This window comes from Festucalex cinctus, chromosome 17 (assembly GCF_051991245.1).
Source record: "Festucalex cinctus isolate MCC-2025b chromosome 17, RoL_Fcin_1.0, whole genome shotgun sequence".
Taxonomy (NCBI): Eukaryota; Metazoa; Chordata; class Actinopteri; order Syngnathiformes; family Syngnathidae; genus Festucalex; species Festucalex cinctus.
In genome coordinates this window covers 23,273,978-23,346,066 of record NC_135427.1, presented here as the reverse complement: position 1 = coordinate 23,346,066, position 72,089 = coordinate 23,273,978, and the positions used below count along the sequence as shown (strand labels likewise).

General features: G+C 41.8%; 2 protein-coding genes and 4 long non-coding RNA genes across 6 annotated transcripts in view; 4 read left to right on the top strand and 2 right to left on the bottom strand.

Annotated features, from left to right (window-relative positions):
• The window catches only part of LOC144005528 (uncharacterized), a 7,191-nt gene extending 1,104 nt beyond the window's left edge, over positions 1 to 6,087 (top strand). Inside the window, exons 2-5 of the mRNA XM_077503772.1 lie at positions 1 to 32; positions 101 to 151; positions 225 to 479; positions 700 to 6,087. The exon at positions 1 to 32 is cut by the window's left edge and continues 4 nt beyond it. Coding sequence (XP_077359898.1) covers positions 1 to 32; positions 101 to 151; positions 225 to 479; positions 700 to 980 — 619 coding nt within the window. The 3' untranslated portion in view covers positions 981 to 6,087. The remainder of the gene's footprint in view (positions 33 to 100; positions 152 to 224; positions 480 to 699) is intronic.
• Positions 6,088 to 20,216: 14,129 nt separating this feature from the next.
• Positions 20,217 to 26,437, top strand: LOC144005384 (uncharacterized). Its single transcript, XM_077503511.1, has 6 exons — positions 20,217 to 20,313; positions 21,171 to 21,258; positions 22,474 to 23,570; positions 23,739 to 23,790; positions 24,758 to 24,847; positions 26,323 to 26,437. Exons 1-6 carry the CDS (start codon positions 20,217 to 20,219, stop codon positions 26,435 to 26,437), a joined length of 1,539 nt encoding a protein of 512 aa, XP_077359637.1.
• Positions 26,438 to 31,122: 4,685 nt separating this feature from the next.
• On the top strand, positions 31,123 to 33,508 carry LOC144004480 (uncharacterized). The gene is made up of 3 exons (XR_013279389.1): positions 31,123 to 31,528; positions 31,875 to 32,026; positions 33,078 to 33,508. It is a non-coding gene; the product is annotated as an uncharacterized LOC144004480 (long non-coding RNA).
• Positions 33,509 to 36,795: 3,287 nt separating this feature from the next.
• On the bottom strand, positions 36,796 to 39,088 carry LOC144004479 (uncharacterized). The gene is made up of 3 exons (XR_013279388.1): positions 38,776 to 39,088; positions 38,278 to 38,429; positions 36,796 to 37,226 (listed from the first exon to the last, which is right to left on the bottom strand). It is a non-coding gene; the product is annotated as an uncharacterized LOC144004479 (long non-coding RNA).
• Positions 39,089 to 42,873: 3,785 nt separating this feature from the next.
• On the top strand, positions 42,874 to 44,572 carry LOC144005161 (uncharacterized). Its single transcript, XR_013279515.1, has 3 exons — positions 42,874 to 43,156; positions 43,526 to 43,612; positions 43,694 to 44,572. It is a non-coding gene; the product is annotated as an uncharacterized LOC144005161 (long non-coding RNA).
• Positions 44,399 to 45,539, bottom strand: LOC144005162 (uncharacterized). Its single transcript, XR_013279516.1, has 3 exons — positions 45,449 to 45,539; positions 44,807 to 45,037; positions 44,399 to 44,523 (listed from the first exon to the last, which is right to left on the bottom strand). It is a non-coding gene; the product is annotated as an uncharacterized LOC144005162 (long non-coding RNA).
• Positions 45,540 to 72,089: the final 26,550 nt, after the last annotated feature.

The following is a 72,089-nucleotide window of genomic DNA, read 5'->3' as shown; positions in this document are numbered from 1 at the left end:
TGTTACAACGACCACGGAAGTTTATGATGCTCGTGAGTTTACTAAATTTTAATTATCCGTAATATTCTTCTTAATTTAATATAGGAAATTGTTTTAAAAGGTCCTCAGCAGTTCCACTTTAGCGATGAGGATTTTACAAAGGAGGATTACGGTAAGAATCTACGTTTAGTCTAAAATAGTAGTAGTATATTTAATTTTAACGTATATTTTGTTTTTATTTCTAGATTCTATAAGAGCTACGGAAATATCGGCTCTCCCCGAACAGTTACAATCGTTTCCTTTACTCTGGAGAAATCCAACGGGAGAGGTCGCTGTTTTGGCTGATGAGGACTCACGGGCGGTCGTGAACGGAAGAGGCGAAGAAGAACCGGGAGCTGTATCCGGAGGCGAGGGGAACTCTAACGTATTGGAAGCCGCCCCTATTTCCCTCGTTTCAGGCCGAGCCAGGATAAATATTAGCAGATACGTGACAACGAGCGGTAAGCGGTTGATATTTATTATTAAAGAGAATTATATAATAAGATAAAGCGCCTTCGTTTATTGTTACCGTAGAAATATGGTACGGCGCGATGGGTGATGTTTTGAAATACTACAATACCCATAATGCTTAGCGACCAGATTGTTTTGTTTTACTTTTTTAAAGTTTTTAAGATAAAAGTAATCTATTTATATCGATAAAATGAATATACGATTATACAGATAGTGAAGGGGTCTCCGCCGAGGACGCTGGACAAGCCGTTGACTCGACGGTGGAAGCCTCGCGCTACATCCAGAGCGTGGCCGGTGAATCCGACGAGCGAGCATCGTCGGCGGGAGGAAGAAGGAGAAGGCGCCGGACGAATCCATCCGGACGGAGCTACCGATCAGGATGCAGGTTTCATGAGGAAGATTGTGTTCGCGAGCGCATAGAAGCGGTTAAGTGGATTACGCGTTTAGAAACGACTATGCGTATTGTACAATCTATTATTAATAATTTGTAGTTTTTTATTTAAAACCTTACAATGGAACGCTATGATGTGCCTGAGACGTGTAATATACCGACTGAATTGGAGGAAATTGTAAATCAGATAAATGACCCCTTTGAGTCTATAAGACAAATTGATGATTTCGAAGACTTCTTTAGCCCTGTCGATGCGGCGCTAGCAAGACTTAACCGAGCAAATTTAAACGGAGGTGAAAATCAAGAAGTACAGGCGCATGTTATTTCAGATAACGATGTAGCTAGTATATCTAATGAAATATCGCTCCCATCCACTTTGGCATTTGGTGATGGATTGGGATTAGACGATTCAAATGAAATACAGCTTGCCGTGCATTACATAAACGAACCGGCTCAATCCAACCAGCAGGTGGCACACATAGATGAAACACAACAACAACAACACATAGGCGTTTTTCTACAACCACCAAATGAAACACAACAGCATATACATAATTTGGTGCATTCAAATGAAATACAGCCTGCCGTGCATTACATAAACGAACCGGCTCAATCCAACCAGCAGGTGGCACACATAGATGAAACACAACAACAACAACAACACATAGACGTTTTTCTACAACCAAATGTGCCACATTCAAATGAAACACAACAGCATATACATAATTTGGCGCATTCAAATGAAATACAGCCTGCTGTGCATTACATAAACGAACCGCCTCAATCCAACCAGCAGGTGGCACACATAGATGAAGCACAACAACAACAACAACAACAACAACACATAGACGTTTTTCTACAACCATCAAATGAAACACAGCAACAGCAACCACCTACGCTGTGTATAGGTGAAAATCAGGCAATAGATGCAGATGTACAGGAGGGTGCGGGAGGTATTATTAGAACGAGGAGACCCGTTTTTAATAATACCGAATTCCGTAAACGTATTTATACACGTGAGTCCGGCGAGCCCCTCGATTTTGCGACTTTTTATACAAATATAGGAGATAATGTAAACGAGCTAATTGACGAGGTAACTAGATCAACACGTCCTGGTGATATCGTACAAGTAGAATTAATTAGCGGTGATAGGAGTGCTAACTGTTATCTACGTCTTACCGACGATCCAAATATTCTAACCGAAGAGGTTAATAATTTATTGGAACATATAGCTCAATCTAACACAGAGATTTTAGCTAGCGATGAGATTCAAATGGTAGTACAAATTGTCCCGGATATGCGTGGAGGAGGGGGTGTCAGGCGCAAGCTACAGTTAACTACAAACGAAGAAATTTTGAGAAAGAAACGAAATTGTTTGTATATGACCCACAATGAAAATAACAAACTATGTTTTGCACTAGCATTAGCCTTCTTGCTAGACGGGTCGTTAACGACGGCTCAGGCAATGCAGAGAGCAGAGCATCTACAAAAATGCGTAGGGCTAAGCTGTCAAACATCCGTCAGTCTGAGAGATGTGCATAGATTCGAGACCTACATCAAACGAAAAATCGTAATTCTATACAGAAACGATGATTGTAGGCCCATATCTTTTTTTTGAAACGCATTATCCAAAATCAGAGGATACTCTGTTTTTGTTATTGCTGAATGAACATTATTATGGCATAAAAAGGATCAACGTTTTGTCGGACAGAGTTACTTCTGCCGACACTGCTACAAGGGGCATTCAAACTGGCGACTTCATAATTGTGAGGGACGATGCGCGATCTGTCTTAACCCCTTATGTACACAACAGCAGCGAAAAATCGTTATTTGTCATGATTGTAACAGATCGTGTCTAAACGATGAATGTTATGCTAAACATAAAGAAAGCGATCGGGGGAACGAGAGTAATTGCGACCTCTGGAAAAAATGTCACAAATGCGGTCTATTGTACTACAAATCAAAACATGCGCGCATACAGCCCCGATGTGTTATGTGTAAACAGGTGCTCCCGCAAGGGGGTGACACGATGTTTAATCCTCATCGTTGTTACATGCAACCCCTCAAAAATGAACAGCTATGTAAACAAATAATCTACTATGATTTTGAAACTTGCGTGGGGGCGGACGGTAACCATAAAGCATTTCTGGTACGCGCAAAATTAAACGACCTTGAAAAAGAATGGTTAGGGCATGATTGTGTGCGACATTTCATCGAATACTTCAGAAATCCACGCTTTAAAGGTGCAACCTTCATAGCCCATAATGCACGAGCCTTTGATTCATACATCTTAATTAACAAGATGATCTGCATGGGGGTTAAAACCGAAATTATTATGCAGGGCAGCAAAATCATCTGTTTCACAGATACCGACTATAATATGAGATATATCAATTCGATATCTTTTCTTACAATGGCTCTGAGTAAATTCCCGAAATCGTTAGGTTTCGAAGATCAGGTAAAGGGTTATTTTCCACACGCATTTAGCTCTTTTAAAAATCTGGACTATATAGGTCCATACCCCGAATCAAAATTTTATGGTGTGGAACGCATGACGTCCTCGCAGCGCACTGAATTTTTTAATTGGTATGAAAAAGCGCGGGGCGGGACCTTTAATTTTACAGAGCAGGCGCTTCTGTATTGTAAAAACGACGTCAACATTTTAGCGACAGTTTGCGAGAAATTCAGGGAGGAATTTTTAAATAGCACAGGATTAGACCCGTTTAAAGCCGTGACGATCGCATCAGCGTGCATGAAAGTTTTTCGCAGTAAATTCTTAATTCCTAACACGCTAGCAATTACCCCGACCGATAATTATAGACGACAGTTCAAAGCATTCTCTCACGACTCTATTCAATACTTGATGTGGATAATGCACAGCCAAAATATTGATATCACGCACGCGCTCAATAGAGGTGAGATGAAGATCGGTCGATATTTTGTAGATGGGTATGCGAATGTAAACGGCGAACAATGGGTATTCGAATATCTGGGGTGTTTTTATCACGGATGTATCGAATGTTTCGACCCAAACCAAATTTGTCCTATGACTAAAAGACCTTTCCAAGAAAAATTTGACGCTACTGAAAAGAGATTGCGTGAGCTAACTCATAATCATGGCGTTAAACTTTCTGTCATGAGAGAACATGTCTGGCAACGAATGAAACAGACTGATCCGAGAGTGAGAGAGTTTCTGCGCGAATCAAAATTCCCTGAACCTCTCAATCCTCGTAACGCTCTTTTCGGAGGTAGAACAAATGCTTTTGTTTTATGATACACAGCCGCACGTGATGAACGTGTATTGTACGTTGATGTCACATCTCTGTATCCTTTTGTCAACAGCACCTGTCAGTACCCTCTCGGGCATCCCATTATCATTCACAGAGACTTTGGTGACCTCAGAAAGTATTTTGGTTTCATCAAAGCCGTTGTTCTACCCCCGAGAAGGTTGTATTTTCCTCTTCTTCCTCATAAAACAGCTAGAGGTAAACTTGTGTTTACGCTTTGCAAAACATGCGCAGAACTTAACAACCAAGATAGCACGTGTGCTCATGATGACAAAGAAAGAGAGTTGGCGGGTGTATGGACGACCCCCGAGTTCATCAAAGCTCTAGATCTAGGCTACACCGTCTCACAAGTTGATGAAGTGTGGCATTTTAATGACTCGAGTAATGATGTTTTCAAACAATACATGAACACCTTTCTCAAAGGAAAGCAGGAATCTTCGGGCTACCCCTCACACGTCGTAGATGACGCCGGGAGAGAGAAATACATCTCCGACTACTTGAAGCACCAGGGTATTCAACTCGATGCTAGTAAGATAGCGCCAAACCCGGCTAAAAGACAGGTTTCAAAGCTATGCATGAATTCGACATGGGGCAAACTCGGACAGCGTGAAAATTTAAATCAAACAGAAATTGTAAAAAATCCGGATCGTTTTTTCAACCTGCTGTTCTCAGGGATGTACGAGGTGAAATTTTTTCACTTCCTTAACGATGATGTTTCTCTGGTACAGTAGAAATACAGCGAACGCGCTCAAACACCCTCCTCACTGACGTCCAACATCTTCATCGCTTGCCTGACGACCGCCTATGCTCGTTTAATAATGTATGGGTATTTGGAACAACTGCAGACTAGAGTTCTTTATACAGATACAGACAGTTTGATCTATACTGTAAAACAGGGGGAAAGCACTCTCCCATTAGGCGATCTATTAGGTGATCTCACAGATGAACTAGATAATGACACCATCCAAGAATTTGTCTCCGCAGGTCCGAAAAGCTACGCTTATCAGACCAGAAGCAAGGGGAAATTGGTGATGAAGGTGAAAGGCATCACCCAGACGCATGATACCTGTCAAATCATCAATTTTGACAGCGTCAAGGAGCTGGTTGAAGGATACGTCGACAGCATGGGGGCGCGGCCAGGGATGATTCAAACCCCTCAATTCAACATTGTCCGAAATAAGAAGGGGTTTCATTTGAAAAACACTTCATTTATGAAAAAGTTTAAGGTGGTTTACGACAAGCGTCGGTTGCTTCCAGGCGGTCGTAGCGTTCCATTTGGTTTTTGACGAGCTTGTGTTTTTGTTTGTGATTGTGACTGTGGTTGGGTCGTAGCATTCCATTTGGTTTTTGACGAGCTTGTTTTTTTGTTTGTGACTGTGTTTGTGGTTGGAGGGGAAAAAATATATATATATATATATATATATATATATATATATATATATATATATATATATATGAATCCGAACCACATTGATTTTGATACTAGATTAGAAATCCCATTTTCATGTTTGATTGCAGGTCCTAGCGGGTGCGGGAAAACTTTTTTTGTGAAAAGTGTTTTGGAAAATTGTGAGCATGTCATGAAATCATCTCCTGAGAATATCGTTTGGATTTATAATTCTTACCAGGAAATGTATGATGAACTTGAAAAAAAACTGAATAAAAAGATAAAGTTTGTAAAAGGTCTCCCGGAATGCTTTGAGGACGAATCTCTCTTTCCAGCCCATCTTTCGCACCTGATCATCTTGGATGACGTCATCTTCGAGGCGAGTGATCACCCGGAAGTGGTAAACATCTTTACCCAATACAGACATCATCGGAAAATGAGCGTCATGTTACTCACTCAAAACATTTTCCATCAGGGGAAGTATAGCAGAACAATCAGTTTAAACAGTAATTACATTATACTGTTTAAAAACCCTCGCGATAAATTACAGGCGAGTGTTTTGGCTAATCAAATCTACCCCACACGCAAAAAGTACTTTTTGGAATGTTATGAGGACGCCACGAAAAACGCTCATGGGTATTTATTGGTAGATCTTACATCTCCAGATCAATTTAGATTGAGAACCGGTGTGTTACACGGGGAGTGGCCTGCATTATATTTACCCAAAAGCTCGTAAGATGTCAAAACTTTAAAAAAAAAAAAACGCCCCGCTTCTTAAATTGTTGTTTCGTGCCCTCCCTCGCAAACGTAAACAAATTCTCAAACAAGCCCCCAATGACCTGGTGAAAGCGCTCTGTGAGATTGCTTTAAATCTCTTAAAAGGGCATATACCTCTAAACCCGTCTCAATATAAGAAGCTGAAGAGGAGAAAGAAGTTTATTCGGATATTAGCCGATAAAAAAAAACAGTCTTAAAAAGAAGCGTGTGACTTTAGTTCAAAAAGGAGGCTTCATACTCCCTCTACTGGCCGCTTTTGCACCTGTCCTAGGCAGCATCGTCACCGGTCTAGTAAACAAATAAAACATGAGTCTGAAAACAGCTCAGAAAATGTTTTTAGTTTCCCCGCACCAACTGGAACGTTTAAGCAAACCCACCCCCAATATCCGTGAAACACCTGAGAATGGTTTTGACGTCAGGATGAGGGAGTTATTAGATGATCGTTCTATAAATCAATATGAAAAACTAAGGAGATATCAAACTCTGGTGCAACGGTATTTAGGACTGCTTAAACAAAGAGATCGTGAGTTGGTTCCGGTCGCTTTGACACTTCCTAATCCACGGGAAGTTTTTGAACGGGGAGGAGGGACGCAAAAGAAGGACGAGGAGGAGGTGGATGGGAGGGGGGTGTCAAGATGGATGTGGGTGTATGGGGTGAGATATTACAAACTATTCCGCTACGTCATCGTAAAAACGCCGAATATCTTTTAAGAAAAATATCGTCTCGTGAAGAAAAGGTATGGAACCAACGGGGAGAGTTTATCTTTAACGGTAGACCCGTTAGATGCTCCCATATGACCGATTTACTCAAACATCTCACTGTAAACGGAAAGAAGATCAACGAGCGAGAGCTGCTAGGCTGGACGGAATTCTTACGGCTATTATCGGAGCTTAATATACCTGAGACTGTAGTTTCTAATCCCTACGCTAGAGAGCGGTTAAGACTATTAAAAAAACGAATCTGTTTCTAAGCAAAGTGACGATGACGTAATATCCGGCGGTAAAAGGAAGCGAAAGAGGAAGCAGAAAATCATTAAATGGGAGGATTATTAATTTTTACCCCTATCGTCAAGAGAAGAAGAATAAACACACCCACTCACGTCTCTGTATCTTTTGCATGTGAATTTTATTGAATAAAATATTTGAAAAAGACATCATGAGCATTGGCATTTTTTTTTAAATATATCCAAACAACATGAAATTTGTCCTCCACACATCGTCCTGGGGTACATCCTTCGTCTTTCCACGAACGTTGCTACCATAACATCATTCATAACTACATCGTCATAATAACGGGTTAAAACCTTGCGGTAAGATTCACCACATCCTCGGGCTGATAAATAATAAACACAATGCTGACCGCATACTGTCGAGAGTTCGTGTTGTAATTGGCGGTCGTGGTGGAATATCCGGTCGGAATGTTTTTTTAAGAAGCAGTTTATGCTCTTAGGGTAATAATAAAAATCAGGTGGGAATCCAAAAGAATCGAAAAACGTAGCCGTCCCGTCGTCCTCTAACGTCAGCGCCAACCAATGCTCGCCAGGGAGGTTTCGAGAGTGTGTATTAACAATATAGTAGGAGGGAGTAGGGGGCGCTAATATGTCAGTCAACTCATCTTCAGCGAAGACGCCTTGGAATCTTTCCCCCTGAATTTGCCTCATCAGACGCTCCAAATCACGGCCGTTCATCTTTTAATAATAATCGATCAAAACTTCTCTTTTTGAATTAATCTCTATAATGCTGTCATAAGCGGCGTAAACGATAAGGGTTGCTGTATGGGGGAGAGGATTTCTAAATCTCATATCTAGTCTTACGACCCCGTTGGAAACAGGTGACAATGCCTCGGTATCGGAGGTGGGGCTTAGGTTAAATGCAAAAAGCGCGTAGCCATTTTGGAAGTCCTGCAAGTCTAAAAACAGGGGCAAATCTTTGAGATACCTTCCTGTTGCTTCATATAAATTATGAAATTCGCGCACAGAGTTCCCCTCAGTAAAAAGCGGTTGAAAAGGCTTATTTGGGATCTGAGTGCCATCTCTCGATAGTGCTAAATATTCAATATCGTGATGGGCGAAATTAAAGGGGTTTAAATCTCTTCTCCCCACAAAAGCGTTATGATTAACGAGAGCCAGGACTACGCTTTTTGGCATAGTTCCTAGAAAGAGGTTATCTTTTTATTTTATTTTATTTATTATTATTTTTTTTTCTAAGAGCTCAGAATTGTTCATTCGGTAGTCTTACCGATTCAACGTCTTGTCATCATTGCTCTTTTTTTTTAATTATTTTTATTTTTTTATTTATTTTTTATTTTTTTGTGTGTGTATGTGTGCGTGCGTTTGCGTGCGTGCGTTTGCGTGCGTGCGTGCGTTTGCGTGTGTGCGTTTGCGTGCGTTTGCGTGCGTGCGCGTGCGTGCGTGTGCGTGCGTGCAAATACGTATAAATTTATACTCATTCATTCACCTAAAACCTTATAAATATCCCATTACCCTTCGCCTTAACCAGGTACTTCAGAATCTTGCCAGAGTCGTGAGGTTTAAATGGTCAGGAGACCAGAGAAAAGGTCAGAAAAAAAAAGAAATAAAGAGAAAAGAAAGGTAAATCAAAGTGAAATCCAGCACCGACCAAACACTTCCTGCCTTCCCCATGATTACAAAATCAAAGTCTTACGCCAACCCCGGAAGCCTCTAAATTCCAGCAAATTTAGCGAGATCTCAAGAGCCCAGAGGAAAAACTAAAGAGAGGAAGGAGGGAAGGATCGATAAGGCAGAGTGAGATCCATAGAAGCCAGTACATCCAATCCATCAAAGTGAAGTCCAGCACCAACAAGACCCCTCCTGCGTGGTTACAAAACCAGAGTCTTATGCCAACCCCAGAAACCTCATACTTCTAATAAATTAAGATCTCAAGTGACCAGAGGAAAAACTAAAGAGAGGAAGGAGGGAAGGATAGATAAAGCAAAGTGAGAACCACAGACACCAGCACCAACTGATTCAAGGGGCTGTGGGAGGGAGAGGGTACTTCTGTTGAGTTTCAGTAGATGCTGGTGCGACGGATCTGGCATGCATAAGGACCACCACCAAAGAAAGAAGCCGTCAACCGCGGTCCAGCAAAGCGAGCACTCCCCCCCCCCCCCCCCCCCCCCCCGGAATCCCCAGGCCGCGGCAGCACCAAGGCCACCCCCAAGCCACCCGAGCGGACACCGGTCGGCGAGCCGACCCAGACACCCGGAACACCCCCGCCCCAGCCCCGGCCCACACCCCCGAGCCCAAGGCCGCAGAACGAGGCCCAGCGGGCCCCCACAGCGCCCCACCGGTCCCCAGCCCCCATCCCCCCACGACCCCCCCCGCACCCCACCCAAACCCGCCATCCACCACGACCCAGGCCCCACCACCCCCGACCCCCAAACCCCCGAACACACCCCGACCCCCAGCACCCAACCCCCCACCCACCCATACCTCCACCCCCCCCCAAACAAGCCCCCCCCCCCCCCCCCCAACGGCCGCCACCCCCCACGAGAACCCCCCACCCCCCCCCCCCGGAAACCGGCACCGGGCAGCAGCGCAGAGAGGGAAGATGTGCCCACCCCACCTCCAGCCGCGCGAGATTTGCACAGCGGCGGGAGGGGGGAAGCAGAGGAGGAAGCACCAGGGGAGAAGGCGGAACACCAGAACACCGAGCCCGGTGGGGAGAGGCCCCGGTCGTCACGCCAGAATACTAGTGACACCTAACCCTGTTACTGAGTCCGCCAGCTCGCCGACTGGCGAGCTCTACCCTTACACCGTGAATGTGGCCCCACCCAGTGTATATACAAGTGTGTGCGTGTGGTGCATTAAAATTGGGAGCAGGTGAGTCGGAGCAGAGGGAAAAAATTTCCCCTACTCCGACACACCCGTATCCCCCCCAAAAAAATGAATATGTATATGTGTGGTGCATTAAAAAAGGGAATGGAGGGACAAAGTGGTGGGGCAGGGACACAAATGGGGGGGACCACAGCGCTGCCAGGCACTGCAGTCCATCCCCTCTGATGGCTCCCCGCCCCAACTCACCCCTCCCCTTGGACGTGAGGTGCATTAAAATTGGAGGGGAGTTGAAGGGTGAAGACGGTGTTTCCACCCTTCCCCACCCCACCAAGAAATGTGTTGTGTGCCCTATGTGTATATTTACAAAGTGTATAGTGCAAGCTAGTGAAGTGAGTAAGAGGAGCGACCAGCGGGGCCTCACCCAACCCGGCGGGTGTAGGTGGCACGCCCGCCCCCCAGCACCCCCACCCCCACCCGCCCCCCACCTCATCCACCCGGCACCACAATGGGCGGACAGCCAGCGCAGCAGGGCTACCGGACAGCCCACCGGCCACCGGAGCCCGCCCGGGGCGCCAGGAGTTATACCGGAGTGGGGCAGGCCCCAAACCCTCGCCCGGCCCCCGGAGCCTGACGCCCGGGCCGGGGAGGGAGCCCCAGGCCCAGGGAGAGGGAGGGGGAGGGGCCGCAGGGCAGACAGGGAAGGGGGGGGAAGCGGGGAGAAGACGACAAGAAGGCGAAAGGGCGGCTGCAGGGCAGGAGGCGGGGGGGGGGAGGAGGAGGGAGGGCGACAAGGGAAAAGGGACCGGAGGCAGAGGAGGATGGGCGGGAGGAGGCGAGGAGGGAGAGGCGACGGGGGGGAGGAAGGGGGAGGGGAGAGGGTACCACGGGGCACACCGGAGGCCCACCCACCCCGAACCGCGCCGCCGGGCACGGAGCAGCGGACCGCGCCGGGACGGCACCGCCCCGGGCACCAGGGGAAGCACCCCAACACCGCACCCCACAGGGGGCCCAGGGAGCGGCCAAGACGCAACCGCCACTGAGCAGACAGGGTACCACGGGGCACACCGGAGGCCCACCCACCCCGAACCGCGCCGCCGGGCACGGAGCAGCGGACCGCGCCGGGACGGCACCGCCCCGGGCACCAGGGGCAGAACCCCCCCCCCCCGCCCGACCACAGGGGACGGCGTCAAGAAAATTGACTAATTAGCATGCAGTAACACCAAGTGTTGATGCTTAGTGCCCACTAGAAATAGATCTTAAGGAGTTATTGAGTATAGTGTCGTATAGTGTGGTATGCTCGAGCCCACTAGCAGCAACTGGGTGCCTGACTATATAAAAATAAAAACAATCAGATACAAAATACCAAATACAGAAGCAGCGAAAACAGAAGTTGTAACGATGTGGTGGCTCTCGTTAACAGGCAGAATCTTGGCAGGATTAAGTTGCCAAATTGAGATTAAAATATTCTATGTACATAGACCATATTTGTTTAAATCTTGATACTTGATTTGATACTTGATAGAAAGAGGTTATCTTGATGACATATCCTTGAATTTTGAGGGATAGAATAAGTTTTTATGTTGAATCTCGTAACCGGATATAGGGCATTCCCCTTATTGAGAGCTGAGGCGTGGCCCAGCGCTATAGCTGGGGAGACGGTTACTTTTTTGATAAAGAGCGACGCACCCATAATTTTTAAGCGAGTATCACTGTCAGGTGCACTCATCAGACAGAAATCATCGCTGGCTCTTGTCAGCTTCAACCTTAAATCCACGTTATTCAAAAGGTGTCTCTCGCAGAAAAATATATCCGTATGAATCGGGCCGATGACGTCAAATTCTTTTGAATTCTGTATCATACGAGCTCGTCTAACAAAGCCTTCGTTTACCCCGTCCCCTTCGGTGGCTAACGAGTCCATAACACCTCTCCTATCTTTAAAAAACATCCCCGCTGTAAATTGACTTTTCAGCGTATCCCCGGAGAAGTTTAATAACGTTTCTATTATAGCCCTATAGGGATGCGAGGCGCTAGATTGAGATATTAAACGGTCTCCAAGGGTGACGTCGGCCTGGCTAAAAATAGTATTTAGAGGGAAATTAATTATACTAACGCGTTCGTTAGGGGCGATGTTAGAGCCGTCTCGTCGTGTTAATTTTAAGCGTAGGTGCAAAAGCGTATCCGATAAGTCAAGATACTTCGACCCGTCCCCGGGGATAAAAAATTCGATCGGGGATTGGTCGCCGAGCGCCGAGAGGGGTAATATCTCAATATATTGACTCTGTTCTATTGAGAGTTGCGTCATAGGAGGGGAAAATAGATCTAATTCGGACATGGTACATTCTTGCGACTTATGATGTAAGAGGGCCATTTTTCTTTAAGAGAAAATATCCACGCTGCTTCTCCTACGCTTTCTTTTTTTAACTGATTTTCTTTTAGTACTGCGTCGGCGTTTTTTATGCGTCTTCACCCGACGCCCCACAGGCCTAGAGGCCGGACGTCGCGCCAGTACGACTAGGCCCGAGCCATCTTGGCCTTGTTTAACGTCTCTTTTCTGACTCATTCTTTCCATAACATGCCCCGCAACATCGGTGGCTAAATTTTTAGCCGCCGACTGTAAATGCGGCCTGGCCACGTTCAAACCTCTTTTGACTAAGGGAGCTACGAAACGAAATAATTTTGCAAAAATAGATCCTAATCCGCGGCCATATTGGACCGGGGCTCCTTGGAATCCCGGAATACCGCTCCCTGTTTGATTTTCATAATACTGAACGAAGCGGTAGGGGTCCGGATGTGACGTCATAATAACCATGATCTATCGAGGTCTAAAGTGTAACGTTAAAATGACCTTCCCAAACCGGAAACCAACGGGTTGATTTTGATCCGTCTTAATGTGTATCGCTATATCTTCGATGTGCTTTTTACTAACAGGATGGTAATAAGCGGGGTTAAAATTTTTATAAATAATCTCTCCGTAGCGACCTAAAACAGGAACTGCTCTCAATAGCGGAGCGGATGCGTCACCAACCGCCTGGTGTCGAATTACGTCCGTATATAAATATAGATAATACTGGCCAGCGTTTATATCCGCCGGGTGCGGAGCATCAGTCCAATCTAATTCAATAGTAAACCACACGCCATCTTTCATACCGAGTATATAAGCTAAAGGACCCACGAAGCGAATCTTATAGCTGCCTTCCGCCGCGAAGAAAAAAAATGTTCTTTTCAAGGAGTTGAAATTTAATAAAATGAAAGGGCCTATTTTTTCTCTTATAGCGCCCTCTACCGCCTGTCGTACCTTATCGAGATTATCATAGTCACCGGGTTTAACGTCTAGAACGTATTGGGAGGACGTCTTTGTATTCATTAAGAAAAACGACGTGTGTTCTTCAGGGATGTTCACCCAGCTGCGTGGGTATGAAATCTCGGTTAGAGCCACCTCCCATTCTCCCTTAACCAGATCTAAATGACGCGCCAGATTAACTATATTGCGCAATTGTATTATCCTTAAACATATCCATGCTTGAATTTGACGGGAGAGTTACGTAGAACCCTCCTTCGTTAATGGGATCCATATTAACGTATGATTTAGGATGTATATTTCCGTTGATTTTAAATATTCACAACCTGTGATGCGTGTACCCAGCTGTTAAATTTTTCCGGCCAGCCCTTCCAACGAATTAGATATTGAATCCGTCCGTTAACCTTACGCCTTTTAATAATTTTTTCTATATGAAAAGCATAATCTTTTGAAATATTGACCTTTTGCAATTCTTCCTCATAAAATGACCCTTCTATTTCCTCGCCGTCGTAATCTGCTAGTTTGTAGACAGGGGGCGCTCGAGGAATACATTTGGTAATTGTGAAATATTCATCGGTGAAGCTCTGTTCATATTTCTTATCGAAAACCCCTCTTAATTTTGATATCCGTGCAATATCTCCTTTTTTAAAATTCATTTTAATCTTTCCGCCTACCCGAATGTTTCCGTATAAATTGAAAAATGCTTTTCGAGTCGTTTCGGCGTTAACTTCATTCGGCTTCATTTTAATACTGGAATGAAAGCTTTCATTGTAGCCCGTCAGGAGTTCTTGCAATATATCTATATATCTATATATCTGCGGGTATTTTTCGCCGTAAAATAACGCCACATTCTGGTTTTCAAAGTCCGATTGAACCTTTCCACCACCTGGGCTTTTGTGTCGCTATGCGTTGCAAAGTGTGTGATTCGAAGCTTTTTCATCAATCTGGCGAAACGGTTATTAAAAAATTCTTTTCCTTTATCCGTTTGTAATTTTTTAGGAACGCCGCTCTCGGCGAAGACTGATTCGAAGGCCTCCGTCACCCTCATCGCTGATTTATCTTTCAATACACGCGCATACGCTTGTTTTGAAAAAATATCAATAACGGTCAATAGATATTTATTATTGTCGTTGCAGGAGGCCAAGGCCTGCATGTCACACAGGTCGGCCTGGAATTGTCTCAGAGGCCCCGTAATAAATACTCTATTTCTAGGGAAATTAATACGGGCGGGTTTATGTAACGAATACGTATCTTGTTGAGATAAATATTCTTTAACTTTATCACGTTTTATTTTTTTATTCAAAGCCTCTTGAAGGCCTCTATGGAGGCGATCTACACCCCCGTAACTGGATGGTTGTTTGGGATCAAAGTATAGCTCTTTCAAACGCCTGCCCTCCTTCATCCTCAACTCTTAATGGTTAATAAAGTTTGTGTCTATAATTTTTATACACATTTGATTTAAAATTAACTCTTTTAAATATTTTTATTAGGTAGTGAAATAAATATGGTTTAAATTAATTTGCATCGTTATATTTCAATGCAATATTTACCGTGTGTGTGTGTGTGTGTTATAAACAAGGCCTACGCTCAGACTTCTTTTTTTTTTTTTTTTTTTAATCAACGGGTAATAAAAAACACAAGTATACATAATTCTAAAAACTAAGAAAAAGTAAAAACACAAAACATACATTTTCAAAAAGTGAGTATACATGATTTTTTATTTTTTTTTTAATCAATGGGTAATAAAAAACACAAGTATACATAAATCAAAAATAAAAAACATAGTACTAAAAAACTAAGAAAAGCAAATACATCTTCAACCTCACGAGTGGAGAAAAAACTTATGGATTAACATGGTAAAGCACTCTAAACAAGATACGGGGGTGAACTTTGCGTTCGATAAAGCTTTTAAATTGTTTCATTTCAATCACCATATTACGAGGAATGTTATTATCTTCACAGTATCGTACACAGTCTATGAATAGAGCAGTAAGGGTAATCAATTGACTGGCTTTGACAGGATCACCTCTCCATTCACATGTAGCACATTCTATAGTATCTGTAATATTGTAGTGACTTATTTCAACAACGCGTTTTACATACTCCCCCCAGGGGTGACCAAACAAGGTGGGTGCCAATGTCCTGACTTTATCAATTAATAAAATCAGACGTTTGACACGTTTGCAATCATCATCGTCATCATCATCAGCATCATCATCATCGTCACGTTTCTGTATGGTTTTCTCCACAATTTCTATCCAATTATCCATTCCATAGTAATAATTGATTTGCATTTTTCTTAGAAAATTACCCATCGCGATCGTACAACCCACGGATTATGTCAGGGATTGCAGATGGCAGGTAGCCGTCCCACGTACTGGCAAGGACGGTAGTTATTCTGTCTAAAATCAGCCGTTCATGTGCAGCACAGATTCGACGATGCGTCTCACGTCTGCGTCTGAGGATGGATGGTTGGTAATCGTTACAACCCTGCGGATTGTCGACCTGAAATGCCCGTTACATAATTCTTCGACAATAGCATCGAAGTTCTCCCCAAAATAATACGGGCGTCTGGGTGAGTAAAAACAGGTGTGATTATTTCGACATGTGTATGAATAAAAACATCCCTCACACGTTATTTGAGGATAGAGATCCTCAGCATATAGCTAACAGCCTGTTTAATACATTGATAGCGTGCGTTATTCACCCACAAGAAAGGAGAAAGTGTCCAATCCAGGCAGGTGGCTCACTCGTTGCGCGGTGGCGGAGGGGGCGGGGGGATGGCGCTCGCCGGTAATCCTAGGAGCATAACGTTAGGTGATGACGTGCCGTTGGAAGTTCCATACATAGATACTTCCGCAGTATCGGGGGTAGCCGTACCGTTTGAGAATCCCCACGCCGTTACCGCCGGTGAACGAGGAGAGGTTGATCCGGTTGAGAAATTCCACACGGGTCGCTCCGGCGTCTCGAAAGATGGTGAAGATTCGCTGGATAGAGCCCACGCTGGAATTCCACGCGCTATCGGCGAACTGTTCTCATCACACCCCGTGTCATTTATGGGGGAAAAGTGTCTGTGTGAACGGCAGAAGAAGATTCTCTTTTTCAGGCGCCCCGCTGACATCATCGTTCACCCCAGCGTTGCAGTAGGCGACGTGCTCCTCCTCCTCCTCCTGCATCGGTTGTAACGATGTCAGACCTCCGTAACAATCTGCCGACGTCGACGGACGGTCATCCCCGCCATTCGGCTCGTCCTTGTGGACTACCGCCATACTAACATGGTTTGGTCCTGCGGTGCGCACGACGTGGTAAAGCCCGGTTGTATGGAGACCCGGAGGGACGTCCATCGTGCATCCTCCTCGCTGGACGGGTCCTTCGAGAAAGGTAACATCCGCCTCGTTTTCTTCAATGTCAGAGCAAACGGGGCTAGAGGTAATTAGGATTGGAGGAGGATCGAAGCAAGAACGCGTACCTTCGCTGTGTGGAGGGAATAGCAGCGGCGAAGTTGGCTGCGATGCCGGTGTGCTTCCTTTTCGTTCAGCGGTGGGGCGCATGGTCGGAGGCATTTCTTGCTGCGAGTCAGACGAATGTAGACGGCTAATACGGCGTTGGGGGGTACGTACTATTTTTATGCTTATGGGGGCGGGAAAAGGTAGGTTGGATGTGAGGTGGGGGTATGGGGGATAGAGGGAGGGGGGTGTCGCCAGACGGTGGTTAATCAAATTTCAAGGTTTTTCTCACCCCGATGAGATTCAACCACAATCTGCTATTAGAATACAAGGTAGAAATTCTCTCAGACTCGCTCAGCATGTGGTTCCGCCATTCAGACCATGGCACGCTCACAATTTGATAAAAAACACCACATTCCGTGTTGAATGATTCCAACGTAAAATACATATGCATCTGCTCCCTACATCCCCTCGTGGTTTTTGTTGGACAATCTCCCTCTCCTTTGACATGCTCGATCTTTACTCGAAAGTACCATCGCCCGTTTGGTGCTGTTCTACTAACCCATGTAAAACACAGAATCTCACCAGGCTGTCCGAGCTGATCCGAAGGTATTGTTGTGTACTCTTTAAAGTTCCTGGGGATAAGTTCGTTGATCACGCCCCAGTCGTTTGAGTTCAGAGTGCCAAAGCCAGTCGCCGGCGTTGTCTTGATACCATCGTATTCCATAAAAACGCACAGCTCCCCCATCTCATACAAAAAACGGTACCCCCAAAATGCTCCATTCAGCGGCCACTTCTTCTCCAAAACCCCATCAGCAGGTTTTTGAACACGGCGTAAAAACATTCTCTGTTTACGAGGCGTCCTCTGAGGGTTCAACACCTGCATTAGAACGCTAGTCTCACCGATTACACGGTGGTTGGGCTCTGACATTTTGTTTCAGCTGTCACGGCTCAAATGAAAAAGAAAATTGAATCTCTCCCGTTAGTCAGTCTAAAAACACACCCCCTGCCTTTAAATCCATCCCACCCTAATACCACGTGGTATTTAATCTAAAAAAAAAGAAAAAGTACAATCGTCGCCTCATTTATTTTTATTTATTTTTAAAAAGAAAACCCATGACCATATGCAGTAACATCCTTTGGCCTTTAGATGGCGCCGTTTACCGCAGCGTGAGAGGTGTGACTCCCTCACGCCATCATCCCTTTAGCTCATAGTCACAAGTTTTTAGTCTAAGAAAAAGAAGTACGCGGTTCTGAAATGGGGTAAATAACCGCCCTTTACGCACGAATAATCTATTTTTTCACCTGTATTTCCAACTCCATCGGTTAGAGACAGACGCCCCTTTTATTTTTTTATTTTATTTTTTTTAAAAAGGAAAAACCCCTTGAATGAGACGCGACTTCATATTCTGAACCACCGGTAAGTTTCTTTTATTTATTTAAAAAACATAAAACAAATGGATAACATTTTTTAATATTCACAACACTTTAACTCTATTAAGAGACGGTGGTGGGGGTTCGCGGGTGTGAAGTTTGGCCGTGGTATTGAGGGGAGTCGCCGTTTCCCACGTTTGATACCCTTTCTACTTCAAAGTGGGGAGCTTTATCAGTATTCGAATACAGGGGCGCGCTTCCCCCCGCTACTTCAAAGGTAGTTGTGGTAGGATCCTTCCTGCAAGATGAAAAAAAAAGTTTATTAACAAGAGGATGTCGAATTATTGTTATCAGCCGGTAGAACTGTTGGGAGAGCTTCCTCTCAGACATCAAAGCTGTTGGTGGGGGGTCAACGGAAGCACGTATACAATTGATGGGGGTGTTTGGGGGTGACCGGAAACATATGTTTGTTGAAGGGGTGCAGAAGGGTGGGGGGAACCGGATAACATGTGCTTGTTGTGGGTTGCAGAATGTCATCAATCAATTTTGACAGGAGCTGGCTTACGACTTCTGATTGGTTAAGACGATGAGGGGGTGGCTTCCGACCTCTGATTGGCTAGGGCTGTGAGGGGGGTGGGTAGGGGGGTGCAGAATGTCATCAATCAATTTTGACAGGAGCTGGCTTCCGGCCTCTGATTGGTTAAGAAGGCGGAAAGTGGGTGGGCTTAATTCAAAATAACGGCTTCTGATTGGCTAAGAAGGCGGAAGGGGGCGGGGCTTACTTCAAAGGGTTAGGTTATGAATGGTTTTATGAGGGGGGTGCCATAAATCATGGTTTTATGGGGGCCATAAATCAGTTTTTGACATTTGCCGCATTTTACCTATATATCATGTTTTTTTCTTTTCAGATTCAGACCTTATTTTTTTGGGTTTCAACACATTTTTTTCAGTTTCAAAACTTTTTTTTCACTTTCAAATCGTTTTTCACGTTCAGATCTTTTTTTTTTCAGTTTCAAGTCTCTTTTTTTTTTTCAGTTTCAGACTTTTGACCCGAATGTTACGTGGGGGCGTGGAATCATGAGTGACAGCTGCACAAAAGCGCTGCTTTGGAAACACCCCCGAGTGACAGTGCCTTCAGGGACCGTAGGAATTAAAAGAACTCTTAACTCAACGTATATACACCATATTCGTGTGTTTGGCAGCATATGAATTGATATCAGTGACAAAATTCCACTTCAAAGTCTGTTTTAGACAGTACTGAGCACCAATTATGGTCTAGCAGCAATAGGCTGTGCCAGGTTTGCCGTACAACAGCGACGTTTAAGCGTCTAATATGTCCGATGTCGATGTCGGTATTGTGAACGCATCGTATTCTCCGGCTGGCGTCCGGCCGGTTACCGTCAGGACAACCAAATGCACGGGTGAGACATGCTAAATAAGTGTTACAAAATTATGATAAACAGTAAGGGGCTGTTTTTGTGACAATGTGGTGATGAGAACATAATTCACCCACGGGACGTTGGGACGAAGGAGGAGTTGGATGGGATGAAAGGATAAAAGGATGAAAGGATAAAAGAACCAATGTTGGTAGGTCTGTGAGCCTCGCGCAGAGTGAGTTGTTGTTGCTGTTGATGATGTCAATAAAACGCCAGTCTTTGGCTCTGGACTTCAACACTCCGCCTCCGACTCCCGTCACTACTCGCTACATTGGTGACCCCGACATCCGCCTCGTTGACGTTTCCGAGGCTGAGAATTTGATCGAATTGAGCGACATGGCGAACTCCGCTGGTCTCAAGTTACCGGAGTTTTGGGAGTCGGCCGCGGCGACGTGGTTTGTACAGGCTGAAGCTCAGTTTGCCATCCGGGGAATTACGGACGATTCCACGCGCTACTACCACGTCGTGGCCGCGCTCGGGAGCTCCACGGCGGCCAGAGCTGTGAGTTTTATCACCTCTCCCCCGGCACGGGATATGTACGCGGGGCTCAAAGCGTACCTCCTTAAGACCTTCGAGCTGTCACGACCGGAAAGGGCTCGCCGCCTTTTCGCCATCCAGGGCCTGGGGGACAGTAAGCCATCCGAGCTAATGTAAAAAATGCTGAACCTGCTTGGCGCGGAGGAGCCGAATTTTTTGTTTATTGAACTGTTTCTGCGCCACATGCCTCCTCATGTCCAGACAGCGCTAGCGAACACTACCATCTCCGAGCCACGTGCTCTGGCGGAGGAAGCTGACCGTTTTTTCCTGGCCACCCAGCGTTACAACCACGAGGTCTTGGCTTCTGCACGCACCTTCCCAGTCCCGGCGGCCGCAACGGCACCTCATAAGGTACGCGATGCCGTGGATGGCCGATCAGCCCCTGGCTTATGCTATTTTCACGCACGTTTTGGAACCAAGGCGAAGAGGTGCCGCACCCCTTGCTCCTTTGTTGCATCGGGAAACGGCGACGCCTCCACTCAGTTGCAGCTGTGAGTGGGGGCGCAGAGTGCCGGCTGCTGTTTATCATGGACACCCTCTCCAGACTCAAATTCCTTTGTGACTCCGGTGCCCGCAGAAGCGTGTTGCCTGCCTCGGCTGAAGATGCTGCCGGGGGCACTCACGGCCCGCACCTGTCAGCGGCCAACGATGCACCTATCCGGACCTACGGCACTAAAACGGTGGATATATGTTTTGGGGAGCGCCGGTTCACTTGGGACTTTGTCACTGCGGACATTTTTGTTCCCCTTCTTGGCACGGACTTTTTGTGTGCCCACAGTCTACTGGTGGATGTTAAAAATGGCCGCCTGTTGGACGCTGTGACGTTTTCCACTGTGGCTTGTGGGTGTGATGTGGAGACGTTTGAGGGCCTTGCCAGCCCGCTCTCAGATGACGACGTGTTCACGCGGCTTCTTGGAGAATTCCCCAGCCTGACCACGCCTACATTTGCAGCCACTTCTACCAAGCATGGGGTCGAGCACCACATCGAGACCGTGGGCCCGCCGGTTCACGCTAAGGCCCGACGCCTCAACCCTGATAGGTTGGACACAGCTAAGTCTGAATTCCCCAACATGGAACGCCTTGGCATAATTCGTCGTTCGGACAGCCCGTGGGCCTCGCCTCTCCACATGGTTCCGAAGTCGGACGGCGGCTGGCGACCGTGTGGAGACTATCGCCGCCTCAATGATGCCACGACGCACGATCGCTATCCCGTCCCGCACAAACAGGACTTCTCTGCCCACCTGGCAGGTGCGAAGGTGTTTTCCAAGGTGGACTTGGTACGGGGCTATCACCAAGTTCCGGTGCACCCCGCCGATGTGCCTAAGACTGCTGTGATAACACCTTTCGGACTGTTCGAGTTTCTCAGGATGCCATTCGGCCTTAAAAACGCGGCCCAGTCTTTTCAGCGTCTCATGGACTCTGTTCTCCGGGACATGCCGTTCCTCTTCGTCTACTTGGATGACATCCTGGTGGCCAGCTCCTCCATCGGAGAACACCTTTCACACCTCCGGCAGCTTTTCTCCAAGCTCAGCCAGGCTGGACTGATTATTAACCGAGCTAAGTGTGTCTTTGGTGTGCCCTCCATCCAATTCCTCGGCCACCTCATTAATGAGGACGGCGCCACCCTGCTCCCGGCAAAAGTGGAAGCTGTTGCCGCTTTTCCTCGACCCCAGACGGCCCAGGGTCTTCGGGAGTTCCTCGGGATGGTGACTTTTTACCACAGGTTCATCCGCCACGCTGCCCATGTGATGCACCCGCTTTATGACGCACTTAAGGGTGTGGCTCCTAACCGTGCGGTTGACTGGACCGATGTGAGAGTCAAGGCTTTTGAAGAGACGAAGGCCGCGCTGTCCCAAGCGGCCTTGTTGGCCCACCCGCGCCCGGATGCTCCGATCGCCCTCACCACTGACGCATCTGATTTTGCCGTTGGGGCTGTTTTGGAGCAGCGCGTCGAAGGTGCGTGGCAGCCACTCGCCTTTTTCAGCCGCCGGTTGGTCCCTCGGGAGCGCAAGTACAGCACGTTCGACAGGGAGCTCCTTGCTGTCTGGCTGGCGATCCGCCACTTCCGCTTCATCCTGGAGGGCCGTGAGTTCACAGTCTTCGTTGATCACAAGCCGCTCACCTTCTCCATGTCGAAGTTGTCCGAGCCGTGGTCCGCGCGGCAACAGCGCCAGTTGTCGTTCATATCTGAATACACCACGGACATCCGACATATCGCTGGCAAGGACAACGTGGTCGCGGATTGTCTGTCCAGGGCAGCCGTCAACACAGTACAGCTGGGCCTCGACTTTTCCCGGATGGCGGCCGACCAGGCTTCCGATCGTGGCACCCAGTTGCTTCGGAGCTCCGACACCGGGTTGCAAGTTGAAAGGGTGGCGGTCGACGACTCCGGGGTCGAGCTGTGGTGTGACGTCTCCTTGGGCTGGCCTAGACCGCTGGTGCCCTCTGGTTGGCAGAGGGCCGCCTTCGACATGGTGCATGGTCTCTCACACCCCGGCAGGAAGGCATCGTCGAGGTTGGTGGCTCAGAAGTTCGTCTGGTCTGGGTTGAAGAAGGATGTACGGGCCTGGGTCGATTCATGCGTGGCTTGCCAGCGAGCCAAGGTCCACCGTCACACCAAGGCGCCTTTGGAGACTTTTGTTGTCCCTGCGAGGAAGTTTGACCATGTCAACGTCGACATCGTAGGTCCGCTTCCTCCTTCCCAGGGCTTCACCTACCTCCTGACGATGGTGGACAGGACAACCCGCTGGCCAGAGGCCGTTCCCCTCACCTCCATATCGACCAGTGACGTGGCCCGGGCGTTTATCGGGACCTGGGTCGCTCGGTTTGGCCCGCCGGCGGACCTCTCGTCTGACAGGGGTGCGCAGTTCACGTCAGAGGTTTGGAACTCTATTGCTGAGGGCCTCGGATTCAAGCTACACCGCACCTCCGCTTATCACCCTCAGGCTAACGGGCTGTGCGAACGGTTCCATCGTTCGATGAAAGCCGCTTTGCGCGCTGGTCTTTCTGACGGTAATTGGGTCGACAAGCTGCCCTGGATCATGCTGGGCCTTCGTACTGCACCTAAGGAGGACCTGCAGTGTTCGTCGGCCGAGTTGGTCTATGGACAGGTGCTACGAGTGCCAGGAGATTTCATTCCGGACGCCTCGACGCCTTGGCCTGCACCCAGGCCTGGGCCGCCGGTGGATGCTGGTGGTGCGTTCCGGCCCGTGCCCACGTCGCAGCATGGCACCCCTGTGGCCCGGGTGCCCCCCAACTTGCAGTCGGCCGAGTTTGTCTTCATCCGACACGATGCACACCGTGGTCCCTTGAGTCCCCCCTACGACGGACCATTTAGGGTCCTGCAGCATGGTACCAAGACTATGGTCGTGGATGTTGGGGGCCGTTCCGAAACTGTTTCTGTTGACAGGCTTAAGCCGGCTCATGTGGACCTGGCCGGACCCTTGGGCTTGCCCCGCGCCCCCCGCCGCGGCCGCCCCCTTAGGCTGCACCTGGGAGACCGTGCGGGGTCCCTTCCAGTGATTCCTGAATCCCCGCCAGTTGGTGCGCGGGACTATTCTGATGTTCCTGGGTACGTTACCCGCAGGGGTCGGGCAGTTTTGCCGCCCCGTCATCCGGAGTTTGATTATGGGTGAATTCTGGGGGGGCTTGTGTGGTGATGAGAACATAATTCACCCACGGGACGTTGGGACGAAGGAGGAGTTGGATGGGATGAAAGGATAAAAGGATGAAAGGATAAAAGAACCAATGTTGGTAGGTCTGTGAGCCTCGCGCAGAGTGAGTTGTTGTTGCTGTTGATGATGTCAATAAAACGCCAGTCTTTGGCTCTGGACTTCAACACTCCGCCTCCGACTTCCGTCACTACTCGCTACAACAACATATTTTTTGGCGTGACGCATTATAAATGGGGGACTTTGTCAAAGCTGAGCTAACGTTAGCATGAAGTATCGGCCACAAGCAAGCACTGCGTTGTAAACAACTGAGGTAAAGCGAGCCACTTTTTCTTTTTACGCGATCAACTCCGCCGCACTTCATTTTTTTTTTCTGTTCGCCCTTTTGTAGGATTTACGTTAGTGTGCTCGAAGAGACGCTTTCACGGAGAACGACGTCCGCTTTTCAAAATAAAGGATCGGTTTTCAAAAATAAAAGTCAATTCAAACGCAGTTTAAAAGGTTTGTTTTTATTATTATTATTATTAACAGTTTAAAATATGTTTCACTATAACACAGTACCAATTCACATTTCACTGGGAATGCACTCTTCTAGGGTGATATTGAGCAATAACATTGATATGTACAATATTAAGTTAATTTAAAATGGAGGAAAGGTTGAAATGGAGAGAAAAAAAGAGGTGTGTGTCATTGAGCAGACATTTCACTATGAGCCAGTACTAATTTGGGACCAATAGGTCACATGACCTAGAAGCTATTAAGCAAAAATGCTAATATTTATAGAAAGGTGTGCATCATATATCAGACATGCCACTATGATGCAGCATTGTTTTGGGGTGTCAATAGGTCACATGGTCTGGTCCGCAGGGTGTCCGGGCTCTCCCTCAAGAGCTCGGCTATCAGAGAGGGACGCAGAGTTGAGCCGCTGCTCCTCCGCATCGAGAGGAGATGTTTGAGGTGGGGCGAACAGAAAAAAAATTAAGTGCGGCGGAGTTGACCGCGTAAAAAGAAAAGGTGGCTCGCTTTTCCTCAGTTGTTTACAACGCAGTGCTTGCTTGTGGCCGATACTTCATGCTAACGTTAGCTCAGCTTTGACAAAGTCCCCATTTAAAATGCGTCACGCCAAAAAATATGTCACAAAAACAGCCCCTTACTGTTTATCATGATTTTGCAACACTTATTTAGCATGTCTCATCCGTGCATTCGGTTGTCCTGACGGTAACCGGCCGGACGCCAGCGGGAGAATACGATGCGTTCACAATGCCGACATCGACATCGGACATATTAGACGCTTAAACGACGCTGTTGTACGGCAAACCTGGCACAGCCTATTGCTGCTAGACCGCAATTGGTGCTCAGTACTAAAACAGACTTTGAAGTGGAATTTTGTCACTGATATCAATTCACATGCTGCCAAACACACGAATATGGTGTATATATATATTGAGTTAAGAGTTATTTTAATTCCTACGTTCCCTGAAGGCACTGTCACTCGGGGGTGTTTCCAAAGCGCTTTTGTGCAGCTGTTACTCATGATTCCACACCCCGCTCAGTTGACACCACGCCCCCACGTAACATTCGGGTCAAAAGTCTGAAACTGAAAAAAAAAAAAAGAGACTTGAAACTGAAAAAAAAAAAAAAGATCTGAAAGTGAAAAACGATTTGAAAGTGAAAAAAAAAGTTTTGAAACTTAAAAAATGAGTTGAAACTCAAAAAAATAAGATCTGAATCTGAAAAGAAAAAAAAACATGCAACTGAAAAAAATAAGACCTCTGTTGCAGCTCCGCGACACAAAAAGGGCAACCGTGGCGTCCTTTTAACATTTTGCTTTATTTTCACAAATTCAAAAAAAAACAAAACGAACACTGTCTGTTCCACACCGTGTGCCTCAACTGTCCGACGCTGCATGTGTTGCATTCAAAGACCCGCATCAGAAAAACGTAAATCAGTGATACCTTCACTGCATATAGGAAGAAGCAACAATTTGAATCCCACACTAATCTCCCACACTCTCCCCTACAAAAAAAAATGTCGTCCCGACAAAACAGGTCACAACCTTTTTTTTTTTCTTTTTTTTCCCCTTCTTCCCCTGCTCATATTCAAATATTTACATAGTTCTCACACAGTTTGCCACATGTGTCAACAACATTCAATACACAAAAAACACTAGAGGTACCATTTGAAAGTGTGAGGTGCAAAGAACACAAACAATCCAAACCTTTTTCACCAGGGTCGCCAGTAACCGTTTACATTTACACACTTAGTAGCTACTGTCCTCTCTGTGAAAGTTGGCTGACCCACTGTATCGTAAGTCAAAATTTGTGGCCTCCTTCTCTCTCTCTTTGAATACGAACTCTGCTGCTCTGTTTCTATGGCACCTTCTGAATCTGACAAATTGACCAACCCCCCTGCATCTACATTGTACTCAACAGTTGGAATAGGGACAACATCCACCTGTTCATCATCGTCTGGTTCCAGAGGCTCATTCTGCACTGGTGCATTTTTATCAATCTGTGGGACAAACTCTGCAGCAGTGGGGTCCAATGAGGGGAAGCCGTGTGGCTCAGGGGCAGACCATGTTAGAACATCCATCCATCCATCCATCCATCTTCGGGTTGCGGGGGCAGCAGCTTCAGGAGGGAAACCCAGACTTCCCTCTCCCCAGCCACTTCAACCAGCTCCTCCGGCGGGATCCCAAGGCGTTCCCAGGCCAGCCCAGAGACATAGTCTCTCCAGCGTGTCCTTGGTCGTCCCCGGGGCCTCCCGCCAGTGGGACATGCCCGAAACACCTCCCCAGGGAGGCGTCCAGGAGGCATCCGAACCAGATGCCCGAGCCACCTCAGCTGGCTCCTCTCAACGCGGAGGAGCAGCGGCTCGACTCTGAGTCCCTCCCGGATGACCGAGCTTCTCACCCTATCTCTAAGGGAGAGCCCGGACACCCTGCGGAGGAAACTCATTTCGGCCGCTTGTATCCGGGATCTCGTTCTTTCGGTCACGACCCACAGCTCGTGACCATAGGTGAGGGTCGGAACGTAGATCGACCGGTAAATCGAGAGCTTTGCCTTTTGGCTCAGCTCTTTCTTTACCACGACGGACCGATACAGAGTCCGCATCACTGCAGACGCTGCACCGATCCGCCTGTCGATCTCCCGCTCCATCCTACCCTCACTCTCACTCTCGTCGGGGACGAGATCCTGCCCCAAGTGGAGGAGTTCAAGTATATATATGTTAGAACAACATCAGATAAATCCTCATCTAGATCCTCCTCACTTCTCACCTGCTGCATCTGTCGTACATTAGTTTTCTTGTTTTCAATGGATCTTTTCCTGGTTTTTGTCTCAGTTACAGTCTTGTGTTCATCTGGTGTGAGTGGAAGAAAGTCACAGGGCAACAGCAAATTCCTGTGTAAAATCTTTGTCCTGCCTCTTCCATTTTCTGGCTCCAACTCAAATACCGGGCTGTCCACACCATTTTGACGTTTTATGACATAGATAGTATCTTACCAATATGAGCGGATTTTGCCAGGGCTTCCTTTTTCAACATTTCTTACAAGTACACGGCTGCCGACCTGAAGAGGTGGACCATGGATTCTCTTATTGTACTGTATTTTACCTCTATCAGCTGACTTAGCCGCATTCCTGGAGGCGATGTTATAAGCCTCAATCATCCTGTGTCTCCATTTGTACACATAGTCCTGGTAGGAGCCTGGGCTGTCTTCCTTCTCAATGCGAAACAGGAGATCGACGGGAAGCCTTGGCACTCTACCAAAAAGTAAAAAGAATGGAGAATAGCCCGTGGCTTCATTAGCAGTGCAATTGTAGGCGTGTATTACTTTGAGCAGGTTTTTTTTCCAGTCCAATTTTTGTTCATCAGTGAGCGTTCGGAACATGGAGAGAAGAGTCCTGTTAAATCTTTCGGTTTGTCCATTCCCTTGAGGGTGATATGGAGTTGTGTGAGACCCTTTTATACCAGACAATTCCTTCAGATGGTGTAACAGCCTGTTCTCAAACTCTCTCCCAAGATCGTGGTGAAGTCTTTCTGGGAAACCAAATCTAAGGCAAAAGTCATTGAACAGTTTTTCGGCCACAGTCTTTACTGATTTGTTAGCAGTTGCATATGCCTGTGCAAAGCGTGTATAATGGTCTATGACAGAGAGAATATTACAAGGCCGCTTCTGTCAAAATTTGATGGATGACATTCTTAATTAGATTAGGGGGGTCATGTATGGGTCATGACCCCTCCCTAATGAAGATTAATGACCCTTTAATGACTTCCAGATGTCATATAATGAGGGTTAATGACCTTTAATGACTTCCTGATGTCATTTAATGAGGGTTAATGACCCTTTAATGAAGATTAATGACCCTTAATGACTTCCTGATGTCATTTAATGAAGATTAATGACCCTTTAATGACTTCCAGATGTCATTTAATGAGGGTTAATGACCTTTAATGACTTCCGGATGTCATTTAATGAGGGGTAATGACCTTTAATGACTTCCGGATGTCGTTTAATGAGGATGAATGACCTTTAATGACTTCCGGATGTCGTATAATGAAGATGAATGACCTTTAATGACTTCCGGATGTCGTTTAATGAAGATGAATGACCTTTAATGACTTCCAGGTGTTATATAATGAAGATGAATGACCCTTAATGACTTCCTGATGTCATTTAATGAAGATTAATGACCCCTTAATGAAGATGGATGATGTGTAGGTGGTGTTCCTACCTGTTTTTGCAGATATCATGGCTGACCCGGGTTCAAATGCTAATTGTTTGGTTAACTTCCGGATCCGGTGCACGCCCCCTAGATTGAGTGAACAATGAATAATAATGAGATTGAATGACGTGATCGGAGGGAGTAGTTTAGTATGGGTAAAACCGCCGGGGGGAAAAGTACTAGCCATTTCTATTATGGTGAAGGGGGAAAAGTATGCGCAAACACGGCTCAAAGATTGTATTTTAGAGGTTGTAAAACAAGAAGTATAAGGTAAGGTTAAACTGTGATACGCTGGTTGGTATTATGAAATTAAAAAACATGAAGTTATACATTATATGTAAAAATGTTGTAAGAGTCGTTCGTGACTGCTGGGGTTGAATCTGAAAATAAATGGATAAAACTATATAATTTCCCCTTACTGATATAGTTACTATCTGACATTTTTGTTCAATATTTCTGTGAGTAGGGGGAAGCATATGCAGTCAAAGATTCATGGGGAGGTCAAATGTATGTCTGTGCTTGTGTGTGCGTACGCGCATGAATGGCTGCATGGGGGTCAAAGAAGTGTGAGGACAGACGGGCGGCTGAAGAAGTGTGAGGTTAGACGGTGGCTATAATGTTGTTAGTTTGAAAAGACAACGCTTCCTAAAATATATTACAAAAATATGCATCTACTTAGATCTGATTCTATTTATAATGATAATTTTATGTAGAAATTGGTGAAAAGCCATCATCAGCGATAGTCTCCTTACCCCTGCGAGGACAGGGGTTGCTGGTCATAAAATTAAATTAGGCTGAAGAAGAACGGATACGCAGCTAATTGCGAGGGGCCATTTTTGGTCTGAGAAAGGCGATTGTTCAATATTCCTGTGAGTAGGGGGAAGCAGAGGCAGTCAAAGATTCACGGGGAGGTCAAATGTATGTCTGAGGGGCCTGTGTATGCGTGTGTGCGTTTGCATGAGAGCTGAACAGTGTAAGATTAAACGGTAACTGTAATGTTGGTTTTCAAGAAGACATTTCCAAAACTGCTTCTTTAAAAAAACATCTACACAGATATCCATTTATGATAGTTTTATGCAGCAACCGATAGTTGAAACATCCTAGCTAACATTTTCTCAAGGATTTGAAAAGTGGTGACAAGTGAAAACTAATTAAGCTTACCTATAGGCGTAACGGTGTGTGGCTTTGAGTCCATCACATACATGCTCTGCATAGAGCATATATGCGTAGCAGCGAGGTATGCGCAGCAGAAAGGGGAGATGTCCCTACACTCGTGAGAATTTTCTGAGGCTTGTTGGAGACACTAGGACTCTGTCACAGTTTGAGTGTGTGTGTTTCAATGACCATAATTGTTGGGGGGCTGGTGGATATGAGCGAGGGGGTTGGTTAGACGTCTGCCAGCGTGCTCTCCTTGGGATATTTTCTCAAATACTAAAACCCAAATGCCAGTCCTCTGAACCGAATGACCAGTTGTCTAAACACATTGAATAAATGTAACCCCTCATTTTCCAATGCCATAAAAACATTTTACATGAAGACACAATTCACAAATTGCTCTCATGCGATACAAAATGTTTACCACAAGTCAACAATATTTGAACACAACGGACTTAACTGGCGTTCACACAACAACTCAAAAATTGAATACACTTGTTGCTAATGATGTGACCACACCTATAAACTCAAGTTCAGAGTGTACAGTTTGCTGGAGAGTCCAAACAAGCGCAATGGATAGAGGCAGAGCCAGAGGAAGAGGAATTAGAGGAGGGAGAGGAGCAGGTCGAGCAATGCAAAAGTTATAAAATAGTAACATGGAATGGTAAGGGTATTCGTAAACACGAAAATAAAAATAATAATTTAACCATCTTATTACAGTCTTTCTCAATTGCTAATACACATTTCTTGAAACCTGTACCCATTTTCTCAAAACCTTAAACACAAACACAAAAATTCAAACAATTTTCACAAAAGCCGTGACTTTTCACTTCAAAACCTATTATCCGGTATTCAAATCCGAACAATATATTCAGATCATACACACAGTAAGTCAAAATATATTCACCATGAGAGCATTTGTTAGACACGACATAAAATAATCTAACACAGAGCATCCAGGGTAGGTAGTCAACAGAGGTTTATTTTACATGCATGAACAAACATAGTTTTTGGCACTAGACAAATTACTAACCAAGTTAAAATTATGGTGAATTCAAATGAAATAGAAAGGGTGTATGAAAATAAATTCCTTGGAGTAGTTATTGATGATAAATTATGTTGGAAGCCACATGTAGAAAATTTTAAAAGGAAAATGTCAAAAATCATCGGGATACTCTATAAAACTAAGGATGTCCTGAACATGAACTCATTATATATATTATATAGTTCATTATTATTACCATATTTGACCTATTGTGTGGAAATCTGGGGGACTGCATATAAAACAAACACTAACTCTGTTTTCTTTACTTCATAAAATAGATTTATTAGTAGTAAGTAAGAATCCGTGGAGTTCACCCTCTGAAAACCTGCCAATTTTGTGTTTTCGGTGGTGAAACCCCGGCACTATTTTGCGATGAGGCGCAGTGATCTCTCGTGTGGGCGTAGTGCCATTAGGTCGGTAGTGGTGTGATTTAGGTCACATGAGCCAATCATGTAGCTGCTGCTTTCTCCTCACCATAGCAACCGCATAACAAAAATGGCGACCACAACGTCGGAGAGCGAAAGGAGAAAAAAAGTTAGAAAGAAAGTGGTGAAAAAACTTCGTTCCCGTTCAGGTTTCCCCATCGCTTCAGCTGGCCCAGTTCTTCCAGCCATCTGCATCATTTGTAAAAATAAATTTCAAAGTAGACTCGTCTGGGATTGGAAGGCACACGGAAGAGGGATCATCTCGCCAAAGCAGAAACATTGTCAGCAGGTATGTGCTACACACACGCGTGCCCATTTCTGTTATTAATGTGACCGATATTTAGTATAGGGCTGAAAATAATTTTTTGCTAGGTTAAGTTTTAAGGCTATAGTTTAGTAAAAACGCGAGCTGCTGAATGATTTATCGAGTGAATCCAACAGTTGTTACCAAACTCGAGTTACCTGTGCCCATCAGAGTCATAATATAGTCACAGCTACACACCCCCCTTTCCCCCCAAACTCTCTCTCATCAACCTCAACAAACACTTTACTTTACTTAAATCTGTGATGTGCATATACTGTAAAGAGGTGATGTGACAATAACACTTATAATGTAATTCTTTTTTGTCTAAAAGCGGGTTGGTTGCTGCAGGCCGCTGAGATGAAGAAAGACTGTTCCATTCTTCTGCATATTCAAGACAAAAGACTGTGTCACAATGGAGGTGCAGTTTTGTTTCAGAGATTACACAAGGTTCTTAAAGTCAACAGCAACCAGGGACGAACAAATGTGAGTTGTTACATTGCACTATTTCATTGTCACTTTGCTAAAATTACACATTTCAAAAGTAAAGCATTGGTCAGCAATATGTCACTTGTATTCTGTTTACATTTCGAGACAGCATTAATTAGAAAGCATGACTCTAAACATATTAAGTGAGTGTGTGTGTGTTTTAGACAACCCAATGCTGAGAGCTACAAATTCTTTTTGTGAACAAGTAATCCGTCAAAGGATTATAGTTGACAAAGATGTGATGAGAATGGACAAGCTAAGGGGTTTGTGAACAGTGTTAATAAACACGGGGATCTTGATGCTTCAGACTACAGGTAACATATAAATCTTCACATTGAAACACATTTATGAAATCTATGGGGAGAGATTTGTCTAAAATCTCACTGTTTCAGAGAAAAATAGTTTGCTGACAAGCTCAATTTAAGTTAAAAATAAATAAATAAATAAAATAGATTCTCTAAAAATGAAAACCAGTTGGTTGTTAATTATTACATGCAAATGTGTTTTTTTGTCTTCTGTATTTATAATTGTTCTTTGACCAAGAAAGTATATAGGCCTATAGGTATATTTGTATTTCTATCCAAATATACGATTATTCACTAGAATTTTCAGTAGGATATCCAAATACCAAAATATTCGATAGCTGCAGCACTAATAATACTAATTTTGAGTTGTGGCACGCCCACACGAGTTATTTTACCACACACCCATGTCAAAACTAGCTTACTGCACACACACACTGCACCCCAACTTCAAATTTTTGCTAACGTCATAATAATAATAATAATAATAATAATAATATATTACAAATTTCGTTGGATCCAAAAGCAACTTACATAATTATAGTTTCATATGATTGTGATTGTCTTATTTTCAAATGTTGAAATATTTTCTTGATTTGAACAAAATATAATTGTTTAGAATAATCTTGATTTCAATTATTACCAAAATAATTGTGATGATTATTTTTTTCCATAATAGAGCAGCCCTAGTGTGATGTGAATATGTGTATCTTGTGCTCATCTTCCCCTTCAATTTTCTATTTCAGGCAGGATATACTGAAACGAAGATTGAGGCGTGATTTCCCCCATCTGGTTTTTCACACCCCTTTCCAGCAACAACTCTGAAATGGTTTTTGTAGAGACATTACCAACAACTGACAAACTTTTAGACAGGGTACCTCACTCATCAGATACATCAACTACTGAGTCTACTGATGTAAGCCAAGAAAGTGACACTAACACATGGCTGGTACAACATCAGGTTGTAAAATGACAGGGCATACGAGGACACTTTACAGTGCAGGGCTGTAAAATCTATGTAAAATCTGCCATTTTGTTTGTTTCATTATCAAGATGTTAACTCTCCATTTTAACACTTTTCAAGCAAAAATTAAAATGTCTGTATTCCATTTTTCCACAACACAGACCTTTGTTAAATTGGTCTGCCAAAAAAATAAAAGAGAGCTGTTCCAATGAAGTTCCAAAGGTTTTATTGTGAATGCACATTTGATTTTTATTTTATTATTATTATTTTTTTTATTAATATTTTTTGGGTAGGGGACGGGGGTTATAAATGACATGCTGTGATGACACAATCTGATACTTTAATAAATATTCTATATGTTATAATAATCTGGGCTCTGAATGCATCTATTTCCATCTAGTCCATTTTGCCTTGTTCCAGGTTTGTGGTGCATGGTAGTATTTTTGGCCGATGTATGCTGCTTCTTGTGTACCTTTCATTACGTAATAGGTTGTGAATTGTTTTCATATATGAAACATAAACATAGCTAAATGTAACATCTGTGTGCTGGTTTCACTTCTAGTTGAAGCGTTTTTTGTTTTTTTGGCACAAATTTAATATATTTAATTATCTAAATTCACATGATTGCACCAAACCACCAATACTTGTTTCTGATGTTAGGTACATGTATTTATAACATCTGGGAATGATTTTCTGTTGCCAAATTTAATGTAAGACGTTTTACAACCAAAAACTGTAGCACAAGATTTTCGTTTTTTGTTATTTACCTATATATGCATTTCTGGCTTGTGACAAAATTGGGGCAGGAAAACATTGGGTGAACTTTTAACCCAAAGTTCAGAAGGGTATTATCTATCAAAAAATGCATTGAACAAGTAGTGCCCAGACAGTGGAGCGAAACTCATTTTCTAGGCACTTTTTTGGGGTTCACCCCACGGCCTAGAAGTTGGTGTGAATATTTGAATGTATTATTTACAATTGAGATAGGGTTGTTCTGATTTTGTTATGTGTGGTTATTGTATTGTCATGTCCGCTTTTAACTTAACAGTTTTTATCAGTTGCTAAAACACCAAACCCCGTTCGATGAAGCAAATTCTCAGTTTTTTAACCATCTTATTACAGTCTTTCTCAATTGCTAATACACATTTCTTGAAACCTGTACCCATTTTCTCAAAACCTTAAACACAAACACAAAAATTCAAACAATTTTCACAAAAGCCGTGACTTTTCACTTCAAAACCTATTATCCGGTATTCAAATCCGAACAATATATTCAGATCATACACACAGTAAGTCAAAATATATTCACCATGAGAGCATTTGTTAGACACGACATAAAATAATCTAACACAGAGCATCCAGGGTAGGTAGTCAACAGAGGTTTATTTTACATGCATGAACAAACATAGTTTTTGGCACTAGACAAATTACTAACCAAGTTAAAATTATGGTGAATTCAAATGAAATAGAAAGGGTGTATGAAAATAAATTCCTTGGAGTAGTTATTGATGATAAATTATGTTGGAAGCCACATGTAGAAAATTTTAAAAGGAAAATGTCAAAAATCATCGGGATACTCTATAAAACTAAGGATGTCCTGAACATGAACTCATTATATATATTATATAGTTCATTATTATTACCATATTTGACCTATTGTGTGGAAATCTGGGGGACTGCATATAAAACAAACACTAACTCTGTTTTCAATTTGCAAAAAAGAGCCATAAGAATTATTAATCGTTCAAAATAAACAGAATCAACACATCCATTATTTATCAAATTAAATACAATGACATTTTATGACTTGGTTGAGTTTAAAATAGCACAAATAATGTACAAAGTATATAACAATCTACTCTGCTATATTACTCAGACATTGTTTGAAAATAGACACAGTCCTTATGATATAAGGGGTACAAGTGTGTACAAAAAACCCAAAACAAGAACAAATATTAAGCAAAGGTGTGTTTCTGTAAAAGGTGTTAATTTGTGGAATAATCTGGGAATTGACTTGAAAAGATGTGACTCACTTGTTGAGTTAAAAAAAAAAAATGTTTAAATGCAAAGTTAAAAAAAATTACTTTTGTCAAATAAGAGCATGAAAATTGTATATAATGAGTATGAGTATATGATTTATAAATGTATTATGGTATATGTTTAGGAATTTCATGTATATATGTTGCTGGATAATGCACGCATCATTTTATTTTTAAAAATATTAACCTAGTATTGTATCAATAATGAAATAAGTTTAAATGTATAATGTATGAGGGGTAGGACTAAATAAGTTAACTTCTTCCTACTCCCTTTTGAACATGTAAACTATGATGAGTTTGTTTTTTCTTTTCTTCTTTTCTTTTTTAACTTTTGTTTCTCTGCTGTTTGTTTTTATGTTCAATAATTCAATCAAAAAACGTGATAGAGTCAAAATGGGTACTTTTAACAAAAAAACATGCATTAGTCTTAGGGCAAAATAATTTAGGAATAGTGTGAAATGTGTTTAAGTTTTATCCAAAAAGAGTGGATGAGTTTTGAGAATTGTGTCTAAGCCTGAACCGTGTGTAAGGTTTGGTCAAAAAAGTGTTTCATTCCAGAAATTAGTCTCGGAAACTGAGAATTTGCTTCATCGAACGGGGTTTGGTGTTTTAGCAACTGATAAAAACTGTTAAGTTAAAAGCGGACATGACAATACAATAACCACACATAACAAAATCAGAACAACCCTATCTCAATTGTAAATAATACATTCAAATATTCACACCAACTTCTAGGCCGTGGGGTGAACCCCAAAAAAGTGCCTAGAAAATGAGTTTCGCTCCACTGTCTGGGCACTACTTGTTCAATGCATTTTTTGATAGATAATACCCTTCTGAACTTTGGGTTAAAAGTTCACCCAATGTTTTCCTGCCCCAATTTTGTCACAAGCCAGAAATGCATATATAGGTAAATAACAAAAAACGAAAATCTTGTGCTACAGTTTTTGGTTGTAAAACGTCTTACATTAAATTTGGCAACAGAAAATCATTCCCAGATGTTATAAATACATGTACCTAACATCAGAAACAAGTATTGGTGGTTTGGTGCAATCATGTGAATTTAGATAATTAAATATATTAAATTTGTGCCAAAAAAACAAAAAACGCTTCAACTAGAAGTGAAACCAGCACACAGATGTTACATTTAGCTATGTTTATGTTTCATATATGAAAACAATTCACAACCTATTACGTAATGAAAGGTACACAAGAAGCAGCATACATCGGCCAAAAATACTACCATGCACCACAAACCTGGAACAAGGCAAAATGGACTAGATGGAAATAGATGCATTCAGAGCCCAGATTATTATAACATATAGAATATTTATTAAAGTATCAGATTGTGTCATCACAGCATGTCATTTATAACCCCCGTCCCCTACCCAAAAAATATTAATAAAAAAAATAATAATAATAAAATAAAAATCAAATGTGCATTCACAATAAAACCTTTGGAACTTCATTGGAACAGCTCTCTTTTATTTTTTTGGCAGACCAATTTAACAAAGGTCTGTGTTGTGGAAAAATGGAATACAGACATTTTAATTTTTGCTTGAAAAGTGTTAAAATGGAGAGTTAACATCTTGATAATGAAACAAACAAAATGGCAGATTTTACATAGATTTTACAGCCCTGCACTGTAAAGTGTCCTCGTATGCCCTGTCATTTTACAACCTGATGTTGTACCAGCCATGTGTTAGTGTCACTTTCTTGGCTTACATCAGTAGACTCAGTAGTTGATGTATCTGATGAGTGAGGTACCCTGTCTAAAAGTTTGTCAGTTGTTGGTAATGTCTCTACAAAAACCATTTCAGAGTTGTTGCTGGAAAGGGGTGTGAAAAACCAGATGGGGGAAATCACGCCTCAATCTTCGTTTCAGTATATCCTGCCTGAAATAGAAAATTGAAGGGGAAGATGAGCACAAGATACACATATTCACATCACACTAGGGCTGCTCTATTATGGAAAAAAATAATCATCACAATTATTTTGGTAATAATTGAAATCAAGATTATTCTAAACAATTATATTTTGTTCAAATCAAGAAAATATTTCAACATTTGAAAATAAGACAATCACAATCATATGAAACTATAATTATGTAAGTTGCTTTTGGATCCAACAAAATTTGTAATATATTATTATTATTATTATTATTATTATTATGACGTTAGCAAAAATTTGAAGTTGGGGTGCAGTGTGTGTGTGCAGTAAGCTAGTTTTGACATGGGTGTGTGGTAAAATAACTCGTGTGGGCGTGCCACAACTCAAAATTAGTATTATTAGTGCTGCAGCTATCGAATATTTTGGTATTTGGATATCCTACTGAAAATTCTAGTGAATAATCGTATATTTGGATAGAAATACAAATATACCTATAGGCCTATATACTTTCTTGGTCAAAGAACAATTATAAATACAGAAGACAAAAAAACACATTTGCATGTAATAATTAACAACCAACTGGTTTTCATTTTTAGAGAATCAATTTTATTTATTTATTTATTTTTAACTTAAATTGAGCTTGTCAGCAAACTATTTTTCTCTGAAACAGTGAGATTTTAGACAAATCTCTCCCCATAGATTTCATAAATGTGTTTCAATGTGAAGATTTATATGTTACCTGTAGTCTGAAGCATCAAGATCCCCGTGTTTATTAACACTGTTCACAAACCCCTTAGCTTGTCCATTCTCATCACATCTTTGTCAACTATAATCCTTTGACGGATTACTTGTTCACAAAAAGAATTTGTAGCTCTCAGCATTGGGTTGTCTAAAACACACACACACTCACTTAATATGTTTAGAGTCATGCTTTCTAATTAATGCTGTCTCGAAATGTAAACAGAATACAAGTGACATATTGCTGACCAATGCTTTACTTTTGAAATGTGTAATTTTAGCAAAGTGACAATGAAATAGTGCAATGTAACAACTCACATTTGTTCGTCCCTGGTTGCTGTTGACTTTAAGAACCTTGTGTAATCTCTGAAACAAAACTGCACCTCCATTGTGACACAGTCTTTTGTCTTGAATATGCAGAAGAATGGAACAGTCTTTCTTCATCTCAGCGGCCTGCAGCAACCAACCCGCTTTTAGACAAAAAAGAATTACATTATAAGTGTTATTGTCACATCACCTCTTTACAGTATATGCACATCACAGATTTAAGTAAAGTAAAGTGTTTGTTGAGGTTGATGAGAGAGAGTTTGGGGGGAAAGGGGGGTGTGTAGCTGTGACTATATTATGACTCTGATGGGCACAGGTAACTCGAGTTTGGTAACAACTGTTGGATTCACTCGATAAATCATTCAGCAGCTCGCGTTTTTACTAAACTATAGCCTTAAAACTTAACCTAGCAAAAAAATATTTTCAGCCCTATACTAAATATCGGTCACATTAATAACAGAAATGGGCACGCGTGTGTGTAGCACATACCTGCTGACAATGTTTCTGCTTTGGCGAGATGATCCCTCTTCCGTGTGCCTTCCAATCCCAGACGAGTCTACTTTGAAATTTATTTTTACAAATGATGCAGATGGCTGGAAGAACTGGGCCAGCTGAAGCGATGGGGAAACCTGAACGGGAACGAAGTTTTTTCACCACTTTCTTTCTAACTTTTTTTCTCCTTTCGCTCTCCGACGTTGTGGTCGCCATTTTTGTTATGCGGTTGCTATGGTGAGGAGAAAGCAGCAGCTACATGATTGGCTCATGTGACCTAAATCACACCACTACCGACCTAATGGCACTACGCCCACACGAGAGATCACTGCGCCTCATCGCAAAATAGTGCCGGGGTTTCACCACCGAAAACACAAAATTGGCAGGTTTTCAGAGGGTGAACTCCATGGATTCTTACTTACTACTAATAAATCTATTTTATGAAGTAAAGAAAACAGAGTTAGTGTTTGTTTTATATGCAGTCCCCCAGATTTCCACACAATAGGTCAAATATGGTAATAATAATGAACTATATAATATATATAATGAGTTCATGTTCAGGACATCCTTAGTTTTATAGAGTATCCCGATGATTTTTGACATTTTCCTTTTAAAATTTTCTACATGTGGCTTCCAACATAATTTATCATCAATAACTACTCCAAGGAATTTATTTTCATGCACCCTTTCTATTTCATTTGAATTCACCATAATTTTAACTTGGTTAGTAATTTGTCTAGTGCCAAAAACTATGTTTGTTCATGCATGTAAAATAAACCTCTGTTGACTACCTACCCTGGATGCTCTGTGTTAGATTATTTTATGTCGTGTCTAACAAATGCTCTCATGGTGAATATATTTTGACTTACTGTGTGTATGATCTGAATATATTGTTCGGATTTGAATACCGGATAATAGGTTTTGAAGTGAAAAGTCACGGCTTTTGTGAAAATTGTTTGAATTTTTGTGTTTGTGTTTAAGGTTTTGAGAAAATGGGTACAGGTTTCAAGAAATGTGTATTAGCAATTGAGAAAGACTGTAATAAGATGGTTAAATTATTATTTTTATTTTCGTGTTTACGAATACCCTTACCATTCCATGTTACTATTTTATAACTTTTGCATTGCTCGACCTGCTCCTCTCCCTCCTCTAATTCCTCTTCCTCTGGCTCTGCCTCTATCCATTGCGCTTGTTTGGACTCTCCAGCAAACTGTACACTCTGAACTTGAGTTTATAGGTGTGGTCACATCATTAGCAACAAGTGTATTCAATTTTTGAGTTGTTGTGTGAACGCCAGTTAAGTCCGTTGTGTTCAAATATTGTTGACTTGTGGTAAACATTTTGTATCGCATGAGAGCAATTTGTGAATTGTGTCTTCATGTAAAATGTTTTTATGGCATTGGAAAATGAGGGGTTACATTTATTCAATGTGTTTAGACAACTGGTCATTCGGTTCAGAGGACTGGCATTTGGGTTTTAGTATTTGAGAAAATATCCCAAGGAGAGCACGCTGGCAGACGTCTAACCAACCCCCTCGCTCATATCCACCAGCCCCCCAACAATTATGGTCATTGAAACACACACACTCAAACTGTGACAGAGTCCTAGTGTCTCCAACAAGCCTCAGAAAATTCTCACGAGTGTAGGGACATCTCCCCTTTCTGCTGCGCATACCTCGCTGCTACGCATATATGCTCTATGCAGAGCATGTATGTGATGGACTCAAAGCCACACACCGTTACGCCTATAGGTAAGCTTAATTAGTTTTCACTTGTCACCACTTTTCAAATCCTTGAGAAAATGTTAGCTAGGATGTTTCAACTATCGGTTGCTGCATAAAACTATCATAAATGGATATCTGTGTAGATGTTTTTTTAAAGAAGCAGTTTTGGAAATGTCTTCTTGAAAACCAACATTACAGTTACCGTTTAATCTTACACTGTTCAGCTCTCATGCAAACGCACACACGCATACACAGGCCCCTCAGACATACATTTGACCTCCCCGTGAATCTTTGACTGCCTCTGCTTCCCCCTACTCACAGGAATATTGAACAATCGCCTTTCTCAGACCAAAAATGGCCCCTCGCAATTAGCTGCGTATCCGTTCTTCTTCAGCCTAATTTAATTTTATGACCAGCAACCCCTGTCCTCGCAGGGGTAAGGAGACTATCGCTGATGATGGCTTTTCACCAATTTCTACATAAAATTATCATTATAAATAGAATCAGATCTAAGTAGATGCATATTTTTGTAATATATTTTAGGAAGCGTTGTCTTTTCAAACTAACAACATTATAGCCACCGTCTAACCTCACACTTCTTCAGCCGCCCGTCTGTCCTCACACTTCTTTGACCCCCATGCAGCCATACATGCGCGTACGCACACACAAGCACAGACATACATTTGACCTCCCCATGAATCTTTGACTGCATATGCTTCCCCCTACTCACAGAAATATTGAACAAAAATGTCAGATAGTAACTATATCATTAAGGGGAAATTATATAGTTTTATCCGTTTATTTTCAGATTCAACCCCAGCAGTCACGAACGACTCTTACAACATTTTTACATATAATGTATAACTTCATGTTTTTTAATTTCATAATACCAACCACCGTATCACAGTTTAACCTTACCTTATACTTCTTGTTTTACAACCTCTAAAATACAATCTTTGAGCCGTGTTTGCGCATACTTTTCCCCCTTCACCATAATAGAAATGGCTAGTACTTTTCCCCCCGGCGGTTTTACCCATACTAAACCACTCCCTCCGATCACGTCATTCAATCTCATTATTATTCACTCAATCTAGGGGGCGTGCACCGGATCCGGAAGTTAACCAAACAATTAGCATTTGAACCCGGGTCAGCCATGATATCTGCAAAAACAGGTAGGAACACCACCTACACATCATCCATCTTCATTAAGGGGTCATTAATCTTCATTAAATGACATCAGGAAGTCATTAAGGGTCATTCATCTTCATTATATAACACCTGGAAGTCATTAAAGGTCATTCATCTTCATTAAACGACATCCGGAAGTCATTAAAGGTCATTCATCTTCATTATACGACATCCGGAAGTCATTAAAGGTCATTCATCCTCATTAAACGACATCCGGAATTCATTAAAGGTCATTAACCCTCATTAAATGACATCTGGAAGTCATTAAAGGTCATTAACCCTAATTATATGACATCTGGAAGTCATTAAAGGGTCATTAATCTTCATTAAATGACATCAGGAAGTCATTAGGGGTCATTAATCTTCATTAAATGACATCAGGAAGTCATTAAAGGTCATTAACCCTCATTATATGACATCTGGAAGTCATTAAAGGGTCATTAATCTTCATTAGGGAGGGGTCATGACCCACACATGACCCCCCTAATCTAATTAAGAATGTCATCCATCAAATTTTGACAGAAGCGGCCTTGTAATATTCTCTCTTATGACCACCAAAATATACTGACAACCACCCTTACACTGTTCCAAGTGAAGGAAGTCAACTGACACTAACTGAAAGGGGTGAGTGGTTTCAATACTCTGCATCGGTGCACGTGTTGGCCTGTTTGGCTTTCTTTTTTTTAGACACTCACATACATTCATGACATAGTGTTCAATCTCATTGCATTTTGGGCCAATAAAAACAGTCTCTCACCAAATTTTGCGTTCTCTCCGAGCCTAAGTGACCCATTTGTTTGTGCAGCTCATTCAAGACAAGGGGATGAAATACTGAAGGGAGAACCAATTGCTTTTTATTTTCCGTCACTCTGGACAGTGTACCATCTTCCCAGATCTTGAGCTTTGTCCACTCTCTGGCCAATGCCTTGACCTTCGTGCCCTCAGTTTTAAGCTCATGTGCTGCAGGTGTCCTTTTTCTTTTCCCGTAACTGTACATTTTACCTATTACAGGGTCTCGCTGCTGAGCTATGCAAATCTCATCTCTGGGAAATGGCTTAATAGGTCGCTTGCACATCGTAATGCATCATGGGAGTTTTTTCTTCGGGCGCCATCTTGGGTGTCCGCCGGTTCACAAGGTACACTCGCGAGTTACACGGTAGAGTTTATCAACATGATGTCATTTACGCAGTATTTTCACGATTTACCGGAAGATCAAAAACAACGATACAGGCAGAAGGTGTCTCTGTGTGGTGGGATTGATCCTAATTACGTCCTGACCAAGGGTGATTTTTTTTTGACGGAGAAAGCTTGCTGGCCAAATGTGACTTCTCTGGACATTTTTCACTACCTCGTGTTGACAACATGCTCCATAACACGCCAACAAATCCCTGGAGGCTTACAATTATTTTGTAAGCGGGTGGATACAGAGTGTAAACTTTAACATCGCATCAGAAGAAACTGTTGCACGTAAGTAAACCACATGGTGTTGGTAATTCTGCACACAAAAATGTTGATTTGTTCTCAGGCTTCCTGTTATCATTGTGTTTACATGCACAGCTAGGTTTACCTGATGTGGTTTTTCTAACAATTTTATTACAGGCAAATATGGCAGAGCGTATAAGAATAAAAAGTAACTATGCACAGCCTCCCCGTGGCTTAATTAAATTTAATGCTACCCTTTCACTAGTTACATGTTACTTAATCAACTTATTCTAAATGGTTAAGGTTAACCACTCTCAGAGGACGTATTTTTAGTTTCAGTTTCCAGTACAATAAAACGTGTTCATGGTAACTACTGAGCATACTGACAGCTTTTCTTATGATCTCACGGTTAAGGAGGCTGTCACAACACCCAATTTCTGTCTGGTGCCGGATGGCAACAATTCCCATCACTTGTCACGACAACACCAATATTATTACCAGGTATGTATGGCTTTACTTTTTGTAGTTTCTTATTTAATTCTATGTTTCATATTTTCATTACAATGTTTGTAATATTTTCAGATTCAGGCACAGATGAGTTTAACTGGACGGACTTCTGCGACTTTGTGGTGTGGACAAAGTGTGATTGAGCGAGTCCACCCAGATCGCTCGTTTTGGCCAGATGGAAAAGCCAGAGTTTTTTTTCCCCAAAGTCCCCTCCTTACCTGAACTGCTCGGGAGAGCATTTACTAGATCAGCAGTGGACTTCCAGTGTTCCTGCTCAGCCGCTGTCACCTACCACTTGCTCATGTACTTCAAAGATGCGGAATAAAGTAGTTTTTTGTGCTGCAGCAGATTGTAAAATCAAATGATATCACTTGAAGTGTGCCAATCTAGACTGCCAAAAGGACAGTGGTTTTGTGACAAGTGTGAAACAAGGATTATTGGGAAAACTGAAACACAGTACTGGTACTTGTCTTACATTAAACAAATTTAAAAGAGAGCAACTTTTTCCTCTGTACATAGTATAATGAAAGTCATTGCGTACCCCATCAACATTACATCATACCGTCATCAGGATGGTAGGCACCTGTGCTAAAATAAATACATTAACAGTTCAATTTTATCCCTGAAATTACTACATCTAATCATTATTCACTTCATTTTTTGTGCTTTTAGAAATAATAGAGATTTATGCCATTACTTTAAGAGGGACCATATTGCACATTGAGTCAAATCCTGTCATTTGTCTTATGTATAGCTTTGTAAACAAACCCAACAATAGAATTTGTATAATCGCTGCCTTTATTAGCGCCAAACAAACAGTCGCATGTTGTCCTCCTCCAATGCTTTGATGCTCGCCTTCGTTTCCATCATGTCATTGGCAATCAAGTCGGTGTGGCATGAGATCCCTAAAGAAATAATAAAAAAAAATAAAAAAAAAGATCACAAAAAAATACGGTACCAGTAAAAGGTTTAATATAGTACAGTAGTATAGTTTTTTTGTCAGTGTAAAAGAAATGTACACATTTTGTTGAATTTTTTAATGTATGAACATTGCTACAGGCAAATACTTGTTTCTATAAACACTTCCAAATGTCTCTAAAATATAAGGTGCGTGTACACACACAAACATAAACACATACATTCACTCATGCATACAATATATCATGTAATGAATTCTGAGTGGCATACCAGAGTCAATGATGTCAGCAGTACTTGAGGGTACAGGTTACTGGAGCCATCTGGCTGCATAACTGCAACAATCTCTGCCACTTCGAGTCGTCTTTTCTTTGCTTGTCTCTCCTGTGCACGTTCATATCTTGGCACCGACTGGGCTGAGACATAGATGTTGGAACTTGGGACCCAACTTTAATGTTGGAGCCCAGTCGGGATGATTGGACAGAAAAACGGGCGCAGGGCGACCTGTTAAAATAAACAAATATATAAACAAATAAAATATGGAAAGACTGGTTATTTTGCCGCAGTAGGGTGGCCGTGAATAAGTTCTTTAGCATGATGTGTAGGCTCCCGGGGGTCTGTTTTCTTGCATCACCCCCTTCTGTCTCTTTTTTCCAAGTTTACATTTTGCCACCAAAAAACATGTTATCGGCATTAAGAGCCCAAGACTAATCAATCCAATTACAGCAGTAAACACTTTGCACTGGCACTACTTGGGTGAAAATGTTCGATGTTAGCTTTCGGCTAACGTCCGCTAGCCAGCTTGTACTACCGAACTTGCTTGCTCATGAATCCAAAACATAAGCAACTTGCCCATATATGGGCGGTCGAAACGTTATTAATCCTCATGCATTAAATAAAGGTAAACAAGCTTACCGCTCACAAAGTGATGGCTGCACACACGAGCCCAAAGTAACGACTTCCCTCCGGAGTCCGCACTCCTCTGTCTCCAGGCCCTGGTTCCTAGTTAGGGCCCGAGCAGCGACCGCTGCGAGGTCCCTATTGTTCCTGAAGGAATTCTTATTAGGGCCCGAGCAGCGGCGGCGGCGGTGCCGCTGCGAGGCCCTATTGTTTTTGTAGGAATTCTTCTTATTAGGGCCCGAGCAGCGACCGCTGCGAGGTCCCTATTGTTTTTGTAAAAATTATTATTATTATTATTATTATTAGGGCCCGAGCAGCGACCGCTGCGAGGTCCCTATTGTTTTTGTAAAAATTATTATTAGGGCCCGAGCAGCTACCGCTGCGAGGTCCCTATTGTTTTTCGATCGGATTATTATTATTATTAGGGCCCGAGCAGCGACCGCTGCGAGGTCCCTATTGTTTTTGTAAAAATTATTATTATTATTATTATTATTATTATTATTATTATTAGGGCCCGAGCAGCGACCGCTGCGAGGTCCCTATTGTTTTTGTAAAAATTATTATTATTATTATTATTATTATTATTATTATTATTAGGGCCCGAGCAGCGACCGCTGCGAGGTCCCTATTGTTTTTGTAAAAATTATTATTATTATTATTATTATTATTATTATTATTCTTCTTCTTTATTCTCCGCAAACGATCGCGATTTTGGGTACCTAAACATTCACGAAAACTCACCGAACTTTGCACACTCCTCAGGCCCGGCGAAAAATTTGATATTATTAAGTCGTCATAACAATGCGACTCGATAGCGCCCCCTAGTGTAGAAAAATAAAAACCAAGCCCGGCACGTTTGAGCTAGAGCAACATAAATTGGCAGGCACGTGTAGCACCCCGAGACGCACAAAAAAGTTTATTGGGACCATGTAGCTAAAATGTACAGGAAGTGAGCTATGAATTTTTTTATGTCCAATTTTGGCCTATTTTGGCACATTCACTGTGGTCATGCTTTTTCCCCCTCTGCAAACATTTTTCATCCAATTAACTTCAAACTTGGCATTTATCATCTCAAGACCTGAGAGAACAACTGGGCAAAACATCTTGCATTTTTGAAATACTATATGACGGGGGCGGGGCATCAAATATTGCCTTTAAAATTTCATTTGTCCAGAAAGAGCAAATGCTTAATAACTCCCATGTTCAAGCTCCAAAAAATCTCAAACTTCTCAGGCAACGTAATAGTCACGGCCTGAAAACATCTATATGATAAAATTCAGTTATACATATAGCGCCACCTAGTGGTTACAATAAATGTCATACTTTACGTTTTTAGCTACTGTGCTGAGCTTGTTGAAGGGATCCATTTGAAAATTGGTCAGAAAAGCCTTAAGATGTTGATCATGCCCCACACCGAATATTGTAACTTTTCGCCAAAGGGCGTTGCCGCTACGGTGACGCAAAGTCTGAAGATTTTTCGTGAAAATAAAAGCTGCATTAACTTGACCGAGATGATCCTATCTTCTCAAAATTTCACACATTTGATGAGAGTCCAGCCCTAAAGACATCTACTGACTTATATTTCATCTAACTGATAGCGCCACCTAGTGGCAATTTTTTTTCTTACGAATTTTCTTCTACGTTTTTCTCCAAACACGTTAACTGGACCTACCTCATATTTGCTCAGATGAGGGTTTCGGCCTTCATGATGTCACAACACGAAGTTTGTGAGTTTTCGCGAATTGCTGTGGGTGTGGCTAAGCGCTGTTCGCCAAGAAAATAACGCCAGTTTTGAGGGTCTAAACATGCACAGAAACTCATGAAACTTGGCACACACATCTGGCCTGGTAAAATTAGCAATATTTTATTGTTGATTGTGCTATTTTTACAAAAATGACTCAATAGCGCCCCCTAGAAGTTTTTAACGAAGCAGCCCCAGTTGTACGTTTAAGCAAGAACGACGAATATTTTTAGGTGTATGAGGGAGCCCAAGACCTACAAAAAAGTCTCTTGTACCCATATGCTAAAATGAACAGGAAGTGAGCTACGAATTTTTGAATGTCCCATTTTTGACGATTTTTGCACATTCACAGGGGGCAGACTTTTGCCCACTTCTCCTACACGTTTCATCCGACTGAGTTAAGACTTGGCCTGGACCATGTCAAGACCTGAGCCAACGACAGGGGGAAAAATTTTGACTTTTCGAAATACTATATGATGAGGGCGGGGCATCAAAATTTGTGTTTCACAATGAAAAAAGATATGCTTGATAACTCCCCGGTACATTCTCCAAAAAATCCCAAACTTGACATGTATGTTTATCGTCAAGGCCTGAAGTTATCTCTATGACAACATTCAGTTATATATGCAGCGCCACCTAGCCCTTGAGGCATGAAAAAAAAATACCCCACATACGGTATTTTGTACAAAAAATGTACACTCATTCTAAGTGTGGTAACTAAGTCATTTATGAATATTTTTTTAGTTTCCACCACTCAAAATGTTCACTGGCATCAGACTTATCCAAACATATATATATTTTTATTTATTTTTGATAGCCTCTATGGACATTAAAAGCAATATCGTGAATCAAGGATATGCTTAATAACTCCACGGTACATGCTCCAAAAAAAAATCCCACACTTGACATGTATGCTTATAATCAAGGCCTGAAGGTATCTCTATGACAACATTCAGTTATAAATACAGCGCCACCTAGCCCTTGAGGCTTATATAAAAAAATAAATAAATACCCCACATACGGTATTTTGTACAAAAAATGTACACTCATTCTAAGTGTGATAACTAAGTCATTTATGAATATTCTTTTAGTTTCCACCACTCAAATTGTTCACTGGCTTCACACCGATCCAAACGTATGTACGTTTCCATTTTGTTTTATTCATTTTTGATTGCCCCTTTGGACAATAAAAGTAACATTGTGCAATGAGTACAACGAGCGATGATGTGTATATACACTTTTACAAAAAAATACCAATCAGGGCAACTCATTGCCTAAAAATAAAAAAGGACGCTGATTTTTGCAGGTCTTAACAATCACCAAAACCCGTTGAGCTTGACACACACACTGGCAAAAAAATATTCTACATGTAAACGTTTATTATGCCATTTTCAAAGAAATTTTGCTTCCAATATGCCAGTACCCCAACGTGCAAGTACCCCAACGTGCAAGGACCCCAACGTGGCCCGGGCTGCGAGGGCCCTTTATAGCTGCTCGCAGCTCTAGTTAGGGCCCGAGCAGCGACCGCTGCGAGGTCCCTCTTGTTTTTGTAAGAATTATTATTATTCTTCTTCTTCTTCTTCTCCGTAAACGATCGCATTTTTGAGGGCCTAAACATTTACGAAAACTCACCAAACTTTGCAGTCTCTTCGGGCCCGGCGAAAAATTTGATATTATGTAGTTGTCATAACAACGCGACTCTATAGCGCCACCTAGCGTAGAAAAATAAAAACCAATCCCGGCCCGTTTGAGCTAGAGCTACGAAAATTGGCAGGCACGTGTAGCACTACGAGACGCACAAAAAAGTCAGTGGAAGCCATTTCCTAAAATGTACAGGAAGTGAGCTATGAATTTTTTAATGTCCAATTTTGGCCTATTTTGGCACATTCACTGTGGTCATGCTTTTTCCCCCTATGCAAACATTTTTCATCCCATTGACTTTAAACTTGGCATTTATCATCTCAAGACTTAAGAGAAAAACTAGGCAAAAAATCTTGCGTTTTCGAAATACTATATGACGGGGGCGGGGCATCAAATATTGCCTTTAAAATTTCATTTGTCCAGAAAGAGCAAATGCTGAATAACTCCCATGTACAAGCTCCAAAAAATCTCAAACTTCTCAGGCAACGTAATAGTCACGGCCTGAAAACACCTATATGAAAAAATTCAGTTATACATATAGCGCCACCTAGTGGTTACAATAAATGTCATACTTTACGTTTTTAGCTACTGTGCTGAGCTCGTTGAAGGGATCCAGTTGAAAATTGGTCAGAAAAGCCTTAAGATGTTGATGATGCCCCACACCGAATATTGTAACTTTTCGCCAAAGGGCGTGGCCGCTACGGTGACGCAAAGTCTGAAGATTTTTCGTGACAATAAAAGCTGCATGAACTTGACCGAGATGATCCTATCTTCTCAAAATTTCACACATTTGATGAGAGTCCAGCCCTAAATACATCTACGAACTTATATTTCATCTAACTGATAGCGCCACCTAGTGGCAATTTTTTTTCTTACGAATTTTCTTGTACATTTTTCTCCAAACACGTTAACTGGACCAACCTCATATTTGCTCAGATGGGGGTTTCGGCCTTCATGATGTCACAACACGAAGTTTGTGAGTTTTCGCGAATCGCTGTGGGCGTGGCTAAGCACTGTTCGCCAAGAAAACAACGCTAGTTTTGATAGTCTAAACATGCGCAGAAACTCATGAAACTTGGCACACACATCTGGCCTGGCAAAATGAGCAATATTTTATCATGTATTGTCCTATTTTTACAAAAATGACTCAATAGCGCCCCCTAGAAATCTTTAACGAAGCAGCCCCGATTGTACGTTTAAGCAAGATCTACGAAAATTTTTAGGTGTATGAGGGAGTCCAAGACCTACAAAAAAGTCTCTTGGACCCATGTGCTAAAATGAACAGGAAGTGAGCTATGAATTTTTGAATGTCCCATTTTTGACGATTTTTGCACATTTTCAGGGGGCATACTTTTGCCCACTTCTCCTACACATTTCATCCGACTGACTTTAGACTTGACCTGGACCATGTCAAGACCTGAGCCAACTACAGGCAGAAAAATCTTGACTTTTGGAAATACTATATGATGAGGGCGGGGCATCAAATTTTGTGTTTCGCACTGAAAAAGGATATGCTTAATAACTCCCCGGTACATGCTCCAAAAAATCCCAAACTTGACATGTATGTTTATAGTCAAAGCCTGAAGGTATCTCTATGACAAAATTCAGTTATATATGCAGCGCCACCTAGCCCTTCAGGCGTGAAAAAAAAATACCCCACATACGGTATTTTGTACAAAAAATGTCAACTCATTCTAAGTGTGATAACTCCCATGTTCAAGCTCCAAAAAATCTCAAACTTCTCAGGCAACGTAATAGTCACGGCCTGAAAGCATCTATATGATAAAATTCAGTTATACATATAGCGCCACCTAGTGGTAACAATAAATGTCATACTTTACGTTTTTAGCTACTGTGCCGAGCTCGTTGAAGGGATCCAGTTGAAAATTGGTCAGAAAAGCCTTAAGATGTTGATGATGCCCCACACCGAATATTGTAACTTTTCGCCAAAGGGCGTGGCCGCTACGGTGACGCAAAGTCTGAAGATTTTTCGTGACAATAAAAGCTGCATGAACTTGACCGAGATGATCCTATCTTCTCAAAATTTCACACATTTGATGAGAGTCCAGCCCTAAATACATCTACGAACTTATATTTCATCTAACTGATAGCGCCACCTAGTGGCAATTTTTTTTCTTACGAATTTTCTTGTACATTTTTCTCCAAACACGTTAACTGGACCAACCTCATATTTGCTCAGATGGGGGTTTCGGCCTTCATGATGTCACAACACGAAGTTTGTGAGTTTTCGCGAATCGCTGTGGGCGTGGCTAAGCACTGTTCGCCAAGAAAACAACGCTAGTTTTGATGGTCTAAACATGCGCAGAAACTCATGAAACTTGGCACACACATCTGGCCTGGCAAAATGAGCAATATTTTATCATGTATTGTCCTATTTTTACAAAAATGACTCAATAGCGCCCCCTAGAAATCTTTAACGAAGCAGCCCCGATTGTACGTTTAAGCAAGATCTACGAAAATTTTTAGGTGTATGAGGGAGTCCAAGACCTACAAAAAAGTCTCTTGGACCCATGTGCTAAAATGAACAGGAAGTGAGCTATGAATTTTTGAATGTCCCATTTTTGACGATTTTTGCACATTTTCAGGGGGCATACTTTTGCCCACTTCTCCTACACATTTCATCCGACTGACTTTAGACTTGACCTGGACCATGTCAAGACCTGAGCCAACTACAGGCAGAAAAATCTTGACTTTTGGAAATACTATATGATGAGGGCGGGGCATCAAATTTTGTGTTTCGCACTGAAAAAGGATATGCTTAATAACTCCCCGGTACATGCTCCAAAAAATCCCAAACTTGACATGTATGTTTATAGTCAAAGCCTGAAGGTATCTCTATGACAAAATTCAGTTATATATGCAGCGCCACCTAGCCCTTCAGGCGTGAAAAAAAAATACCCCACATACGGTATTTTGTACAAAAAATGTCAACTCATTCTAAGTGTGATAACTCCCATGTTCAAGCTCCAAAAAATCTCAAACTTCTCAGGCAACGTAATAGTCACGGCCTGAAAGCATCTATATGATAAAATTCAGTTATACATATAGCGCCACCTAGTGGTAACAATAAATGTCATACTTTACGTTTTTAGCTACTGTGCCGAGCTCGTTGAAGGGATCCAGTTGAAAATTGGTCAGAAAAGCCTTAAGATGTTGATCATGCCCCACACCGAATATTGTAACTTTTCGCCAAAGGGCGTGGCCGCTACGGTGACGCAAAGTCCGAAAATTTTTCGTGACAATAAAAGCTGCATGAACTTGACCGAGATGATCCTATCTTCTCAAAATTTCACACATTTGATGAGAGTCCAGCCCTTAAGACATCTACGAACTTATATTTCATCTTACTGATAGCGCCACCTAGTGGCAATTTTTTTTCTTACGAATTTTCTTGTACATTTTTCTCCAAACACGTTAACTGGACCAACCTCATATTTGCTCAGATGAGGGTTTCGGCCTTCATGATGTCACAACACGAAGTTTGTGAGTTTTCGCGAATCGCTGTGGGCGTGGCTAAGCACTGTTCGCCAAGAAAACAACGCCAGTTTTGAGGGTCTAAACATGCGCAGAAACTCATGAAACTTGGCACACACATCTGGCCTGGTAAAATGAACAATATTTTATTGTTGATTGTACTATTTTTACAAAAATGACTCAATAGCGCCCCCTAGAAATTTTTAACGAAGCAGCCCCGATTCTACGTTTAAGCAAGATCTACGAAAATTTTTACGTGTATGAGGGAGCCAAAGACCTACAAAAAAGTCTCTTGGACCCATATGCTAAAATGAACAGGAAGTGAGGTACGAATTTTTGAATGTCCCATTTTTGACGATTTTTGCACATTTTCAGGGGGCATACTTTTGCCCACTTCTCCTACATGTTTTATCCGACTGACTTATGACTTGACCTGGACCATGTCAAGACCTGAGCCAACAACAGACGGAAAAATCTTGACTTTTGGAAATACTATATGATGAGCGCGGGGCATCAAAATTTGTGTTTCGCACTGAAAAAGGATATGCTTAATAACTCCCCGATACATGCTCCAAAAAATCCCAAACTTGACATGTATGTTTATCGTCAAGGCCTGAAGGTATCTCTATGACAACATTCAGTTATATATGCAGCGCCACCTCGCCCTTGAGGCAAAACAAAAAAATACCCCACATACGGTATTTTGTACAAAAAATGTAAACTCATTCTAAGTGTGATAACTAAGTCATTTATGAATATTCTTTTACTTTCCACCACTCAAAATGTTCACTGGCATTAGACTTATCCAAACATGTACTTTTTTATTTATTTTTGATAGCCTCTAATGGACATTAAAAGCAATATCGTGAATGAAGGATATGCTTAATAACTCCACGGTACATGCTCCAAAAAAATCCCACACTTGACATGTATGTTTAGAGTCAAGGCTTGAAGGTATCCCTATGACAACATTCCATTATATATACAGCGCCACCTAGCCCTAGAGGCATAAAAAAAAATACACCAACTTAACGGTATTTTTACAAAAAAAAAAAAAATCCACATGTCAAGGTTTATCATGCCATTTTCAAAGAAATTCTGCTTCCAATGTGCCGTACCTAAACTTGCCAGTACCCCAACGTGCCAGTACCCCAACGTGCAAGTACCCCAACGTGCAAGTACCCCAACGTGGCCCGGGCTGCGAGGGCCCTTTATAGCTGCTCGCAGCTCTAGTTATTATTATTCTTCTTCTTCTTCTTTATTCTCCGCAAACGATCGCGATTTTGGGTACCTAAACATTCACGAAAACTCACCAAACTTTGCACACTCCTCAGGCCCGGCGAAAAATTTGATATTATGAAGTCGTCATAACAACGCAACTCTATAGCGCCCCCTAGCATAGAAAAATAAAAACCGAGGCCGGCACGTTTGAGCTAGAGCAACGAAAATTGGCAGGCACGTGTAGCACCCCGAGACGCACAAAAAAGTCTATTGGGACCATGTAGCTAAAATGTACAGGAAGTGAGCTATGAATTTTTTTATGTCCAATTTTGGCCTATTTTGGCACATTCACTGTGGTCATGCTTTTTCCCCCTTTGCAAACATTTTTCATCCAATTGACTTCAAACTTGGCATTTATCATCTCAAGACCTGAGAGAACAACTGGGCAAAACATCTTGCCCTTTCGAAATACTATATGACGGGGGCGGGGCATCAAATATTGCCTTTAAAATTTCATTTGTCCAGAAAGAGCAAATGCTTAATAACTCCCATGTTCAAGCTCCAAAAAATCTCAAACTTCTCAGGCAACGTAATAGTCACAGCCTGAAAACATTTATATGATAAAATTCAGTTATACATATAGCGCCACCTAGTGGTAACAATAAATGTCATACTTTACGTTTTTAGCTACTGTGCCGAGCTCTTTGAAAGGATCCAGTTGAAAATTGGTCAGAAAAGCCTTAAGATGTTGATCATGCCCCACACCGAATAGTGTAACTTTTCGCCAAAGGGCGTGGCCGCTAAGGTAACGCAAAGTCTGAAGATTTTTCGTGACAACAAAAGCTGCATGAACTTGGCCCAGATGATCCAATCTTCTCAAAATTTCACACATTTGATGAGAGTCCAGCCCTAAAGACATCTACGAACTTATATTTCATCTTACTGATAGCGCCACCTAGTGGCATTTTTTTTTTTTAACGAATTTTCTTCTACGTTTTTCTCCAAACACGTTAACTGGACCTACCTCATATTTGCTCAGATGAGGGTTTCGGCCTTCATGGTGTCACAACACGAAGGTTGTGAGTTTTCGTGAATTGCTGTGGGCGTGGCTAAGCGCTGTTCGCCAAGAAAACAACGCCAGTTTTGAGGGTCTAAACATGCACAGAAACTCATGAAACTTGGCACACACATCTGGCCTGGTAAAATGAGCAATATTTTATTGTTGATTGTGCTATTTTTACAAAAATGACTCAATAGCGCCCCCTAGAAATTTTTAACGAAGCAGCCCCGGTTGTACGTTTAAGCAAGAACGACGAATATTTTTAGGTGTATGAGGGAGCCCAAGACCTACAAAAAAGTCTCTTGGGCCTACATGCTAAAATGAACAGGAAGTGAGCTACGAATTTTTGAATGTCCCATTTTTGACGATATTTGCACATTTACAGGGGGCATACTTTTGCCCACTTCTCCTACACGTTTCATCCGACTGACTTCAGACTTGACCTGGACCATGTCAAGACCTGAGCCAACGACAGGGGGGAAAATCTTGACTTTTCGAAATACTATATGATGAAGGCGGGGCATCAAACTTTGTGTTTCGAACTGAAAAAGGATATGCTTAATAACTTCCCAGTACATCCTCCAAAAAATCCCAAACTTGACATGTATGCTCATAGTCAAGGCCTGAAGGTATCTCTATGACAACATTCAGTTATATATGCAGCGCCACCTAGCCCTTGAGGCAAAACAAAAAAATACCCCACATACGGTATTTTGTACAAAAAATGTAAACTCATTCTAAGTGTGATAACTAAGTCATTTATGAATATTCTTTTACTTTCCACCACTCAAAATTTTCACTAGCATCAGACCTATCCAAACATACGTATTTTTTATTTAGTTTTATTTATTTTTGATAGCCTCTATTGACGTTAAAAGCAGTAACGTGAATGAAGGATATGCTGAATAACTCCCCGGTACATGCTCCAAAAAATCCCACACTTAACATGTATATTTATAGTCAAGGCCTGAAGGTATCTCTATGACAAAATTCAGTGATAAATACTGCGCCACCTAGTCCTTGAGGCATTAAAAAAAAAAAAAAAAAAAAAAAAAAACCACGGTATTTTGAACAAAATTTGTGAACTCGTAAGTGTTATAACTAAGTCATTTATGAATATTCTTTTACTTTCCACTACTCAAGATGTTCACTGGTATCAGACCGATCCAAACAACAGTAGTTTTTTTATTCAGTTTCATTTTTTTTGATCGCCTCTATGGACAATAAAAGCAACATTGTGCAATGAGTACAAGCGATGATGGGTATACATACTTTTGCAAAAAAAAAAACAGTCAGGTCAACTCATTCCCTAAAAATAAAAAATGAAGCTGATTTTTGCACATGTTGACAATCACCAAAACACATTGAGCTTGTCACACACATCACACCTGGCAAAAAAAAAATCACATGTAAAGGTTTGTCATGCCATGTTCAAAGAAATTTTGCTCATAATGTGCCAGTACCCCAACGTGCGAGTACCCCAACGTGCAAGTTCCCCAACGTGCAAGTACCCCAACGTGGCCCGGGCTGCGAGGGCCCTTTATAGCTGCTCGCAGCTCTAGTTATTATTATTCTTCTTCTTCTTCTTCTTCTCCGTAAACGATCACGATTTTGGGTACCTAAACATTTACGAAAACTCACCAAACTTTGCACACTCCTCAGGCCCGGCGAAAAATTTGATATTATGAAGTCGTCATAACAACGCGACTCTATAGCGCCCCCTAGCATAGAAAAATAAAAACCAAGCCCGGCATGTTTGAGCTAGAGCAACGAAAATTGGCAGGCACGTGTAGCACCCCGAGACGCACAAAAAAGTCTATTGGGACCATGTAGCTAAAATGTACAGGAAGTGAGCTATGAATTTTTTAATGTCCAATTTTGGCCTATTTTGGCACATTCACTGTGGTCATGCTTTTTCCCCCTTTGCAAACATTTTTCATCCAATTGACTTCAAACTTGGCATTTATCATCTCAAGACCTGAGAGAACAACTGGGGACAAAATCTTGCCTTTTCGAAATACTATATGACGGGGGCGGGGCATCAAATATTGCCTTTAAAATTTCATTTGTCCAGAAAGAGCAAATGCTTAATAACTCCCATGTTCAAGCTCCAAAAAATCTCAAACTTATCAGGCAACTTAATAGTCACGGCCTGAAAACATCTATATGATAAAATTCAGTTATCCATGTAGCGCCACCTAGTGGCAACAATAATTGTCATACTTTACGTTTTTAGCTACTGTGCTGAGCTCGTTGAAGGGATCCAGTTGAAAATTGGTCAGAAAAGCCTTAAGATGTTGATCATGCCCCACACCGAATATTGTAACTTTTCGCCAAAGGGCGTGGCCGCTACGGTGCCGCAAAGTCTGAAGATTTCTCGTGACAACAAAAGCTGCATTAACTTGACCGAGATGATGCTATCTTCTCAAAATTTTACACAATTGATGAGAGTCCAGCCCTAAAGACATCTACAAACTTATATTTCATCTTACTGATAGCGCCACCTACTGGCAATTTTTTTTCTTACGATTTTTCTTCAATGTTTTTCTCCAACCATGTTAACTGGACCTACCTCATATTTGCTCAGATGAGGGTGTCGGCCTTCATGCTGTCACAACACGAAGTTTGTGAGTTTTCGCGAGTCGCTGTGGGCGTGGCTAAGCGCTGTTCGCCAAGAAAACAACGCCAATTTTGAGGGCCTAAACTGGCACAGAAACACACGAAACTTGGCACACACAGCTGGCCTGGCAAAATGAGCAATTTTTTATCGGCGATTGTGCTATTTTTACAAAAATGACTCAATAGCGCCCCCTAGAAATCTTTAACGAAACAGCCCCAGTTGTACGTTTAAGCAAGAACGACGAATATTTTTAGGTGTATGAGGGAGCCCAAGACCTACAAAAAAGTCTCTTTTACCCATATGCTAAAATGAACAGGAAGTGAGCTACGATTTTTTGAATGTCCCATTTTTGACAATTTTTGCACATTCACAGGGCGCAGACTTTTGCCCACTTCTCCTACACGTTTCATCCGACTGAGTTAAGACTTGGCCTGGACCATGTCAAGACCTGAGCCAACGACAGGGGGAAAAATTTTGACTTTTCAAAATACTATATGATGAGGGCGGGGCATCAAAATTTGTGTTTCGCAATGAAAAAGGATATGCTTGATAACTCCCCGGTACATGCTCCAAAAAATCCCAAACTTGACATGTATGTTTATCGTCAAGGCCTGAAGTTATCTCTATGACAACATTCAGTTATATATGCAGCGCCACCTAGCCCTTGAGGCATAAAAAAAAAATACCCCACATACGGTATTTTGTACAAAAAATGTAAACTCATTCTAAGTGTGATAACTCAGTCATTTATGAATATTCTTTTAGTTTCCACCACTCAAAATGTTCACTGGCATCAGACTTATCCAAACATATATATATTTTTATTTATTTTTGATAGCCTCTATGGACATTAAAAGCAATATCGTGAATGAAGGATATGCTTAATAACTCCACGGTACATGCTCCAAAAAAAATCCCACACTTGACATGTATGCTTATAATCAAGGCCTGAAGGTATCTCTATGACAACATTCAGTTATAAATACAGCGCCACCTAGCCGTTGAGGCTTATATAAAAAAAAATTAAAAAAATACCCCACATACGGTATTTTGTACAAAAAATGTACACTCATTCTAAGTGTGATAACTAAGTCATTTATGAATATTCTTTTAGTTTCCACCACTCAAATTGTTCACTGGCTTCACACCGATCCAAACGTATGTACGTTTCCATTTTGTTTTATTCATTTTTGATTGCCCCTTTGGACAATAAAAGTAAACATTGTGCAATGAGTACAACGAGCGATGATGTGTATATACACTTTTACAAAAAAATACCAATCAGGGCAACTCATTGCCTAAAAATAAATAAGGACGCTGATTTTTGCAGGTCTTAACAATCACCAAAATCCGTTGAGCTTGACAGACACTGGCAAAAAAAATATTCTACATGTAAACGTTTATTATGCCATTTTCAAAGAAATTTTGCTTCCAATATGCCAGTACCCCAACGTGCCAGTACCCCAACGTGCAAGTACCCCAACGTGCAAGGACCCCAACGTGGCCCGGGCTGCGAGGGCCCTTTATAGCTGCTCGCAGCTCTAGTTATTATTATTATTATTATTATTATTATTAGGGCCCGAGCAGCGACCGCTGCGAGGTCCCTCTTGTTTTTGTAAGAATTATTATTATTCTTCTTCTTCTTCTTCTCCGTAAACGATCGCATTTTTGAGGGCCTAAACATTTACGAAAACTCACCAAACTTTGCAGTCTCTTCGGGCCCGGCGAAAAATTTGATATTATGTAGTTGTCATAACAACGCGACTCTATAGCGCCACCTAGCGTAGAAAAATAAAAACCAATCCCGGCCCGTTTGAGCTAGAGCTACGAAAATTGGCAGGCACGTGTAGCACTACGAGACGCACAAAAAAGTCAGTGGAAGCCATTTCCTAAAATGTACAGGAAGTGAGCTATGAATTTTTTAATGTCCAATTTTGGCCTATTTTGGCACATTCACTGTGGTCATACTTTTTCCCCCTATGCAAACATTTTTCATCCCATTGACTTTAAACTTGGCATTTATCATCTCAAGACTTAAGAGAAAAACTAGGCAAAAAATCTTGCGTTTTCGAAATACTATATGACGGGGGCGGGGCATCAAATATTGCCTTTAAAATTTCATTTGTCCAGAAAGAGCAAATGCTGAATAACTCCCATGTACAAGCTCCAAAAAATCTCAAACTTCTCAGGCAACGTAATAGTCACGGCCTGAAAACACCTATATGAAAAAATTCAGTTATACATATAGCGCCACCTAGTGGTTACAATAAATGTCATACTTTACGTTTTTAGCTACTGTGCTGAGCTCGTTGAAGGGATCCAGTTGAAAATTGGTCAGAAAAGCCTTAAGATGTTGGTGATGCCCCACACCGAATATTGTAACTTTTCGCCAAAGGGCGTGGCCGCTACGGTGACGCAAAGTCTGAAGATTTTTCGTGACAATAAAAGCTGCATGAACTTGACCGAGATGATCCTATCTTCTCAAAATTTCACACATTTGATGAGAGTCCAGCCCTAAAGACATCTACGAACTTATATTTCATCTAACTGATAGCGCCACCTAGTGGCAATTTTTTTTCTTACGAATTTTCTTGTACATTTTTCTCCAAACACGTTAACTGGACCAACCTCATATTTGCTCAGATGGGGGTTTCGGCCTTCATGATGTCACAACACGAAGTATTGTGAGTTTTCGCGAATCGCTGTGGGCGTGGCTAAGCACTGTTCGCCAAGAAAACAACGCTAGTTTTGATGGTCTAAACATGCGCAGAAACTCATGAAACTTGGCACACACATCTGGCCTGGCAAAATGAGCAATATTTTATCATGTATTGTCCTATTTTTACAAAAATGACTCAATAGCGCCCCCTAGAAATTTTTAACGAAGCAGCCCCGATTGTACGTTTAAGCAAGATCTACGAAAATTTTTAGGTGTATGAGGGAGTCCAAGACCTACAAAAAAGTCTCTTGGACCCATGTGCTAAAATGAACAGGAAGTGAGCTATGAATTTTTGAATGTCCCATTTTTGACGATTTTTGCACATTTTCAGGGGGCATACTTTTGCCCACTTCTCCTACACATTTCATCCGACTGACTTTAGACTTGACCTGGACCATGTCAAGACCTGAGCCAACTACAGGCAGAAAAATCTTGACTTTTGGAAATACTATATGATGAGGGCGGGGCATCAAATTTTGTGTTTCGCACCGAAAAAGGATATGCTTAATAACTCCCCGGTACATGCTCCAAAAAATCCCAAACTTGACATGTATGTTTATAGTCAAACCCTGAAGGTATCTCTATGACAAAATTCAGTTATATATGCAGCGCCACCTAGCCCTTCAGGCGTGAAAAAAAAATACCCCACATACGGTATTTTGTACAAAAAATGTCAACTCATTCTAAGTGTGATAACTCCCATGTTCAAGCTCCAAAAAATCTCAAACTTCTCAGGCAACGTAATAGTCACGGCCTGAAAGCATCTATATGATAAAATTCAGTTATACATATAGCGCCACCTAGTGGTAACAATAAATGTCATACTTTACGTTTTTAGCTACTGTGCCGAGCTCGTTGAAGGGATCCAGTTGAAAATTGGTCAGAAAAGCCTTAAGATGTTGATCATGCCCCACACCGAATATTGTAACTTTTCGCCAAAGGGCGTGGCCGCTACGGTGACGCAAAGTCCGAAAATTTTTCGTGACAATAAAAGCTGCATGAACTTGACCCAGATGATCCTATCTTCTCAAAATTTCACACATTTGATGAGAGTCCAGCCCTTAAGACATCTACGAACTTATATTTCATCTCACTGATAGCGCCACCTAGTGGCAATTTTTTTTCTTACGAATTTTCTTGTACATTTTTCTCCAAACACGTTAACTGGACCAACCTCATATTTGCTCAGATGAGGGTTTCGGCCTTCATGATGTCACAACACGAAGTTTGTGAGTTTTCGCGAATCGCTGTGGCCGTGGCTAAGCACTGTTCGCCAAGAAAACAACGCCAGTTTTGAGGGTCTAAACATGCGCAGAAACTCATGAAACTTGGCACACACATCTGGCCTGGTAAAATGAACAATATTTTATTGTTGATTGTACTATTTTTACAAAAATGACTCAATAGCGCCCCCTAGAAATTTTTAACGAAGCAGCCCCGATTCTACGTTTAAGCAAGATCTACGAAAATTTTTACGTGTATGAGGGAGCCAAAGACCTACAAAAAAGTCTCTTGGACCCATATGCTAAAATGAACAGGAAGTGAGGTACGAATTTTTGAATGTCCCATTTTTGACGATTTTTGCACATTTTCAGGGGGCATACTTTTGCCCACTTCTCCTACATGTTTTATCCGACTGACTTATGACTTGACCTGGACCATGCCAAGACCTGAGCCAACAACAGACGGAAAAATCTTGACTTTTGGAAATACTATATGATGAGCGCGGGGCATCAAAATTTGTGTTTCGCACTGAAAAAGGATATGCTTAATAACTCCCCGATACATGCTCCAAAAAATCCCAAACTTGACATGTATGTTTATCGTCAAGGCCTGAAGGTATCTCTATGACAACATTCAGTTATATATGCAGCGCCACCTCGCCCTTGAGGCAAAACAAAAAAATACCCCACATACGGTATTTTGTACAAAAAATGTAAACTCATTCTAAGTGTGATAACTAAGTCATTTATGAATATTCTTTTACTTTCCACCACTCAAAATGTTCACTGGCATTAGACTTATCCAAACATGTACTTTTTTATTTATTTTTGATAGCCTCTAATGGACATTAAAAGCAATATCGTGAATGAAGGATATGCTTAATAACTCCACGGTACATGCTCCAAAAAAATCCCACACTTGACATGTATGTTTAGAGTCAAGGCTTGAAGGTATCCCTATGACAACATTCCATTATATATACAGCGCCACCTAGCCCTAGAGGCATAAAAAAAAATACACCAACTTAACGGTATTTTTACAAAAAAAAAAAAATCCACATGTCAAGGTTTATCATGCCATTTTCAAAGAAATTCTGCTTCCAATGTGCCGTACCTAAACTTGCCAGTACCCCAACGTGCCAGTACCCCAACGTGCAAGTACCCCAACGTGCAAGTACCCCAACGTCGCCCGGGCTGCGAGGGCCCTTTATAGCTGCTCGCAGCTCTAGTTAGGGCCCGAGCAGCGACCGCTGCGAGGTCCCTATTGTTTTTGTAAAAATTATTATTATTATTATTATTATTATTATTATTATTATTATTATTATTATTATTATTAGGGCCCGAGCAGCGACCGCTGCGAGGTCCCTATTGTTTTTGTAAAAATTATTATTATTATTATTATTATTATTATTATTATTATTCTTCTTCTTCTTCTTTATTCTCCGCAAACGATCGCGATTTTGGGTACCTAAACATTCACGAAAACTCACCGAACTTTGCACACTCCTCAGGCCTGGCGAAAAATTTGATATTATTAAGTCGTCATAACAATGCGACTCGATAGCGCCCCCTAGCGTAGAAAAATAAAAACCAAGCCCGGCACGTTTGAGCTAGAGCAACAAAAATTGGCAGGCACGTGTAGCACCCCGAGACGCACAAAAAAGTCTATTGGGACCATGTAGCTAAAATGTACAGGAAGTGAGCTATGAATTTTTTTATGTCCAATTTTGGCCTATTTTGGCACATTCACTGTGGTCATGCTTTTTCCCCCTTTGCAAACATTTTTCATCCAATTGACTTCAAACTTGGCATTTATCATCTCAAGACCTGAGAGAAAAACTGGGCAAAACATCTTGCCTTTTTGAAATACTATATGACGGGGGGGGGGGGGGGCATCAAATATTGCCTTTAAAATTTCATTTGTCCAGAAAGAGCAAATGCTTAATAACTCCCATGTTCAAGCTCCAAAAAATTTCAAACTTCTCAGGCAACGTAATAGTCACGGCCTGAAAACATCTATATGATAAAATTCAGTTATACATATAGCGCCACCTAGTGGTTAAAATAAATGTCATACTTTGCGTTTTTAGCTACTGTGCTGAGCTTGTTGAAGGGATCCATTTGAAAATTGGTCAGAAAAGGCTTAAGATGTTGACCATGCCCCACACCGAATATTGTAACTTTTCGCCAAAGGGCGTGGCCGCTACGGTGACGCAAAGTCTGAAGATTTTTCGTGAAAATAAAAGCTGCATTAACTTGACCGAGATGATCCTATCTTCTCAAAATTTCACACATTTTATGAGAGTCCTGCCCTAAAGACATCTACTGACTTATATTTCATCTAACTGATAGCGCCACCTAGTGGCAATTTTTTTTATTACGAATTTTCTTCTACGTTTTTCTCCAAACACGTTAACTGGACCTACCTCATATTTGCTCAGATGAGGGTTTCGGCCTTCATGATGTCACAACACGAAGTTTGTGAGTTTTCGCGAATTGCTGTGGGTGTGGCTAAGCGCTGTTCGCCAATAAAACAACGCCAGTTTTGAGGGTCTAAACATGCACAGAAACTCATGAAACTTGGCACACACATCTGGCCTGGTAAAATGAGCAATATTTTATTGTTGATTGTGCTATTTTTACAAAAATGACTCAATAGCGCCCCCTAGAAGTTTTTAACGAAGCAGCCCCGGTTGTACGTTTAAGCAAGAACGACGAATATTTTTAGGTGTATGAGGGAGCCCAAGACCTACAAAAAAGTCTCTTGGACCCATATGCTAAAATGAACAGGAAGTGAGCTACGAATTTTTGAATGTCCCATTTTTGACAATTTTTGCACATTCACAGGGCGCAGACTTTTGCCCACTTCTCCTACACGTTTCATCTGACTGAGTTAAGACTTGACCTGGACCATGTCAAGACCTGAGCCAACGACAGGGGGAAAAATCTTGACCTTTCGAAATACTATAAGATGAAGGCGGGGCATCAAAATTTGTGTTTCGCACTGAAAAAGGATATGCTTAATAACTCCCCGGTACATGCTCCAAAAAATCCCAAACTTGACATGTATGTTTATCGTCAAGGCCTGAAGCTATCTCTATGACAACATTCAGTTATATATGCAGCGCCACCTAGCCCTTGAGGCATAAAAAAAAAATACCCCACATACGGTATTTTGTACAAAAAATGTAAACTCATTCTAAGTGTGATAACTAAGTCATTTATGAATATTCTTTTCGTTTCCACCACTCAAAATGTTCACTGGCATCAGACTTATCCAAACATATATATATTTTTATTTATTTTTGATAGCCTCTGTGGACATTAAAAGCAATATCGTGAATGAAGGATATGCTTAATAACTCCACGGTACATGCTCCAAAAAAAATCCCACACTTGACATGTATGCTTATAATCAAGGCCTGAAGGTATCTCGATGACAACATTCAGTTATAAATACAGCGCCACCTAGCCCTTGAGGCTTATATAACAAAAAAAAACCACATACGGTATTTTGTACAAAAAAATGTAAACTCATTCTAAGTGTGTTGACTAAGTCATTTCTGAATATTCTTTTAGTTTCCACCACTCAAATTGTTCACTGGCTTCACACCGATCCAAACGTATGTACGTTTCCATTTTGTTTTATTCATTTTTGATTGCCCCTTTGGACAATAAAAGTAACATTGTGCAATGAGTACAACGAGCGATGATGTATATATACACTTTTACAAAAAATACCAATCAGGGCAACTCATTGCCTAAAAATAAAAAAGGACGCTGATTTTTGCAGGTCTTAACAATCACCAAAACCCGTTGAGCTTGACACACACTGGCAAAAAAAATATTCTACATGTAAACGTTTATTATGCCATTTTCAAAGAAATTTTGCTTCCAATATGCCAGTACCCCAACGTGCCAGTACCCTAACGTGCAAGTATCCCAACGTGCAAGGACTCCAACGTGGCCCGGGCTGCGAGGGCCCTTTATAGCTGCTCGCAGCTCTAGTTATTATTATTATTCTTTATTCTCCGCAAACGATCGCGATTTTGGGTACCTAAACATTCACGAAAACTCACCGAACTTTGCACACTCCTCAGGCCCGGCGAAAAATTTGATATTATTAAGTCGTCATAACAATGCGACTCGATAGCGCCCCCTAGCGTAGAAAAATAAAAACCAAGCCCGGCACGTTTGAGCTAGAGCAACAAAAATTGGCAGGCACGTGTAGCACCCCGAGACGCACAAAAAAGTCTCTTGGGACCATGTAGCTAAAATGTACAGGAAGTGAGCTATGAATTTTTTTATGTCCAATTTTGGCCTATTTTGGCACATTCACTGTGGTCATGCTTTTTCCCCCTTTGCAAACATTTTTCATCCAATTGACTTCAAACTTGGCATTTATCATCTCAAGACCTGAGAGAACAGCTGGGCAAAACATCTTGCCTTTTCGAAATACTATATGACGGAGGCGGAGCATCAAATATTGCCTTTAAAATTTCATTTGTCCAGAAAGAGCAAATGCTTAATAACTCCCATGTTCAAGCTCCAAAAAATCTCAAACTTCTCAGGCAACGTAATAGTCACGGCCTGAAAACATCTATATGATAAAATTCAGTTATACATATAGCGCCACCAAGTGGTTACAATAAATGTCATACTTTACGTTTTTAGCTACTGTGCTGAGCTTGTTGAAGGGATCCATTTGAAAATTGGTCAGAAAAGCCTTAAGAAGTTGATCATGCCCCACACCGAATATTGTAACTTTTCGCCAAAGGGCGTGGCCGCTACGGTGACGCAAAGTCTGAAGATTTTTCTTGAAAATAAAAGCTACATTAACTTGACCGAGATGATCCTATCTTCTCAAAATTTCACACATTTGATGAGAGTCCAGCCCTAAAGACATCTACTGACTTATATTTCATCCAACTGATAGCGCCACCTAGTGGCAATTTTTTTTCTTACGAATTTTCTTCTACGTTTTTCTCCAAACACGTTAACTGGACCTACCTCATATTTGCTCAGATGAGGGTTTCGACCTTCATGATGTCACAACACGAAGTTTGTGAGTTTTCGCGAATTGTTGTGGGTGTGGCTCAGCGCTGTTCGCCAAGAAAACAACGCCAGTTTTGAGGGTCTAAACATGCACAGAAACTCATGAAACTTGGCACACACATCTGGCCTGGTAAAATGAGCAATATTTTATTGTTGATTGTGCTATTTTTACAAAAATGACTCAATAGCGCCCCCTAGAAGTTTTTAACGAAGCAGCCCCGGTTGTACGTTTAAGCAAGAACGCCGAATATTTTTAGGTGTATGAGGGAGCCCAAGACCTACAAAAAAAGTCTCTTGGACCCATTTGCTAAAATGAACAGGAAGTGAGCTACGAATTTTTGAATGTCCCATTTTTGACGATTTTTGCACATTCACAGGGGGCAGACTTTTGCCCACTTCTCCTACACGTTTCATCCGACTGAGTTAAGACTTGACCTGGACCATGTCAAGACCTGAGCCAACGACAGGGGGAAAAATCTTGACCTTTCGAAATACTATATGATGAAGGCGGGGCATCAAAATTTGTGTTTCGCACTGAAAAAGGATATGCTTAATAACTCCCCGGTACATGCTCCAAAAAATCCCAAACTTGACATGTATGTTTATCGTCAAGGCCTGAAGCTATCTCTATGACAACATTCAGTTATATATGCAGCGCCACCTAGCCCTTGAGGCATAAAAAAAAAATACCCCACATACGGTATTTTGTACAAAAAATGTAAACTCATTCTAAGTGTGATAACTAAGTCATTTATGAATATTCTTTTAGTTTCCACCACTCAAAATGTTCACTGGCATCAGACTTATCCAAACATATATATATTTTTATTTATTTTTGATAGCCTCTATGGACATTAAAAGCAATATCGTGAATGAAGGATATGCTTAATAACTCCACGGTACATGCTCCAAAAAAAATCCCACACTTGTCATAGAGATACCTTCAGGCCTTGATTATAAGCATACATGTCAACATTCAGTTATAAATACAGCGCCACCTAGCCCTTGAGGCATAAAAAAATAAAAATAAATACCCCACATACGGTATTTTGTACAAAAAATGTACACTCATTCTAAGTGTGATAACTAAGTCATTTATGAATATTCTTTTAGTTTCCACCACTCAAATTGTTCACTGGCTTCACACCGATCCAAACGTATGTACGTTTCCATTTTGTTTTATTCATTTTTGATTGCCCCTTTGGACAATAAAAGTAACATTGTGCAATGAGTACAACGAGCGATGATGTGTATATACACTTTTACAAAAAAATACCAATCAGGGCAACTCATTGCCTAAAAATAAAAAAGGACGCTGATTTTTGCAGGTCTTAACAATCACCAAAACCCGTTGAGCTTGATACACACACTGGCAAAAAAATATTCTACATGTAAACGTTTATTATGCCATTTTCAAAGAAATTTTGCTTCCAATATGCCAGTACCCCAATGTGCCAGTACCCCAACGTGCAAGTACCCCAACGTGCAAGGACCCCAACGTTGCCCGGGCTGCGAGGGCCCTTGAAAGCTGCTCGCAGCTCTAGTTATTATTATTATTCTTCTTCTTCTTTATTCTCCGCAAACGATCGCGATTTTGGGTACCTAAACATTCACGAAAACTCACCGAACTTTGCACACTCCTCAGGCCCGGCGAAAAATTTGATATTATTAAGTCGTCATAACAATGCGACTCGATAGCGCCCCCTAGCGTAGAAAAATAAAAACCAAGCCCGGCACGTTTGAGCTAGAGCAACAAAAATTGGCAGGCACGTGTAGCACCCCGAGACGCACAAAAAAGTCTATTGGGACCATGTAGCTAAAATGTACAGGAAGTGAGCTATGAATTTTTTTATGTCCAATTTTGGCCTATTTTGGCACATTCACTGTGGTCATGCTTTTTCCCCCTTTGCAAACATTTTTCATCCAATTGACTTCAAACTTGGCATTTATCATCTCAAGACCTGAGAGAAAAACTGGGCAAAACATCTTGCCTTTTTGAAATACTATATGACGGGGGCGGGGCATCAAATATTGCCTTTAAAATGTCATTTGTCCAGAAAGAGCAAATGCTTAATAACTCCCATGTTCAAGCTCCAAAAAATCTCAAACTTCTCAGGCAACGTAATAGTCACGGCCTGAAAACATCTATATGATAAAATTCAGTTATACATATAGCGCCACCTAGTGGTTACAATAAATGTCATACTTTACGTTTTTAGCTACTGTGCTGAGCTTGTTGAAGGGATCCATTTGAAAATTGGTCAGAAAAGGCTTAAGATGTTGATCATGCCCCACACCGAATATTGTAACTTTTCGCCAAAGGGCGTGGCCGCTACGGTGACGCAAAGTCTGAAGATTTTTCGTGAAAATAAAAGCTGCATTAACTTGACCGAGATGATCCTATCTTCCCAAAATTTCACACATTTGATGAGAGTCCAGCCCTAAAGACATCTACTGACTTATATTTCATCTAACTGATAGCGCCACCTAGTGGCAATTTTTTTTATTACGAATTTTCTTCTACGTTTTTCTCCAAACACGTTAACTGGACCTACCTCATATTTGCTCAGATGAGGGTTTCGGCCTTCATGATGTCACAACACGAAGTTTGTGAGTTTTCGCGAATTGCTGTGGGTGTGACTAAGCGCTGTTCGCCAAGAAAACAACGCCAGTTTTGAGGGTCTAAACATGCACAGAAACTCATGAAACTTGGCACACACATCTGGCCTGGTAAAATGAGCAATATTTTATTGTTGATTGTGCTATTTTTACAAAAATGACTCAATAGCGCCCCCTAGAAGTTTTTAACGAAGCAGCCCCGGTTGTACGTTTAAGCAAGAACGACGAATATTTTTAGGTGTATGAGGGAGCCCAAGACCTACAAAAAAGTCTCTTGTACCCATATGCTAAAATGAACAGGAAGTGAGCTACGAATTTTTGAATGTCCCATTTTTGACAATTTTTGCACATTCACAGGGCGCAGACTTTTGCCCACTTCTCCTACACGTTTCATCTGACTGAGTTAAGACTTGACCTGGACCATGTCAAGACCTGAGCCAACGACAGGGGGAAAAATCTTGACCTTTCGAAATACTATATGATGAAGGCGGGGCATCAAAATTTGTGTTTCGCACTGAAAAAGGATATGCTTAATAACTCCCCGTTACATGCTCCAAAAAATCCCAAACTTGACATGTATGTTTATCGTCAAGGCCTGAAGCTATCTCTATGACAACATTCAGTTATATATGCAGCGCCACCTAGCCCTTGAGGCATAAAAAAAAAATACCCCACATACGGTATTTTGTACAAAAAATGTAAACTCATTCTAAGTGTGATAACTAAGTCATTTATGAATATTCTTTTAGTTTCCACCACTCAAAATGGTCACTGGCATCAGACTTATCCAAACATATATATATTTTTATTTATTTTTGATAGCCTCTGTGGACATTAAAAGCAATATCGTGAATGAAGGATATGCTTAATAACTCCACGGTACATGCTCCAAAAAAAATCCCACACTTGACATGTATGCTTATAATCAAGGCCTGAAGGTATCTCGATGACAACATTCAGTTATAAATACAGCGCCACCTAGCCCTTGAGGCTTATATAAAAAAAAAAAAACACACATACGGTATTTTGTACAAAAAAATTTAAACTCATTCTAAGTGTGATGACTAAGTCATTTCTGAATATTCTTTTAGTTTCCACCACTCAAATTGTTCACTGGCTTCACACCGATCCAAACGTATGTACGTTTCCATTTAGTTTTATTCATTTTTGATTGCCCCTTTGGACAATAAAAGTAACATTGTGCAATGAGTACAACGAGCGATGATGTATATATACACTTTAAAAAAAAATATCAATCAGGGCAACTCATTGCCTAAAAATAAAAAAGGACGCTGATTTTTGCAGGTCTTAACAATCACCAAAACCCGTTGAGCTTGACACACACTGGCAAAAAAAATATTCTACATGTAAACGTTTATTATGCCATTTTCAAAGAAATTTTGCTTCCAATATGCCAGTACCCCAATGTGCCAGTACCCCAACGTGCAAGTACCCCAACGTGCAAGGACTCCAACGTGGCCCGGGCTGCGAGGGCCCTTTATAGCTGCTCGCAGCTCTAGTTATTATTATTATTATTATTATTATTATTAGGGCCCGAGCAGCTACCGCTGCGAGGTCCCTATTGTTTTTCGATCGGATTATTATTATTATTATTATTCTTCTTCTTCTTCTTCTTCTTCTCCGTAAACGATCACGATTTTGGGTACCTAAACATTTACGAAAACTCACCAAACTTTGCACACTCCTCAGGCCCGGCGAAAAATTTGATATTATGTAGTCGTCATAACAACGCGACTCTATAGCGCCCCCTAGCGTAGAAAAATAAAAACCAAGCCTGGCACGTTTGAGCTAGAGCAACGAAAATTGGCAGGCACGTGTAGCACCCCGAGACGCACAAAAAAGTCTATTGGGACCATGTAGCTAAAATGTACAGGAAATGAGCTATGAATTTTTTTATGTCCAATTTTGGCCTATTTTGGCACATTCACTGTGGTCATGCTTTTTCTCCCTCTGCAAACATTTTTCATCCAATTCACATCAAACTTGGCATTTATCATCTCAAGACCTGAGAGAACAACTGGGCAAAAAGTCTTGCCTTTTCGAAATACTATATGATGGGGGCGGGGCATCAAATATTGTCTTTAAAATTTCATTTGTCCAGAAAGAGCAAATGCTTAATAACTCCCATGTTCAAGCTCCAAAAAATCTCAAACTTCTCAGGCAACGTAATAGTCACGGCCTGAAAACATCTATATGATAAAATTCAGTTATACATATAGCGCCACCTAGTGGTGACAATAAATGTCATACTTTACGTTTTTAGCTGCTGCGCTGAGCTCGTTGAAGGGATCCAGTTGAAAGTTGGTCAGAAAAGCCTTAAGATGTTGATCATGCCCAACACCGAATATTGTAACTTTTCGCCAAAGGGCGTGGCCGCTACGGTGCCGCAAAGTCTGAAGATTTTTCGTGACAATAAAAGCTGCATGAACTTGACCGAGATGATCCTATCTTCTCAAAATTTCACACATTTGATGAGAGTCCAGCCCTAAAGACATCTACGAACTTATATTTCATCTTACTGATAGCGCCACCTAGTGGCAATTTTTTTTCTTACGAATTTTCTTGTACATTTTTTCTCCAAACACGTTAACTGGACCAACCTCATATTTGCTCAGATGAGGGTTTCGGCCTTCATGATGTCACAACACGAAGTTTGTGAGTTTTCGCGAATCGCTGTGGGCGTGGCTAAGCACTGTTCGCCAAGAAAACAACGCCAGTTTTGAGGGTCTAAACATGCGCAGAAACTCATGAAACTTGGCACACACATCTGGCCTGGTAAAATGAACAATATTTTATTGTTGATTGTGCTATTTTTACAAAAATGACTCAATAGCGCCCCCTAGAAATTTTTAACGAAGCAGCCCCGATTGTACGTTTAAGCAAGATCTACGAAAATTTTTACGTGTATGAGGGAGCCAAAGACCTACAAAAAAGTCTCTTGGACCCATATGCTAAAATGAACAGAAAGTGAGCTACGAATTTTTGAATGTCCCATTTTTTACGATTTTTGCACATTTTCAGAGGGCATACTTTTGCCCACTTCTCCTACACGTTTTATCCGACTGACTTATGACTTGACCTGGACCATGCCAAGACCTGAGCCAACAACAGACGGAAAAATCTTGACTTTTGGAAATACTATATGATGAGGGCGGGGCATCAAAATTTGTGTTTCGCACTGAAAAAGGATATGCTTAATAACTCCCCGATACATGCTCCAAAAAATCCCAAACTTGACATG

Coding starts and splice junctions, on each gene's coding strand:
- LOC144005384 (XM_077503511.1), top strand. CDS start 20,217: ATGTACGCGGGGCTCAAAGCGTACCTCCTTAAGACCTTCGAGCTGTCA. Junction 21,259..22,473: donor CGACGCCTCAACCCTGATAG/GTTGGACACAGC, acceptor TTGTCTGTCCAG/GGCAGCCGTCAACACAGTAC. Junction 23,571..23,738: donor ATTTAGGGTCCTGCAGCATG/GTACCAAGACTA, acceptor GGTCCCTTCCAG/TGATTCCTGAATCCCCGCCA.